Raw genomic sequence first — 72,089 nt, 5'->3', positions numbered from 1 at the left:
CTGTGTGCAGAGTTCCTCTCTTTCTTTCAAGGAACTCAAGGCAGTGTACTTAGTTCTCCCCCTCTTCATTTTATCCTCACAACAACCCTGTGAATTAGGTTAGGCTGAGAGACAGTGACTAGCCCAGTGAGCTTCTCATGGCTCGCGTAGGGATTGGAACCCTGGTTTCCCAAGCCCTAATCCATCACTCTAACCCCTGCACCACCCTGGCTCTTTCCAATGAGCAATGTGAGAATGACATGAGCAGCGCCCGAGTGGTTAGGAGGCTCAAGTCCCCTCCTGTAAAAGTAGCTCGCTCACCCTCAACTGCTGACCTGTGGTTTCTGGAAGAAAAGGCAAATGTACTGGTGGAGCCAATTTGGTGCCTCTGCTTGTGCCTGTCTGGAGATGTGCATATCTGGTGATATGACATACCATGGCATCTGCTACTGGACATTAGATCAAGCCTTCTCTGGTGGGTGTGCCTCAAATGTAGAATGTCCTCCGTTCATAAGTATCTCTCGCTTGGACTACTGCAATGCACTCTATGTGGGGCTACCTTTGAAGTTGACCCGGAAACTGCAACTAATGCAGAATGCGGTAGGACAATATAACACCGGTCCTTAAATACCTACATTGTCTCCCAATGTATGTTTCCAGGCACAATTCAAAGTGTTGGTGCCGGCCTTTAAAGCCTTAAATGGCCTCGGCCCAGTACACCTGAAGGAGTGACTCCACCCCCATTGTTCAATCCGGATACTGAGGGCCAGCTCCAAGGGCCTTCTGGCAGTTACCTCTCTGTGAGGAGTGAGGTTACAGGGAACCAGGCAAAGGGCCTTTTTGATAGTAGTGCCCGCCTTGTTGGTATGCCCTCCCATCACATGTCAAGGGAATAAACAACTATTTGACTTTTAGAAGACATCTGAAGGCAGCCCTGTTTAGAGAAGTTTTTAATGTTTGAAGTTTTATTCTGTTTTGAGTCCTCTGTTGGGAGCCGCCCAGAGTGGGTGGGGTATTAATAATAATAATAATAATAATAATAATAATAATCATGGCACTGATACTGTTATAACTCCAGTGCTGGGTTAAAACTAATTTATGTAACAAAATATTTTAAGATGCTGACTGTTTATACTGCTCTGCCATTTTTATCTGATTGTTATGGTTTTTTTTGTATATTTTATTATTTGATTCATGTTCTGTATCCTGCCCTGGTATCTGTATAGACAGAAGGGGAAGGCTATAAATATTTTAAATAAACAGAAAATAAATAAATATGTCAAACTTTTAACAGTGACAAACATATATGAAATGTCTTCTCAATTCTATGCTATTGCTTACTCTGTTGCCATATGTTTTAAGCTCATACAATGGCCTTCCACTAGACGTGAGTACTTATTTAATGCACGTTTAGGGGATTAGACCTCTGGTCTTTAAAATACTGAATGGGCTTCCTTGTGCTATTTCAATGAATTACTCGGGAGAGGTCAATTTATTCATTGTGGGTCAAATCAACACAGGGGCTGCATTAGCTTCTGCCGTCACAGATCCTTCTTTAGTTCAAAACCTCCTCTCCATAGGCAGTAGAACAACCTGGTCCTCTACCAGGGACAGCCAATGGCAGGCCAGCCTCCTTTGAAACATGGAATTTAAGGGAACACTAACAACTTGAGAAAGCAAGTGCTTTTTTTGTTATATATACAGTGGTACCTCGGGTTACAGATGCTTCAGGTTACAGACGCTTCAAGTTACAGACTCTGCTAACCCAGAAATAGTACCTTGGGTTAAGAACTTTACTTCAGGATGAGAACAGAAATTAGCTAAAGTGGTACCTCAGCTTAAGAACAGTTTCAGGTTAAGAATGGACCTCTGGAACAAATTAAGTTCTTAACCCGAGGTACCACTGTATATAAAAGTCTTTATGAGATGGCGAAAGACTGTCACAGGAGAGGTGAGTCCATCAAGGTGTTGCAGTACTAGTCTCCTGGCAGTGGTGTCGCTGTCACTTACCATGTGAGAGAGGGGCAAGGCAATGGCTAGTTTCTCAACACAAATAATGGGAAGCTATTGCTGCAGCTCCATTCCACTGGGCAAACTGCTCCTTGCTCAGCCACAGGGAAGGCTATCTTTGTTTGCCTTAGCCCAAGGCATGTCATATACTGAGACACGGAGAAGGATCTTCTCAACAGAACTTAATGCATAGGCAATTTCATACGTAAGGAACTGGGGCTTCAGATAACGGTCTGGAAAACAAGCCTCATGAGGAACGGTTGAGGGCATTGGGTACGTTTAGCCTGGTAAAGAGGAGACTGAGAGGTGATATGATAGCCATCTTCAAATATCTAAAAGGCTGTCACATGGAGGCTGTTGCAAGCTTGTTTTCTCCTGCTCAGGAGGGTAAGACCCAAACCTATGGATTCAAGTTACAGTGTTACCTCGGGTTACAGACGCTTCAGGTTACAGACTCCGCTAACCCAGAAATAGTACCTCAGGTTAAGAACTTTGCTTCAGGATGAGAACAGAAATCATGCTCTGGTGGCGTGGCGGCAGTGGGAGGCTCTATTAGCTAAAGTGGTACCTCAGGTTAAGAACAGCTTCAGGTTAAGAACGGACCTCTGGAATGAATTAAGTTCTTAACCCGAGGTACCACTGAATAAGAAAGGGAATTCTGACTAAACATGAGGAAGAACTTTCTGACAGTAAGAGCTGTTTGAGAGGTAGTGGACTCTCCTTCCTTAGAGGTTTTTAAGCAGAGGTTGATTGGCCACCTGTCATGTATGATCTAGTTGAGATTCCTGTATTGTAGAGGTTTGGATTAGTTGACGCTCAGAATTCCTTGCTACTCTACAATCCTATGATCCTAAAGCCACTTCCGAGCTGGCAAGGAGGTGGGGTTGCGGGCTTCATGCCCCTCCCCCACATGCGCGGGGGCTGGCTTCAGCCCCCACAAGAGCAAGGGAATCCCCGTCCACCTCACACAGCCAATCGGCTGGCTCTGGGGGCGGGGCCTCAGCTATTTAACCTGGCTGCAGCCGAGGCCCCTCCTCTTTGTGTCCTGTGTCTTCATTTCTTTGGGGGGAGGCGGGAACTCGCCACGCAATGCTGTCCTCTGTACATGCTGATTGTTTTCCACTTTAATTAACTAGCCAAACATCCCAGAGGCCTCTGTAAACACAAGAATTTAATAAAAGCTTTGCTGGATCAGAGCAAACACCCATCTAGAGCAGCATCTTGTTCTCAGAATGGCCAAGTATGAGAAGCTTGCATATAGGACTTGAACACAATAGCGCTCTCCAGCAGACTCTCTCCAACAGTGAAGGCAGAAGATGGCCAATGTGGCCGGTAGCCACTGATAACTTGATTCTCCATGAGATTCTAATTCCTCTTTCAGGAGGGATGATGACCAATATGTGTTCTCTAACATTTCATTAATGAAAGTAGGCAAGTGCAGGGATGAGTTGGCAGGATAGCGTTTAGTAGCCCACCACAATTCAATCCAATGTACTTCAAGCAGAAACTGGGAATAAAAGTGCTTGGAAGAAGATATGTAGCTCAGATGATAAAAGTATTGACGCAAGCTACACATCACAATGTAAGAAAAACACACACACAAAATACACTTATGTCCAAAATGCTGTATTTACACCATTTCAAGAACACTGCTCTCATCTTATACGCAAGCAGCAGTGATGTGTAGCCATCAATGACTAGCTCAAGTTCAGCCAGGAGTTTATAATCAGCTTAAGCAGAAACAGCATTTTTTTCAGGAAAACATATGTATGTGCTAATATATCTGTGTAGCTTTACGTTCACTGTATAATGCGGAGCTGCTGAGTAGACTAGTATTGCAGGCATTACCAAATCCATATTTAACACTGAATGACATTGAACATCTAACTGGTGCAAGAGACACTAATTCTCATGTCACTGTCATCCAGCGGATGGCTGATTGACGACACACTGAATTCATGCTACAAATTAATCGTACATTATGAAAAATGTCTACACTGATTGGTGGAAGCATTTCAGAAACAGCAATTCCTTTTGAGAACATCGCTTTCTGAGGATCAAATTCAATGAGATGCAAAATCCTTTAATATTTGGAGTTTCTGACAATAGGTATAATACTTTGTGACCTTGCTTCTTGTCAGATAAAAGTAGAAAATGAAAAAAGTGATATTTTGCACTGGGAGTTTTTGAAGATCAAATTGATTTATGTCAAAGAAAACAAGCACACTACTTAACTTTATGTGCTTCTGACAAGTCTCTGCTTCTGGTTAGAGACGTTAAGCTGCAATTTCCTCAGAAATATGTGGCAGAAAACACGGCCTTGATTCTGAGCATGTCACTCTGTTCATTAAAACATGGAGGGGAAAACACACATTTTTAATCTTCCCTGTTATCTGACCTTTGCCTGTCCCAAACCCCTTAGTATTTTTATTCATGGGACCTACCTTACTCTATGTGAATGCAATGCAACCTGACATAAACTGCATTCCCATTCATATGTGTATGAACTTATTTTAATTGCCACTCTCCCACAGGTTTTGGCCAAATGCTTCTTTCTATAAAACGATCCAAGGGTTCAGTCATTTATAACAGGGTTGAAAGGCTTCAGGGTTGTGGGACCTACTTGTGTTTTGTTTTTTTTTGTAGACTTGTGAGCTCCATAAACGAAAGCCAGATAAAATATTGTCTGGGATTGTGATCCACTGGAAATCAGTCAGTGTCTTCCAAAAGCTGTGAAATAGTTTTTGCTTGCTTTGCAGTGACCTTTGGTGGTTACTATGTGAGAGGAAAGGGTTGGGATTTAAGATGGTGTGAATGAGAAGAGGTTTACCTTATGGTTCTGTTCAAATGGTATTCTACACATTTGAGGTGCTGTAATCTTGCTGGGTAAGCCCTGGAAAGCCTGTGTGTTAAAAAGAAGAAGTCAAATTGCCATCTTTATAACCGACTAGAAGAAATGCAACAGATACCCACCCACTAATATCAATTAACAAAGTATTTCCATCCACACAGTATTCTCAACTAACTTGTCTCCCATGTGTACTATAGAAACAGAGCAGCTGCTCATCTCTTTTCAGCCGGGATTCTGCTTTTGTTTGGCCTCGACTACCACAAATCACATCATTACAATATCTATTCTAATTGCTCTGCAGCATTACAGAACAAACTCCCCCCTGTAAAAAAGAGGGAGGGGGGAGAGAAAAGAAAGTTCTTCTCTGGTAGGTATTCAAAACAACAAAGAAAGGAAGTCAAGACTAGTTTTGTTCAATTATTAGACCAATTCCATTCTGCTCTGCCTTCCCATTTTCCTCGTACCTGCCTGAGCGCCAGCCCGCAAGCCCATATTCCTGCCACTCAATGTGGCACCAAGACAAGGTCCGAGGATGACTGATAAGACAAGAAGACAGATGGTCCTGAAGAGGTAGAAAGGGTGGGGGGTGGGGCTGCAAGATCCATTGAATCAGTCTTTATCCTAATTGGCAGGAAAAGAACATTGATAGGCATGAATTGTCAAGATGGCTCCTCTGACCCTACTATTTAATTCAAATAAGCAATTAACAAGGGTGGCACAATTGGGATAGATGTAAACTCTTCACTAGGAAAGTACTTTAAACCTCTCAAGGCTTTTAGCATACCAGCCGATTGCCACTTGGATAGTGGGCTCATTTCTCATTGGAGGGATAAGGGAAATGCATGATGAAATTAAGAGTTTTGTGGTGTGAAATGTAAGCTCGTATTCTGCATAGAATTCACAAGGTAGTTTCAGAGAATAAAGTTTGACTACATTTCACCTCAGGCATTGTATCTGCTCGCATTTACATCTTGAGAAGTGACTCAACAATTCTTTTCCAGGTCTGCAAAGGAATGTTTTTCATGTTGGGCCTTTCAGAAAAGTGATGATAACAAGAGTCCACTTTATCACTCCAATGATTTATACAGAGATGCCAACAGGATTTCCTGGGCCCAGTAAACTCTGTGTAGATTGAGCCTCCTACATCTTCACCCAGGAAATCTATGGACGAGAACTGCTACTTATGTACATATATTACCTTAGCTTAGCATGCCTCACAGGGCTATTGCAGATATAAAAGGGAGGAGGCAAAGGTAATGTTCACAACCATTTGCTTCTGGGGGGAAAAAAAGCAAGGTCCAGATCTATGATACTCAATGCATAGTTACTGTAAATATCAAGCAGCTTTGGTGTTTCTGCCCCACAATCAAGCAATATATATATATATATATATATATGCAGGTTTTGGTGTCCTCGGGTGTCTTCCCGTGTAAAAGTTGGGGTGTCTAGGCGACGTTTCGACGAGGTCTCACTCGTCATCTTCAGGCTGGTGCTTTCGGCTTCTTGTTACTGGAACAGAGCGGGATCTCAATGTTTGAGTTCCTATAAATACTGTAGAGGGGGTGTGGTGTCTAGCCTCCAATGTTCTGGGCAGAGAGGAAGTTCCCAGAACATTGGAGGCTAGACACCACACCCCCTCTACAGTATTTATAGGAACTCAAACATTGAGATCCCGCTCTGTTCCAGTAACAAGAAGCCGAAAGCACCAGCCTGAAGATGACGAGTGAGACCTCGTCGAAACGTCGCCTAGACACCCCAACTTTTACACGGGAAGACACCCGAGGACACCAAAACCTGCATTCCTGTACCCGTGAAAATCTACGAAAGCATATATATATATATATATATATATATATATATATATATATATGAGAATGATAGTTAAACTATGGAACTCACTCCCACAGGAGGCAGTGATGACTGCCATCTTGGATTGCTTTAAAAGAGGATAAGACAAATTCATGGAGGAGAAGGCTACTAGCCATGATACTCCAGCAATGATACATGGTTGGAGACAGTATGCTTCTCAATACCAGTTGCTGGAAACTGCAGCAGGGGAGAGTGCTATTGGGTTCAGGCCCTGCTTATGGGTTTCTCCCAGGCAAAAGGAGTAGGTGAAGCAGTGGGTGTGATGCTTACTTTTACAATGGAGGCAATGCTCCAGCCACACATAAATCAGAGGCTTCTACACATGCACACACAGAGCACCCTACTGAAGCAAGGCAGTGGGGTTATCACATTTGAAGGAAACATTCCAGCTGGGCAAAAGCACACAAGGAGGAAACAGAGCAGTGATGGTGGGGTGTGAACCCCTAGGGTCAGATGGAGAGGCCTAGTAGGCTGGATTTGGTCACTAGGACTGAGTTCCCCCACCCCTGACTTATACTGAGGAAAGAGAAGTTAGAGAAAATCATTTCACCCCTACAGCAGAGCTTTCCCTGCCCATGATACCATCAGCGACAATCCCACCACAATGCGCCTTTTAACATTCTGTGGGACTTATCAATACAAAGACATTCATGCAAAGCATTGAGGACAACTACACTGTTTGATTTAAAGTGAGTTGTTGTGCTTCAAAGCAACGGGCTTGAGAACACTGCCACCAAAGGAATCCGAGGGCCACTGACTTAGCTGCGCAAGGGCTGATAGCATATTAGAGCATCCCCCAATGTTATCTTCAAGGCATGCACAATTCCCCTTCATACAGAAAAGGTCAGTCTATCTCTTTCCCCCCTGTTAGCTTGTACCAAACTGGAAGTAATTAGGGACTTCTCCACAGTGGGTGAGAAAGGTCTCTCGCTGCTTCATCTCTCCTCTTGTCTTGCATCTAGGCCTGTTGGATGAAAAATCCTTACATGCACTTGGCATTGTGTTCATTTCCTTTTATGAGGGCTCTCTTGTGCTCTGCCATGACCCATGCTATGCAGGCCTTAACTTCTGCCAGAGGCGCTATTAAGGAGCATAGCACACTCACATCCTATAGAGAAAAAAGTACAGATGCTCTCAGCAATCATTGGGCTCATCAATGAAAGTAAAACAATTCTAACAGCCAGTACAGTGGTACCTCGGGTTAAGAACTTAATTCGTTCTGGAGGTCCGTTCTTAACCTGAAACTGTTCTTAACCTAAGGTACCACTTTAACTAATGGGGTCTCCTGCCGCCGCTGCAGTGCGATTTCTGTTCTCATCCTGAAGCAAAGTTCTTAACCCAAGGTACTATTTCTGGGTTAGCAGAGTCTGTAACCCGAGGTACCAGTGTACAGAACTCCGGTCAACATAGGGAAAATCATCTCTATGCTATTAGCCAGGGACTGGTACAGAGCCACAAGTATTGTGATTCCTGGATTCAAGCCTACTGAATATTCTAGCCAGTCTGAAGTGGGACAGGGGTCAGCAACACTATCCTGAGGGCCAAAAAGGACCAGATTCTAGTGTGCCAAGTGGAATTCCCTTTACTCTGGTCATTTTGCAAAATGCTGGAGATCAAATGGTGTTTAAGCACACAGCCAAAGGGAGTGGAACAGCACACCTTTTTATGTACATAGAATCATAGAATTCTAGAGCCGGAAGGGACTCTGAGAGCTATCAAGTCCAACCTCCTGCAATGCAGGAATTCTGCTCACAGTCATCCCTGAGTGGGCTAGAACCACCAATTTTCTGGTTAATGATCAGATGAACTGATCCATTGCAGTGCGTGTCGTGATAAGCACATCATGTGCTATTAGAAGTATAAAGAATTCTACAGGTAGGGAGACCGACTTCAAGTTTTTAACCTGAAGAAGGAAAAACGCAGAAGGGCATATCCAGTTTGCCATAGGACCTTCCTGTATTTTTTGTTCTCCCAATGATCAGAAAGCAGTTCTCTCTGATTTCAGAAAGCAGCACTCATCTCTCGCCGCTCGCAGCCATGATGACCATCTCAGTTCATATATAAGGCAAGATTTCTCAGCTCTGCAAATCCTCTATGTGCACAGGGAACAGGTGAACGTGCATTGCCAAGACCCGAATACTGTGCCATGCTATCTATAGATATCTTTCAGATTGCTATTCAGAAATGTACTTTAGCCAACTGGGTATTATTACTTGTAATGCCATTTCATTCCTCTGTATACACACCTCTAGATCTGGTGTCTTTGCATTTGATTTTCAAAACTAAAAGGGTATTTTTTAAAAATAAACAAATAACCCATATATAATAAGACCCTGCCTGGCAGGCAGGCAGGTTTCAGGTGGCTCATCATTCATATCATGATGCTAATTACAGTGATTAAAAAGATGTAAGACTACAACTGCTACTGTTCTCTATCGCTGCCTTTAAAACAAATGTAAGGGACAATTAACAACAGATTAGCAACTCGCCTTGGTTTGCCACGTGAGGATGATCACTGACCTTCTCATTTCATCCTCATTAGTGTCTCAGGTCAGCAGAACCATTGCTCCTTAATCATCACCCACCATTCCTTGCTTCAACACACGGAAACAAATGATGTGTTGCCAGGGAGGTCAGAGGTCAAATATGAGTTTTGTTGTTGCTGGAGCACAGGCGAAAGGCAACGGGGTCAACTTTGGGGCAACTCTTTGCAGCAGCCTCCATCTGAGCACAGAAAGTATGAATGCACGAAGCATGACACCTACTGTGTTTTTGTTTTCTCTTTGCAGCTGGAATTTACTCCTGAGGGTTTCTCTCCCCCCCCCCCCAAATTATTCTTCTCCCTGCTCCACAATGTAAACATTCACATGGGAAACAGTGAGTCCCCCCCCTTTCTTTTTCCATAATGCCGAGCATGAGATTCAGTGGATACAGTGATGGTTTTTGTTTTGCTTTGAACCCCCCCATTACTTTTCAACGCGGTGTGTCACTCATAAAGTTATGAACACTGGAAGCTGTTCCCGGCACGTCCCTTCATGCTGCTGCCTCCAGTCTGGTGCTACTTTCCAATTTGCCATGGAGAGCCTCTGAAGACTGCCGGGCTGAAGGCACCCAGTGCCAGTGTAAATGAGCCCCATTCATTTCTCGCCATTGGCATATGGCATGTCATTGTCCTCGGCCACCGAGGCAGAAGTGATGCAATTTGTTGGCATGTCCTGTCACAGCACAAACTATCTATCCCACTGTGCCCTACGAAGACAACAGAAGCCAGAAAAGGGCAGCCAAAACTTCACAGCTTTATCACAAGAACACACATGCACACAAAACCCTGGGGGGAAGAGAGAGAGAGAGAGAGAGAGAGAGAGATGGCTCTCCCTGTGTTAACCTATAGGCAGTGGAAGTTTTTAACGCCTCGTTTTCTCCTTCAGGCTATTCTAGAAGTTAATGTTTATATGGCAGTGAACAGGGAGACCGTCGCAAGGTTATTAATTCCCTCACACATCTAGTGAAAATGTCCACACGTTATGGGGTTAACACTAACACGCCTTCGCAATGACTATCAGGCAATTGTTCACTCTTGATGCTCTGTCTCTGAATTTTCAGGCATTTGCCGGATCTCGAAGGGATTGATAAGCTTCCATTGTGGTTGGCATCTCAAAGGCATGCACCCCCATTCCCTCTGAATGGCAGACCGTCAAATGTACATAGATGTGAGGCCTAGCAAGCAGCCACAGCCGCACAATAAAAGAAGGTGCAGCGAAAGTGGGTCATTCAATTTGGTGGCATGTGCCCTTGCTCCACTTCCAGAGCACTGACAGAAAAGGGAGGGAGCATGCAGCATGTGTGAGGTGAAAACTCCCCAAGCATACTTCTATTGTGGCCCTTATTAGGGATGGGTGAATCTGTTAATTTCGGTTTCTCTCAGCTTCTCGTTTTTCAAAGCTTAGTTTGCCACATTTGCTCATTAGTCTGCAATTGTTTTTTTTTTCTTTTTCAAAAAAACTCACCACAAATATTTTCCAGCAATGTAATATACATTTATCCTAATAAAAACACTTTGCATGCATTTTATGCATACATCCTCTAATATATTTGCATTTTTGTACTTTTTAAAAAAATTGGAGAACTGCATTGCAAAATTTGGAATAGTGTGAATTTTCAGGAAGAACTTTGTTTTAGTTTGCTTGTGGTTTTGGAATGGCAAATGAGGTCAGCTTGCATTAAAATGCAAACCCGTTATGGGGGAAAGAAGCAGTAGCCCACACAGTCTCTAATCTAGGCATAAATAGAACAAGGACAGGGTTATCAAGCTGGGAAAATGTTGACATCTAGAGACAGATGTGAGTAGGTGATAATGCTTATATCTATGAAGTGCTGATTTCTGCACATCAAGGAGAAGCTTATTCCCACCCACCCATCAGTTGGCAACCCCAAACAGGGACCACACCAAAGTCTTAATGAATACATGCTCAGAAATAGGTATGGGACAGGGAGTTAACAGCTGGCAATGCCTCTTAGAGAGGCCCAACACATAGTCTGAGCATAGGGTTGCTAACTGACTGGGGAGAAAGAGCCTGCCTAGCTTGCTCCAGTGCTTTTAACAGCATTCTGATATGCAATAATTAACAAAGGAAGCTTTATCATTGGGCTGATCCTATCATTTGCCAATGTGAGTTGGCTGCTTCAGGCAGCTCCTTTTGGGTGTAAATTGTTAGTTATTTAAAAGTTATGATAAATTTAAAAGTTTAAAATTTAATTTAATTTTAAATTTAAATTTAAAAGTTATGTTAAATTTTTATTGCCAGGAAGAGGTGCTTGTGAGGCATTTTGTCTCATTTTGGTTCATCTTCAGTGCTGTGCACCTTGACTTGGGGAGGCCTTGACTTGGGAATAGCTATCTGCTATTCTGCCTCAAACAATCAAATGCTTTGGACCAACCCTCTTATTGGCTGGTCGTTGCTGAAAATCAACTGGCTGATACAGGCACAGCTAAAAAGGGCTGGTTAAGAAGTCAGCAAACCTGTGAAAACTGGATCTAGTTCTCTAATACAGTAATAATGTATGCCTGATTCCTATTAAAGTGAACTCCAGCTTTGACTACTATTCTAAGGATGGAACTACATTAGTTCCACAAGTCTTTCATTTATTATGATTTACCCCAACCCACATATTGCAGCAGATGCTAAATATAATTAAACATAGAGGATGGGTAGAAGCTAGTGGAGATGGGCTTTCCTCTTTGTCCAGTTTTTCCATAGAAAGATGCTGGCGGAAAGTTGCATACCTTCAAAAGTGAGGGAGGTAAATTTAAACAGAGAGAGCTTAATGGGGAAGGCTACAATGCCTCCCTCCACCCACAGCTTACAAACCTAGGAAACAAGGCTGCAATCCTACGGATGCTAGAAATGTCTCTGGACCCTTTCTAATGTCAGACCTAAAATGCTTGGCATCCGTCTGCCTTGGGAGACAATAGAGGAATGCACCTATGAGGGTGAAGTCAAGCTGTTGGAAGTTATGATGGCTGCTGTGGCTGTAGAGACCAATATGGGAGAGACTTATTTTGGAGACCTAAAATAAAGCCAAGAAAATGGTGGTGGTGATGATACACTGCATCAAGATTTATTCACTTACAAAATACCTAAACCTTTTTATAAACAGTGTACATATATTAAAAGATGAGACAGTCCCTTCCTGCAGGTCACACAGCAGAAGACATGATCCAAAAGGGGAAAAGGAAAGGGCTGGAAGAGGAAAGCAAATACTGGAGCACCTGTTAATGGATGGAGCCTGTTGGTCTCCCACTAGTCGTGATGTTCATACTGGAATCCAGAGGGTAGAGTCACCTAGCCATTGCACTTTTAAAAAGTCAGATTTTTAAAAACCATAACAACCCTCCAATATAATACTATGGATTGGAATAACCACTTTCCCACCCTATTCTATTTTACAATTTCACTCACAGCAAAAACTTTGAAATAGTATGTTAGTGTAGAGAGAGTGCGAAGGCAATGAAGTCCTGGGCATTAATGGTCAGCATGCTTCCTGGTTGGCCAGAAAGAAAAGAAACAGCAATGTTGTCATGTGTTCTGGTCTGTGGAAGGAAATGGCAAATCCGAACAGCAAAGCAATTGCAAAAAGCCATGTTGGGCCACTAGTAAACCCAGCCCAGTATACTTCCTCTGGATTAATGGCCAGCTGGGGGTTTACAACCCACAGCTGCACCTCAGGACATCATCTTCTTCCCAGCTGGCCACTAATCCTCAGGAAATGCCCTTCTCCACAGACATTAGATCTTAATTATTGCCTACGATATGCTGCAAAATGGAGGCAGAGAAAAGAGCAAAAAAGGTGCTAAGTGAAAGTCGCCCCAAGCACAGGTAAAACCATTACAGCGTTCCAGTCTCAAGCATGAGCCATGTGCAAAGAGTGTGAGCATTCATGAGATTAGGACACATGACTAAATAAATGGAGCCTGGAGAAAGGGACATTCATGTTTCGATTGATTCTTAACCTTTTCTGGATTGATAGTAGTAAGAAAGGGACAAGAATGTGTCTCAGTTCTAGAACTACCTACAAATAAAAGCAAAGGCTATGTGAGCAGCTAAAGGAAATTAGACCCACAGGAAAATAGTAGTATGAAGGATATGGTGACCTCCTAGTTACCAAAACATTTTTATCTGCCATCAAAATTTCTTGTTGAGAAGGAACTCCCACATTTGCTTTGAATGCAATAGCAAACAGCCCTCCTAGTGGAAAGAGCAAGTGCACACTGGACTTCATCGAAAAGGGACGCATATTTGGGACATATTTTTGGTGGACTTGTAAGGTGCTTTCTAAAGAAGAAAATACAGATATAGTTATCTAGGTCTAATTTATGGAATCCTCCAGATGTAAGAACAGAAGAGGAGCCCTTCAGACCAGAGTTGCTAACCCTTCACTCTGCTCCTCAACAGCAACCATCCATATGAGAAGTTCACAAGGAGGCCATGAGGACAATAGCACTCTCCTGCTATTTCCCCTCAGTGACTGGCATTCAGAGGGATGGTGCCTCTGATCCTGGAGGTGGCATACAGCCATCATGACTAGCAGGCATTGACAGTCTTATCCTCCAGTTTGTCTAATTATCTTTTAAAGTCATCTACATTGATGTCCACTACATATTGTGGCAGCAACATCCATGAATTAAGTATCCATTTCATGAAGAAGGCAAATGCCCATTGACAAGACCGCCATATTGAATCCAATGATGGGACTGATAGTGTCCATTTAAAGTGGGACTTTGGCTCTCAGTTGAGTCTCTGTTGAATATGGCAGATCCACACCACTGAAAGCGCATTCAGCACATGTTTAAATCACATAGCTTTCCCCATGGAATCCTGGGAACTGTAGTTTGTTAAGGGCGCTGGGAATTGTAGCTCTGTGAGGGGGAAACAGCAGTTCTAGGGTTCTTTGGGAGAAGTCATGTCCGTTGGATATGCTTTAAATGTATGTTGAGGATCTGCTCTATATCTTGTTTTTTCAATAGCTCAGCACTATGTACATTTCCTAGCCCCCAGCCCCATTTGTGTTCAACATATGCTACATGCATTTCTTGTTTAACATCCTGCTACGTCTGGGAAAAAAGAAATCTTTGGAAGTTTAGCAAGATCCTATAATACTGTAACTTCTTCTCATCAGAATTCAAGTTGTTCCTCATGTTAATCATTCCCCACTGAAAGCGCTTGATTAACAGGTTGATCATCCTCTCTTTGATCAGTGGATCTTGGAATTGAAAGGTTTTGGAAACCTGATCCATATTTGGGCCTGTAATTATAATTGCCCATAAATTTCTCATGAGACTAATCACTCTACCGAAAAAAGAGAATTGTGAGGAAGGCTGCTTTGTCTGTAACCTAATGTGTGTTTAAAAGCAAAGGAATTTCTACCCTTGTTTTAAAACGCTGGGTAATAAATGAAGAAAACTTAACTACTGGAAAGAAGCATCTTTTAATCACGCACACTTTAAGTCTTTTTCAAAGGAGAGACTTTACCTTTGCTGATCTACTGACTCTGTACAGTAAGAAAGCTATCTCACTTTTTTGCATACATTATCAATGCACAAACAAAGTAATAGTACATGCTCCAGGAAGCAATAGCACTAAAAATATTTGGGTGGCATAGTACAGAGCACAGTGCAGTATTCATTACTTTGTAAGCCACAAACCTTCAATAATTGCCACTATGCAGAGAGAGAGAGAGAGAGAGAGAGAGAGAGAGAGAGCGCGAGCCTGCCTGCCTTCCCTATCTCTCTGATAACACACACATCCCTGTGGCGGTGCAACAGTCTAGTATGCTCTTTGCCATAAAACCCAGTGTTTGGGTTGGAATTGCATTATGAGCACACAGGCCATATGGAATGCTATCTCCTCATTGGGCATCTAGAGACAGTGTAAATGGTGAAAAGGTGGAGAGAGAGGGAGGGAGAGGGAGAGAGAGAGAGAGCATTCTTAGTACCCTCTATGAGGATGGGCTGGGTCAAGGGGAGATGGCACCCAATTTACCCCACTATTTAATGGGACCACTCCAGGTAGAGAGAATATCCTGTTGTTAGCCTTAGCCCACAATGGTCTAGCTCCTGATGAAAGCCCTATTTGTCCAAAAGGCATGCAACCTTGCTGAGATGTTGGCTATCTATTCTTGTGTAGGATGTTTACAGAGTGCCAAAACCCAGCCCTGGGTAATTAGATCGGAATGGAGCCTTCCTTGTTGTGCTGCTCAAAAAGGCTTGATAGATTAATGGAGGATGGAAGACAGTCCACCTGCCTCAAAGTGATTAAGCTGGGCTGAGCTGAATTGCCACCAGTGTGGCGATTGCTTGCATTAGGCTCAATGTTTCTGGGATTACATCTAATAAAAATGTGGCCCAACTTAATTCAAATAGATTCTCTGGTACCTCTTTTCCCTTGTAAAGAAATTAAAGCTCTTTACTCTATAGTCTATGTGTTCTTGGCAAAAGATGTGGTCATAACTGACATTCTTGACTTGGATTTACCTAAAATATGCCTCTGAGACAAGGGCAGTTCCAGATATTAATAGTTCAACATTAGGTTTAGGGTTTGTGTCTCAAATGTTGGAACACAGCAGTGTAGTTCTGCCTTTTTGTGTGTGTGACCAGATTGCCATTGGAAGTGAACAAAAAACAGAGAAAACTCAGAGAAAGGGAAGTGTGATATCACAATGGATATTATTTTATATCAATGATGCATATATAAATGCCATTTTTGTTAAATATGCGTCAAAGTTCTCCACAGCTGTGCTTTGTGTTGGGTCTAGGATTCAATTGCCTCTTTATTTATTACAGTGATATGCCATCTTTCCTTCAAGGAACTCTCTACATGGCGCTCTCCTGCATTTTATCTCCACAACAACCCTGTGAGGTTAGATTGAGAGGTCCAATGTCACCCAGTGAGTTTCCTGTCTACTTGGGGATTTGAAACCTGGTCTCTCAGGTCCTAACATAAGATTGCAATCTGTCCCATTCACTTATGTGGGGATTACTTGTTCTATATACTATGCATTTATTTATCACAATTTATATACCATTGAATTAAAAAATCTGAGCAGCTTACGTAAACTAATATAAAGGATTATAATAAAATACTGATAACATCAACGTCCATGCAGTATGCATGGAATCTGCTTGTGTCCTCTTAAAAAACCCACCTTCTGAACTTTTTTTTTTTAAAAAAACCCAAATTATACAACTGAGTCACTGGGAAATCCTTCCAAAGACCAGTCCCTTACACCAGCAATTAAATGTCACCTCAAAGACTCTGATGTGCTCAGGTGGTTTTTCCACAAATCACAGAGCTTCTCCGTTCATTACAAAAGAAGGACACCTCCACACACTCTTTCTTTCTACACCGGCATGAGGAACCTGTGGCCCTTGAGGTGATTTTGGGCAAGAACTCCCATCATACCTGACTACTTGCCAGGCTGGAGTAGAACAGTATCTGAAGGGTCACACAGGTCCCTCATCCCTACCTTAATAAGATAGAGCTACTCCATGTTTCAAGGCAATGGATAAAGTTGCTCATGTGGTCACAGAAGGAGCAATGTTCGCACAGGGCTCTGGGTTGGGCTGCATGTTAAGCACGCTGACAACAAATTTGACTGCACAATTAAAAGAGCAAGACAAAATCAAAAACATGACCCAAATGGAAACATCCTCACCTGGATACATGCAACATTAGGAAAACCAGGTGGATGGAACAAATGAGGGAGGTGAGGACGGGGAAATGTATTTATTTATTTCGTAATTTTTTTAATACTGCATGTTTATAGAATCATAGAATTGTAGAGTTGGAACGGACCATGTGGGTCATCTAGTCCAACCCCCTGAAATGCAAGAATATTTGCCCAATGTGGCAATTGAACCCTCAACTCTGAGATTAAAAGGAAACCTCAGTGCAACAGAGAAGGCTCTCCTCCAAGCTGCTACCCCTGGGATTCTGAGGGTGGTAGAAAAACCAAGAGGGCACCCTCCACCAATCTTTGCACCCAAGATGGTCTGTGGGGAAGGGAAGTCTCTCAGATATAGGTCGCCTGAGTCATTTAGGGCTTTAAATGCTAATGTGAGCCACTTGAATTGGGCCAGAAACAAACTGGCAACCAGTGCAGTTTTTAATCCCCCATGACTGTTAAAGTGTTATAATAGTGTTTTAAATGTTTAGTGTGGACATGATCACTGTCCTGGGGATATTGCAACTGTCTGTTCTCCCAAACACTGAAATCCTATAATCCACAAAATATTTTAATTTTAGAACTCAGAAACTGAAATGACTTCCAGGTGTGGTTTTAGCAGATGCTGTAGGTGTGAAATCTCTTATGTTCCCCATAAATAGATAATACTGAATGCTGTACAGTAAGGAGTAGGTATTATGCTACAGTAAGGAGTAGTCATTATTACACATTAGCTTTAAAAATGAGGAAAAGGAGTGAAAATGTCTGTTATTTATTATACAGCCTTGTTTAGGGTACTCTACAGACCTTATTTTGCATCCGTTCTAATTTGACTTTCTAGAAAGCCAGATAAAAATGAAACTTACTATTTGTTCAGAATAAATTTCTAAAGCTAGGAAGACAAGCAGTGAAAGAGACCCTCCACAAAATAAATCCTTCACTTTCTTTTCTTTTTTTAAAAAAGAAGCTAATGAAAGCCAAAGTGACAAAAAGTCCCCGTCCCCCCCCCATCACGTATGTTCCAGCGCATTACAGGGAAGCATTCTCCAATTTCCCTCCTTCCCCCTCTTTCTAAATGTTGGCACAACTGTTTGGTTTCCCAACTCTGTGAAAATCTCAAAAATAATGAAAATGCAGCTACCGTACTTTGTAAGCTCTTGGTAGATATTTTCTCTTACTTTGTCATTTTCAAGGGGGAAAACAATGGTGGCATCTGTGCCCTGGTGCTAAGTGCTCATTTGCATGCACAGGCAGAGAGATATCCGTTTATTATCAATTTTATGCATTACTTCATTTCATGGTGTTAAAACAATTACATTCAAAGGGTTCAGCAGTCCACAGCCAAGCTATTCAGTGCTCCAGCAGCATCATATAATAACGTTATTCAGGGAGAGACACATACATCATAGTTTACTGATTTAGAAGTAAAAGAGGGAAGGAAAGACAGGGCAAGAGAGAGAGAGAGCACAAGCAGTAAGTGGCAGTTCCTATAGAGCTGGAAGCAGAATTAGCAAAAAGGAAAAAAAGAAAAGAAAATCTGAGTTATTACAATAAGCAGAGAAACCGAGGGCAGATGGAGGTGTGATTTATTAACTTCTGAATTACTTTCTAAGAAACTTGGGTCTCTTTTCTAGGTAAAGCTGTTCTCCTGCCAATTTTGCTACCATATACATTAGCAACCTGTTTTATGTGGCCCATTCCATAAACAAGATTGCAAAGCTCTATAGGAAAAGCAAACAGACAGAGAAAGCTGGCACCTCCACGGTCTTATTTTACACTGCCAGTTTGATAGATCTCCGTACTGGGAGCCAATGGAGGCTTTTGCAACCTGCCAAACCTGCATGACTGGAAATATGAATTCTGTATTTTGGTAGGTAAACCAACAGCAACCAGGGAATTGAATGTATTATGAAGGGTGGAGAAATCTGCTCTCTAGAAAAGTTCATTGTGGTCTGTGGAGGAACTTGCCTCAGGTAAACAGAAGGTGCTATGCATGCTATGTAAAGTAATAAGTAAAAAGTGACTCTGAGTGAAACAAAACAAAACAAAACTCCCCCCCCCCAATATTTCATAATATTTTCTCACCAGGGGGCAAAAAACTCAAAGCTGCCACTGTCACATAGACGTAGTAGCACTAGGAAATAAGGTAAAGTCCAGTCAAAGGCGACTATGGGGTTGCAGCGCTCATCTCTCTTTCAGGCCGAGGGAGCTGGTGTTTGTCTACAGACACCTTTCTGGGTCATGTGGCCAGCATGACTAAACCACTTCTGGTGCAACAGGACACCATGACAGGAACCAGAGCACACGGAAATGCCGTTTACCTTCCCACCACAGCGGTACCTATTTATCTACTTGCACTGGCATGCTTTCGAACTGCTAGGTTGGCAGGAGCTGGACAGAGCAATGGGAGCTCGCCCTGCTGTTCAGATTCGAACCGCCGGCCTTCTGATCAGCAAGCCAAAGAGGCTCAGTGGTTTAGACCACAGCACCTCCCGCTTCTACTAGGAAATAACTGGCAACAATGGGATCCCAACTTAAGAAGGCCCTAAGGAGTTCTGTAAAACCTTCATCAAATTTTAAGGCAGTCTTCACCTGCACTATACGTTTCCATACCCTCCAAGTGTCCTCATTTTACAGGGACAGTTCTGGAATTATGAAAGCCATTCCGGCTTCTGATTTGATGCTGGAATATCCGTATTTGTCCTGCCAGTGGTGCCACCACTGAAAGAAGGAGCCAGCACCAGGGAGTATCCCATTGCCTCTCCATGGCTGCTGCTGCTGGATTCCTTCCTTGGGCAACTCATAGCAGCTGCTGGAGAGTGGGTGGGGAGGAGGAGAAGCTATTTTATCTGAAATTGTCCATATTTTTATCTGAGGAAAGTTGGAGGGTATTAATTTCCAGGCACAAGAGTACACCTTGGTGCTAGAAGCTTGTAAACTCCAGTGGATGCAACATCCTGGCCATATCTCTGATGTCACTTAAGCCTCCCACACATTATTTCTCCAAAGCCATGCATGTGATCGGAAGCAAATGTACAAACCTAACCATTTAAGTGAAGGAAATAGATCAGCATATGCAAAGGAATGCAGGCATGAATTCACTTTCTCAGCTAAAAACAAAAAGGCCCAAACATCCCTTGCAGACAAAGGAACCTCATGTCCACACCAGAGCTCTAGCACTCTGCAAAAAGTTGCTGGATCAGAGTGACTAGATATAATTCCTAACCTTTTGAGAACTGGGCTCGGTCTTCTGACTTTTCCACTAGAAGGAGCTCCAGATGCTGCAGAAAAATGCTTGAACTGAGAAGTCCAGTTTTCTCAACAGTTTTAGGGTGGCTTTTAAGAATTCAATCTTTGTGAACTCTGAAAGGAACTGGTATCATCCGGATGAATGTATGGATTAGTTAGCCACTGGCTTATGCACTTCCTACATAAAGACATACATAATGTTATTTGTATGCTGCCTTTCTATAGTTCAAACCATGCTCAGGGAGGCTTTCAACATGAAAAAAACCACATAATTACAACATAACAAAAGGAGTCATAAGCAATGTCCTAAATGTTCCAATGCAGGTTCTCATCTCAAAAGAAGTATCTGTTTACATTTATTTACAAATGCCTATTTAAAGAGAAAATATGTAGAAATGGGAAAATATACTGCATTTAAAATATATGCATATATATATATATATATATATATATGGGTGTATTATTATTTTTTTGGCAGAGTAATCACAGAAGTAGGGCAGACTTAGGGTGAGCACATGTGAAAATGACACAAACTGGAAAGTTGTCCAGCCCTATACTGTTCTGTTTCCAAATGATATACAACCAATAATTCATGTGAGTGGTAGCCAACGAGGTCTTACTCAGAGTACACCCTCTGAAAACCATGGCCTTTACTGACTTATGTTCACTGATTTCAATGGTCCCACTCTGAATATGGCTTAATTAGCTACCACCTAGTAATCATAAACTAAGCAAGATTGGTCCACATGAAGGAAATTCCAGTCAACTTTAGACCATGGTGCTTATCATAATATTGCATTTACCTTACATACCTGAAAGCTGATTTTTACTATTATTCCCAACTAATCTTATCAATAAGTCAAGAATACAGATGCAGGAAGAGAGTGCCAATACTGAGTTATCAGTCATCATATTTTGAAATGGTACTAAAGAGAAAACGGTGGAGGATAAATTCTCTTTTAAAAATCTAGATATGTAGCTATTTCTGATGCATCATATGAGCTTCCTTAAAACTCAAAGGCACAGCATTATCAGCTTTCAAAGCCTTCCTTAAAATTCACCTCTGTTGTGATGCGTGAAAAACCTTTGAATATAGTTGGGCAGCTGGTGTGTTGTGACAGATGTTTTCTATGGTAATCATGCCGTTACCTTGTGCTTTCTCCATCTGTTTTTTTTATATCTACTTGTTGTGATATATTTAGACTATAAACTCTTCACTATCATATGGCACAGATATCAAATAATGAGCACATGGTCAGTCACTGAATTGGGTACTCTTCACGCCAACCACACTTGAATATCTATTTTCCAACTGCTTATGTAATACAGTAACTACCACTATTGTGCCAGTGCCCCTGCTTCCCATTCCAACAAGATTTCATGATGGTATCATGCACTGTCTATCATAGCTCAGCTGATACAGCCTGAGACTCTTAATCTCAGGGTCACAGGTTAGAGCCCCACCTTGACCAAAAGATTCTCTTTCAACTCTACAATTCTGCGATTCTGTGATCTGCTTTATACACTGCAAAGTGCAATGGTCAGAAATGTTTTGGTGGCTTATTGGTTATGACATGAAATTTATTGCTCGTGTATTATGATCACATTGCATACAGTCCTAGACGTGGTATAGCTTTGTCTCCATGATTGCATACATTTTTTCAAACCGATGTCACGAACCCTGCATGATACCTGTGCAAAAGGCATCAAGATTTACATTAATTGGTACTACACGGACAAATGGTATTCTGCAGGTCTTTGATATTTTAAAAGATCTGCTGTAGTAAATAGTTAAATCAAAAGACAAAGATGTTCATCATGAGTGGCGGGTGCTTCCAAACAGTCAATTTTGTCCATCACTACATTTCGTGCTGTACTGAAGAATCACAACTGAGTGTTGAATTCAAAGTAGCATCCCATCAGTGCAAAGATGGCTGCCTGTACAATGGGACTTCCGCCCTCCTTCTCCTGCACATGATAAAGGGGTTCCCTCAGCTCTCTGGAGAAAATATGGGGAAGAGGGCACTCCTGGGTGGAGGAGAGGAAGGGAAGCCACATTTTGCAAGCATAAATTCTTGAATGGGCAGGACATGTTAGTTGGATACTGCCTTGACTTTTCCCACTTGATCAGCTTTAGAACTTAGTGTGCAGGTGGTGACCATTTTGCACATGTTCAATTGACATGTGACCGCTGCTGTGCCCCTTTTTGGCCCCAGAAGGGAGTGGAAAGAGGCAGGATGGGCTTACCCATACTCTGCCAACACATGTTATGACCCAGAATGCAACCCCCATGCAAACAGGGAGTTGCCTGAATGTGTTTACATTCAGCTCTGTTCCAACGAGACTTGTGGGTGTACCACAATCATGCAGAGGAAGTAATAACAATGCACCTAAGCACACCATTTTATCAGTGCTCATTTTAAAATATGTGCTAAAACACTTTTTTTTTGTTTAAGCACTGTTTTAAATATTTTTGGACAGATGGAGAAAATAGTGGTTTTTCACTTTTTTATATTAAAAAAATCAAGTGAAAAACTAACAGTAAAGAAAGGCAGAGGCTGGATAGGAATTAGTAGAAGTCTGGCAAGGTGAGGGGGCATTGCAACAGGGCTTAACTGCCTGAAACATCACTGCATGCGGCAAACCCCTGCCTTTTAAAGAAGATGGAAGGGTAGCACTAAAGTGTGGAGATTGCACTGCTGTACTTTTCCTTCTGAAATGTTGGGTTTGGTGAGCTCACAAAAGAGATGGAAGAATCACAGGCGAGCCTATGTGATTACCTGTAAATGTGAGTGAATGAAGAGCAACTCCTGGCATGGAGCATGTGGAGAGGAGGCAGTAGCTGAACACTAAAGTTGATTCAACGCTATTGTCACCATGACCATTTCTCAACTAAAGAAGAGCAGATGAAGTGGTAGCATTGCTTTTTAAGCTTAACTGTATATTGTGGCAAGGGCAGTACTAGGTCCTGCCCAGAGCTGGGACTTGTAGCCTCTTCATAAAAGGAGGAGGGGCAAACACACAGCCAGATGGCCACAGTCAGTGACCCCAAAGAGCCATTGGATCAAGACATCTGCACTCCAGCACTGCAGTTCTCAACATCAGTGGCCTGGGTTAGCTGTTATTTCTGCATTGCATGTGATTGAACTAGAAGACCCGTGGGGTACTTCCAGCTCTAAAATTCTGTGGTTTTGTGATTTCCTAGCTGGCTCTCAGGGCCACAAGAACAGAGGAGATAGCCAGGTAGAAGTTTCAGGGCCATCAGTGAAGTGGCTGATTAGCTGCATGGGGAAACACCTGCCTGGATCAAGCCCCAGCTGAGAGCCAGTAAGGGATGGGGTCTCCAGCTTCTATACAATTTTGCAGTGTGAGCTGCTTCAGTCCTGAAGCAACAGCTCCCTTAGGGCTCAAAGCGCAACCTTCCTGTACTTGAGAGGATGACTGATCGACGCAGTGTAATAAAATGAACCATGTTAGTGGGCATGGTGTTCTTAAAACAGAGCAATTCTGGGACAAATCTATACCTTTGATAGCAGTTGGCTGGAAAATTAACAGCAAGAAGAATTTCTGAGATCTTGTCGGAGAACATATGGCAGGCTCTGGCTTTCTTACTAAATCAGATGATATTACTAGAACTGGGTCATTATGCACACATTGTAATCTAGCGTTAAACCCAACAAAGTAATATTTAGCTTGGGTTTTAATTGTGCTACTGGGATTTATCTCTGCTTCTCAAAAGGGAAAAAAAATCAAGATGTAGTTGGTGAATTTGTATTCTTTTTAAAGCGGCTCCTACACTTGATGGAAGTGAACCACAAACTGGATAATGTAAACATATGTATTTTAAAACTATAAATCAAATGGCTTATATATGTTTTTAGGTTTGTATACAAATGAATCACACACACAGAGAGACATAGGAACACAATGTCACAATATCATGTGATGAAATGTTATATTTTTGAACCACATCTATTGCACAAGTGCTCTCTCTTTATTTTTATAAAATGCACCAGTTTCTAGTATGTATGTTCTGAATGTGTGCCACTTTTGTAAAGAACTGCTTAATGGATGAGAAGAACAGTTTGTGCTGAGTTCTGTTTCCAAGGGAAGCCAATCAAATGTGCCTGGATGCTCACAAGGAGAACATGAAACTGATTGCATTTCCCTGGCTAGCTGTATATGAGACTACTTGGGAAGCGGGGGCTATGCATATCAAGGCTCAGCTGAGAGGGAGTGGTAGAACCTCCAGGTAAACTATTTTTGAACATAGGGGCTCCATTGAAACTGCCACAACTTTTAATAGGTTTGCACAGCTCTGTTTATCCAGTCTGGCTGCTGGATCCCCTAGTTGTTGGTGGTGACAATTTGTTCAGTTTAGATTACACATTTCTTTCTCAACAAAAACATAAGGAACCTAAAGAAACAACAGTAAAATACAGGGAATGAAAACTGATTGGATCCTGGTGGCTCCGTTCACCTCTCTGTTGATACTCATAGCCATTAGAAATTTGAAATAATGTCCAGAAAGATGCTATGATTTTGCCAGCAAATGCTAAACATATCTACTTCCCTCAAACACACTTTTCCTATTCTTTAGTCATATGTTTCTGCCATTTAATCACTCCATTTTACTCCCTGCCAAAAAAAAAACCAAAACCAGATATGGGGAAAATAAGGTTTCTGTATTGTAGGGAATATATATATATATATAGAGAGAGAGAGAGAGAAAATGTCCCAAAATGTGTTTGATAAGTCCTATATCAATGAGTTTTATCCTCTTGTTAGTCTCTTCCTCACTTCTACTTAACAAGCAAACATACATATTTAACAAGCAAATGTGCCCCACACAGGCCTTCATATCAAGGTGCCATACTTGCTAAGTATTTTGGGATGTATGGTATGTTATTACAAGACTTCTAGAATCCAGAAATAAAACTTAATGTGTTTGTATGGAAATCCAAAGTCTATTTTGTGATAGCAGGTCACATGACCACAGTCATTTAAACCAACAATGTGTTTTCAGAAACCCCACAAAATTATTTTAGAACAAATGTTGAAGCCTATGCTTTGAATGCTCTTCCACACATGGCTTTATAATAGGGGTGGGGAACTTTGGCCTTCCAGAAGCTATCAGACTACAATTCCCATCAGCCCCGATCACTGTCTGTGCTTGCTGTGGCTGATTGGAGTTGGTGTCCAACAACATCTGAAGAGCCACAGGTTCCCCATCTCTTGCAGGCAGCTGAGATAGTATGTACCACGTTAGCAGGGAAAGGTGTACACTTTAAGTCGTACTCCAGTCAACCCTAAACCTCTTAAATGCACTGATTTTATAACATGTTAAAGGGAAGTCTTCAGAAAGAGACCCCCATATCTGCCTCCGGCAGCTGAAGATTAAAAACTCTGCTTACTCTTTTTTTTTTTTGGTCAAGAGTTAATAAAGTCAGCAATATATTAAGTAGCATTTTGGCAAGCACTTGGCACAATAAATTCTTTTCTATAGCTAAAAACAGTAAAAATGATTTATGAACAAGGCATGAGTGCCTAAGGAGGGGAACCAGTTCCAAAGAACCCAATCAACACGGGTGAATGTAGTAAGCAGCCCTCACTTGTCTAAACCCCACTTTGGTCATTAGTTCATTGGCCACCTGGCAGCTCAACCAAGTTGCTTCTGTCAAGTAAAGCCCATTGTGATTTGGCCCGATTTGACTATGCCTAGGGTTGCCAGGTTTTGATCTGGGTTCCATACATGTGCTTTCTTAAAAACAGTGGCTGGATCACTAGTCAGCAGCTGCTGGTGTCCAGCAGTTAAGGTGGGGCTGCTAGGAGACCATGTGGCGGTGGGGGGAGTTGTTCTGGTTTTCTCCCCACCCGCCTCCTTGGGAAGCTATTGTGGACACTCAAGGATTACAAGTTTACAAATGGCACCTATCTCAATTGGAAACCATATTTGGTTGAGTAGTGGTACAAGCTACCTCTCCAGTTTGGTATCACATGCAAATTCGATGAGCATCCCCCCAGTTCCTTCATCCAAGTAATTTATAAAGACATTGAACAATAATGGGCCCAGGACAGAAGCCTAAGGCACACCACTTGTCACCCCCCCCAGGGTGTTGAGCACCCTTTGGGTTTGGTTAGTTAACCAGCTACAAACCCATCTAATGGTTACCTCATCCAGCCCACGTTTCACCAGCTTTTCTGCAAGAATATAATGGGGGACTTTGTCAAACCCTTACTGAAATCAAAATACACTACGTCTTCTACCTCATCTGCACCATCCTACTTTTTGTAAGAGCATTTTAAGTTTGTATCCTTAGAACATGCTGCAATTTTATCAAAACAATGAAAAGAAATGTACTAGCACCGTCAAGACAAATAAATTTATTATGCCATGAGTTTGGGGCAGGTAAATGCGACTTTACCAGAGGCCCTATTCGCAGATGGGAAATTTAAAGTGGGACCTTACACATGGGAAGATATCACTTTACCACCAGGCTCTGGCTGTACCATTTTCTGAGGAGCAACAATTGGAGAGGGCTATTACCCTCATGTCCTTCCCATGGGCTCAAGCTTTACTTTTGGGCTTCCCATAGGCATCTGGTTGGCCACTGTGAGACTAGGATGAGATAGTACTTTGGTCTGATCCAGATTCCTAGGTTATGTTCTTAATGAATCAGCCCTAAGTCGACCACACTAAAGCAAACATGGAGCGAAGTCTTCTGGCGAGCAGGTAGGGAATGCAATACAAAGGTGGCTAGTCATGGGTAACTAGCCAGGCTGAGATTTCAGGACTTGCCGGATCGGGGCTCTTTGATCACTCTGAAATGCCGTGTGCATCAGATACCATGGCCCCATTGCTCTTTGTTCTTCATCAGCTACAGTACATGTCCACTGTCTGGTTTGTCAATCATCTGATTCAATGGCTGTTTGCCTGAGAAGCTGCTGACAGGGGGTGGGAGTGGGGGGCAGCTAGAGCTTAATTACCGTACCTCATTAAAGGGCTTCTCATTCATATTCAGTAAGGAATCATTGAAGTAGACAGATATGTCTTTGTTAGGTGAACTAGAAACCGCAGTCTTTTAAAAAGAAAGTCCTGCCACTTATGTGTTTATGCCTGTTTGGTTAAGGGATTCTTTTAACATTGTTGAAGGAAATGGCGAGAAAATTAAAGAATAAAATATTTAAATGAGCGAATTTGCTGTAAAGTCACAAGACAAGCTTTGGGAAATGCAGCCATGCCCTTTTACGAAAATACTTTTGACAAAATTCCATCACTTTTTCTTATTTTTGGACTCTCAATTGCTTTCTTTTGGATTGAAGTAAAAGAGAAATCAATCACAAGACTGTGAAGGAACGTAACAGTTTAAGATTCTTCTTGTTCCACCATGGTGGGTTGGGGTTTTTTTGGGGAGGGAGAGATGTTTGCACAAAATTAGGTGCCTAATCTGAAAATATTTATTTAGAAGCAATCACACTACTTAGACATCACAAGAACTTGGTCCTCAGAAAAATCCTGAGGGTTGGTGATCAGGTGAGTACATCAAGTGACTTCAGATTTGTGCATGTATTTTTCTTCTGAGGCTTCTTCCGCAGTCCAAACCCCTTTGCACCAGGCTGGGTATGTTTGTGAAGATTGGGCTGAGGTGCCTCTCTGCCCAGTCCTGCTTGCTTCCGCTAGTAGAGTGATCCCAATGTCGCCCCACTAGCATGCAGTTCTCCATTCAGTCTACTTAACATCCAGGCAGCAGCAGAAGCACCACTGGTGGGGTCCTCACTATTGGCAGCCTGTGGAAAGTCAAGAAGTAAAGCATCCTGGGAATGAGTAGGAGTAGAAACATCTCAGGGAAATAATGCTGAAGTTGTAATATGTATGTACCTTACAAGTTGCTAATTTCTGATAAGCATCACTACTTATTCACAGGGAGTCAGTTGCTATGCAGGAAGAAAAGGCAAGTAGTTATTTGTTGCCGGATATTCTACTATGGGTGTAGTTTCCTCTGTCACTGTGGAGGGCATACCTTTGACTTTTCACTTCGGATATTAAATTGCACAAAAATTCTGTCCCCAGTGAGATTTACTTCTTAATAAACATGCTTAAGGTTGTGTTGAAAGGGTGGAAATAATTCTCTCCTCCTCCATCAACAACAACTAAGTGTCAATATAGCATCATTGTGAAGGTCTATAGCAGGGATGGACAGAAGGTGGATCTGGATCTACTGACAGATCTCTGGACACTTTGCAGTAGATCAGCAAGGATTTCTGACTCCCCAATTGTTTTAACTATAGAAAGAACAAAAATACCCTATCTCCTATATTATAATACTGAAATGAAGAAACTTAGGAATGAATCTAGATTCAGGTAGGTAGCCATGTTGGTCTGACGCAGTCAAAATAAATATTATTATTTTTTAAAAAAGCTTATATCCAGAACAAACCTAGTTGGTCTCTAAGGTGCTACTGGACAATTTTTAATTTTTAAAAATTTATTTCAACTTAGGAATGAATGTTTTGTTTGAAAGGACTGGGCTCAACTTGCAGTTCTAGTACTCGGTCTAAACAAATCCCTGGGCTCAAAATTCCTTAAACCAAAGTGTTTTGCTTCTTTGCACCAGGTGCTGGTTGGTAAATATGAAGGTTTTTAGAACAACAACAACAACAACAACAACAACAACAACAACAACAACAATGTAGATCCTGAAAGCTGGAGGTCTTCTCACCCTTGCTCTAAGGAACACAACTACTAAATGGTTTATAATACCAATGGGTTTAAGTTACCTCGTGAAGCAGATGTGGGATATTTCTGTGATTGTGAGAACTGAGAGTGTTATCACCTCTCTCTCTCTCTCTCTCTCTCTCTCTCTCTCACACACACACACACACAGCTGTCCATGGAGGCACAGGTCAAATCTGTGTCCAGGGCAGCTGTTTACCAGCTCCATCTGGTACGTAGGCTGAGACCCTATCTGCCTGCGGACTGTCTCGCCAGAGTGGTGCATGCTCTGGTTATCTCCCGCTTGGACTACTGCAATGCACTCTACATGGGGCTACCTTTGAAGGTGACTCGGAAACTACAACTAATCCAGAATGCGGCAGCTAGACTGGTGACTGGGAGCGGCCGCCGAGACCATATAACACCGGTCTTGAAAGACCTACATTGGCTCCCAGTATGTTTCCGAACACAATTCAAAGTGTTGGTGCTGACCTTTAAAGCCCTAAACGGCCTCGGTCCAGTATACCTGAAGGAGTGTCTCCACCCCCATCATTCTGCCCGGACGCTGAGGTCCAGCGCCAAGGGCCTTCTGGCGGTTCCCTCATTGCGAGAAGCAAAGCTACAGGGAAGCAGGCAGAGGGCCTTCTCGGTAGTGGCGCCCACCCTGTGGAACGCCCTTCCATCAGATGTCAAAGCGTTAAACAACTACCTGACATTCAGAAGACATCTTAAGGCAGCCCTGTTGAGGGAAGTTTTTAACATGTGATATTTTACTGTATTTTTGGTTTTTATGGAAGCCGCCCAGAGTGGCTGGGGAGGCCCAGCCAGATGGGCGGGGTATAAATAATAAATTATTATTATTATTATTATTCCAAACCTGTGGCCCTCCTTCATCTCCATTGGGTCACCATCTCTATGTGCTTGAATTGGCTTCTCACATGCAGTGAGGAAACATGACCACATGTATGTATAAATGGAATCAATCAGAGGAAATTTGGGGGTGGAGGAAGAGAAGAGTCAGGATTTGTGATGTTAGACAAGAAGGCGGTGTCCCAAATAGAAGAGTGGGACATTTGATAACTGCTGATGTCCTAGCTCCTCTTTAAGATGTACATATCTTGTGACATTGAAAGCCTTTAGAACAAGTTCCCCTTTTATTCATAACCCTGAGTGTTAAGAGAGGGGTGTGTGTGTATAAATATATATATAGAGAGAAACATGAAGAAACTGGAATGTACAGAAATGAGCTTGATTGTGTGTGTGTGTGTGTGTGTGTGTGTGAGAGAGAGAGAGAGAGAGAGAGAGAGAGAGAGAGAGAGAGATCTGCTTGTTAGCAAGCATTTGGTGTTCCAGGAAGCCGGTCCAAACAATATAAACTGCGATTTTCAACACGATGCAGTTGTCATATGGGGTGGTTTACAAGGAGCTCAGTTTACAGGTTATCACACATTGCAAAATCTTCCCAAAGTGGGTTGAGCCTCGAAGCAGCTACTACTTCTTGGAGGCTCAATAAACTTTATATAGCAATCCCCCTCCCACTATATGGGGATGATAGGGGCCGGGGCCAGAGGCTTGCATGGGATCAAAATGCCATCATTTTCACAACAGTAAATTTCGCTGTTTTCCAAGCATGTTGCTACTCCTTTTTATTGCATATACATCAAACTGTCTCTGATATATCTTGTGTGTCAAGGCTGAAAAAAGGTTCACACATCAGATGCTGACTCTGGGGGAAAGTGTTTTAGGAGGGGTGCATTGACATAAGGTACAAGCAGTCCTTCACAGGCACTTAAGCCATGCCATTTTATGATGCACAGTTAAAAAGGTGGGGGGGGGGGGTGAACAATGCAGACACCCTGTGATTTCAAGCCAAGTTGGGTTGAAATTTTAAAAGTTCAATCCCTAGTCTTCTTTGATACACACCTAAAGCATATCTGTGTAGGGTGTGGATATTAGTTTTCCTTGATACCCAAACAGCATCCAAGACAAAAATTGATTCACTTAATATTATCCAACCTTCCCCAACCTGGCACCCTCAAGATGTTTTTGGACTACAACTCCCGCCATCCCATTAAGAACAGTGTGGGAATCTACTTTAAGCTGAGCATTGCTCCATCTAGCTTAATATTGTTTGCACTGGCTGGCAAAGGCTCTCTGAGTTTTCAATCTCGGGGCATTCCCAGTCTTACCTGGAGATGGTGGGTATTGAATCTTGAACCTTCTGTCTGCAAAGCAGATGTTCTACCACAAAGCTACAGGTCTCCCCTTGGAGCTGTCGGCCAAAACAGCCTGCCCAGTGGAAGCAACATTACAGGAAGCACATAATGGAATGGCACAAATCGCATCCTGTACTTTGCCCCCGTACAGATCCACTACGTGTCAGCCTATGATTGAACTTGAGAGCCAGTTGGTATTGAGTTGTGCTTCACTCAGAGTAGACCCACTGAAATCAATAGCCATGCACTATTTTCAATGGGTCTATTCTGAGTAAATATCAGTTGAATACATCCCATGATGTCTGCACACCATGTTCCACTGTTTCTGTGGGTCAGCTCTTTTGGAGGAAGTGAGTTACATGGACAGAATAGAGGGTGGGTACATGGGATGTGACCATAAGCTTGCCATTACCTATAATGGACTGGTGTGGTGCCTGTGTGTGTAACCATCTGTGTGCACTTGCTGCACATTGTGACACAAGGCTCTGTTGCTTCATCCTCTATGGGAATCTTTCAGCCACTGCTTCCTCAGTGGAATGGGTACAGCCCACGGAATATGCTAGCAGGAACACATAAATTCCATGTCCTTGTCCATATCAACAGAAACTCAAAAAAGAACTGTTAGCCAATTGGGTGTTTACTTAAGAGGAGCTCATGTGGGGGCCAATGGGCCATAGAACCCTTCCAAGTGGTGGCCCTGGTGGGATTGTCCCACTTGACGCATGTCAATGGATGACCCTTAACCCAGGGTCAACCTACCCCGTTGATAAACCAGCTGGTGGGCTGCTTGATGCTGGGTACCTACCTAATGCCTTCATGAAAGCCTACTTACATCAGTCATCAATACAGCTGTAGACTATTTCAACCCAATACCAGCATCTATGTCTTATTCCCACTCTCGGCTGGACCTGCATTGGGCTGCATGCTTCATGCGCCTGGGCAAGCAATAAAGACCAACACCAGGCTTTTCTGTCCTATGACATTATATGCTTTTAGCATTCTATTTCAATTCTTGAATCAAATTTGTGGGAGCCAGGCTATAGCTTGGCTCTGTGACCTGAGTCATTTAGGTGAAGAACTGTTATCACGTAACAGCTTTTGATTTCTTCCTCATCAGTCAGCCTTGATTGGCACCAGAACGGATTGGCATTCTGTGCTCAGTCGCTCAGGGACGCAGGTGGCGCTGTGGGTTAAAGCCTCAGCGCCTAGGACTTGCCGATTGAAAGGTCGGCGGTTCGAATCCCTGCGGCAGGGTGCGCTCCCGCTGCTCGGTCCCAGCGCCTGCCAACCTAGCAGTTCGAAAGCACCTCCAGGTGCAAGTAGATAAATAGGGACCGCTTACCAGCGGGAAGGTAAACGGCGTTTCCGTGTGCGGCTCTGGCTCGCCAGAGCAGCGATGTCACGCTGGCCACGTGACCCGGAAGTGTCTCCGGACAGCGCTGGCCCCTGGCCTCTTAAGTGAGATGGGCGCACAACCCCAGAGTCTGTCAAGACTGGCCCGTATGGGCAGGGGTACCTTTACCTTTACCTTTACCTGCTCAGTCGCTCCCATTCCCCTTTCTCCAACACAGCTCGATTCCACTGGGGGAAGGCAGAGGAGGCCTGCCCAAGCCTTTAAACCTCCTTACAAGATTTTGGTTTAAAAAATAAAAATGAAAATGAAATAAAATAGTGCAGCACCAGGGTGGAGCCGAAGCTAATATGCATTGGTGGCAGGAAGACAGGAGCTCTGGGTTTGCAGCAAGGCACACCTTTTTCACATCCCACAAAGCATATATTTTATCACATCATCTCCCCAAAAGAGCAAAAACTTTGAATTATGCCTTATTTCCCATTAATAACAACAATAATAACAACCATGGGGAAATATTAGGTTTCTCTTCTTGGAGAAAAATCGTCTTGGTTCCTTTTTATAGGCAACCACTTTTTGGAAAAACGTTAACGGATTGATCACAAGTGAAATACTTCAGACGATTTAGCTGGTAAATCTGAGTGAGGTGGTTATTTTCTCTCTAGCCGCAGAGAGAAGCAGGTTAGCAGGTAAATACATTGTATTGCAGAGGCAGCACATCCCCACTTTATGTAGACAATCTCTCCCATCTCTCTGCTATGTGTGTGGAATACCACAGCCCTTCTCTTTACTGGAAAATCAATTCTAATGTAACTGGCACAGATTTAAGACCCTTCTTGAGTACATGATGAGCCAATGAGCTGTAGAACGGCGCACCCTTGAGTAACTTGGTGGAGAGAAAATCCAACTTCAAATAGGTCTGAGACCCAAGGAAACCTAAAGCTTTAGTAAAGATATAATGACATTAATGTGTTGAGGTTGTAGATACAACTGGATAGTTGGCTCTATGATTCTATATCTTTGCTGTGGCTTCTCAAGACTACATAGGGCATGCACCACGGTTTTCTCCAAACATTAAATAGTTGGCTCTAGGAATAACTGAGTGTCTAATCTAAGTTACTTTAGGACAACGGTTTTATTCCCATATCTTAGATTTTGAACATGAACTTAATCAAATTTTAGTGGCAATGCAGTCAAAACCTAAAAATGGGTTCGCATTTCTTTAAATATGGTTTGGATTATGAAGATGATGACAACCATGTTATGTTCCATACCTCCATGGCTTTATCTAAAAATGTACTGTCAAATGAACTTGGTTGTGTTGGGAATCAACAAAAATATACAGATATGAAGAAATGCATCTACTAAATTAAACCATAGTTAACATTTTAACAGAAAAGGTATAGCATAGTATGTGTAGCATTCTCAGAGAAACCCATGTAGCTTATGCAAAGACTCTCCTCCCTGAAAGAGAGGGGAGTGGTTGTGGGCGGGAGCCCGAGCACCGCCCAGCAGGGGGGCATTTGCCCCCTGCCTCCAGCTCACCTGGCTGGTGCTCACGCCCCCTCCTGTGGCCATCCAACCAGGTGCCACAGAGGGGGCGTGGTCAGCAGCCTTTTGCTGCAGCACTAGCCTCTCCCTGGCCTCATTCCTCATCGTCGTCCCGTGGCGAGTCACCCACCCTCCGCTCCCTTTTATTTAGGGCCTAGGTCATTGGCCTTGCTATGGACCTTAGGTTGGTTGCCCTGGTTGTCCGGGGGGCCTGGTAGGAGTTTTTCCATTTGGCATTAGGCTTTTTGGTTTTTTCGCCTACCTCGTAGCAATCGTCACAACTTTTTGTGGTATTGGTGGGTAGGTTAGGCATTGGAATAATGTGTTGTGGTGTGTCGAAGTGCTAGGTGTGGCCATCGCCTATGCCTTCAATGTTTAGGGGTATTCCGTTAAAGGAATCTGGCGGTCGTGTATTCTGTCCGATGCCTGCTTGGCGGGAGGCCATGGCACGACCCTCGGTGACAGCAGGAGGTGAGCCTATAGTTGGATCAGCATCAACTGGCTCCACCTACTGGTGAATAAACCCACTTGTTTCGATCCAATGCCTAAGCCAATACCTTTTCATTGTTGTAATCAATAAAGTTGTGGCCTTTTCTAGCCCATTAACCTTATATCACGTGTCCTTGTGTCTTCATTTCACTTCGCGGGGTCGGGTCCTCGAACCACAAATACTGGGATTCTCTTCACAGAATTACAGTGTTTCAGGTGTCTGAGGAGAAAGATTGACTGTTTAACTATGTTGTTGGTGGACTGTGAATATATCTGTGTACTTTTAATGCAATGTTGTTCTGGTATTCTTACCCCTTTGATAAAAAATGAGGGAAACATCATTTTTTCATCATTCTTTAAGCACTTGAATAATGAATATGAGTGTCTAATGAAAGTGAAACAAAGGTTTGTTTATTTTTGAAAAATCTCTCATGGCAGGTACTAGAGTTCTCACAATCTGTGACCATGGGTTGTGTTTGCTGAGTCCACAACAGCTAGAGGTTACCACATTGACTACCCTAAACTTAGTGTTATTTAAAAATATGTTTAAATACTGCCTTCCTCAGACCTATGTCAATGTACTAAATGTATGTGTGAGAGGGATGGTGATTGTATCCGCTGACCCCACTCCTTGGCTTGCTTAGCATTCATACATCAAAAGTCATCTCTGAACAGGCCACAATGTGCATAGGATGAAATCGCAAAATCTGGATACTTTGTGGAGGGGTTTTTAAAATAAAAAATACACAACTGAAGAGAACGTGCATGAGGTTCCATATGCATAGGCCCCTGTGCTATGATGTGATATCCAGTGGGTGGACATCAGGTGTGCTGAAGGTCAGGATCAGGAATTGCAACCCCAACACTTTGCACCTTAACTTGGAGCAGTGGAATAAGTAATAACCCACATCCAGAACACATTCGGCCTCAAGTAATGACCAGCCTCCCTGGTTTGGTGGGGGGTGGGCAGGGATGGAGAATGAAAACATTCATGTGTCATGCAGCAAATGATCATAAATTAATTTCTGACCTCGATGGGCAACCAACAGATACCCTGCAGCATTACATTTCATGACCATATTATTAGCTTTGATTACATAGCTACAAATGTTCTTAGTGGTTACAATTACCCAGTCCTATTCTAATGCCAGCCATGGTAATTGCTTCGATGGCTATATTCTACATAAAGAAATGTTTCCTTCCATTGGTTTTAAATTTAATACCCCTTTAACATAACTGAATGTCATTTTAGTCTCAAACTGTGTGACATGGTGAGAAACAGGAATGGTCCAATTCCACCATCTAAAATAGCAATTAGCTCAAACAGTAAGATAACCAAAGATTTTTAGGTTTTTAAAATGCCTGAATTCGATTAGCTAATATTAAAACCTCTTCTATCTCTCTTTCTTCTATGATTGCTATTAAAATTATATGGAATAATTTTCTTTGTCTCTTTCATAATACTGAACACCATCACAAGCATCACTTGAATAAAGACAATATATTTGCAAACTTATTGTAAAAATGGATTGTTGTGAGATAGTTGTTACAACTCCATGAATATGTTTTGAATAATCAGTCACTGTTCTTTTAATACAATACTGTCAAGACCATGATAGCTTTGCAAAACTAAAAATAATGCCACAACTATTTATGACAAACATGAAAAGTTAGGAGAGCCCTGTTGAATCTTGACAAACACCCATCTAGTCCAGCGTCCTGTGGTCAAAGTAGTCAACCAGATGCCTAAGGGACATCCACTTGCAGGACCAGAGTACAATACTGTAACTCTTTCCCCACTTGCGATTCCCACAAATTGGTCTACAGAGACATATTGCGTCTGATTCTAGAGGCAGTACACAACCATCATGACTAGCTGCCATTGCTAGTGTTATCCTCATGAATCTGTCTGTTCGCTTTTTTAAAGCCATCCAAGATGGTGACCAGCAGCATGAAATCATGCGATAGCAAATTCCATCATTTATACACTGTGTGAAGAAGTACTTCCACTGCTGTCAAGCAGCCAAGGACCCCGCTCCAAGAGCCCTTGCTCTTAGAGGCCCACAAGATGGTGTAACCTGCCCTGGGACCTTATAGCGAAGGGTAGCTAAGAAATCTTGTGGATAAATAAATGAATAAAATACAACAAAATGATTTTGAATAAGTTAGCCATAGAATGTGGTTATATTGTTGTTTCTCACATTCAGTGGTTTGTGGCTTCCACCTGTCTGTTTTCAAACTCGTTCAGTTGTTGGCTCCAGAACACTTGCCATGTGTTCTGCTGCAATTGCTGGCACTTTTACAATAAGACTTTATTTTAACAGATGATGATGCTCAAATGAGCAATAGCTGATTTTGCCTTCCGTTCTAGTGAAAGCAGTAGAACTAGTGAAAATGCACAGCTCCTGAAATCCACGGCAAAAATTCCAATAGGCCAACTGAATGAAGAATGGACAGTTTCTTTTTCTTCTTCTAAAAAAATGTATTCCATGTTTGGGGAGTCCAAACTATTTCATTTTATTATAGGCTCGCTATAATAAAACTGTTAACTCCAAGTTACAATAAGCACCATTACATAATCTTTATCAGCTTCATAAAGTCTTGACCTTTCCCCAATTTCTATGTGGGGAGAAAAACACCGAGAGCCAACATTTCATAGCTGTTTTAATAAATACTTTGGTTACCACCAAGGCTACCAAGGCACCCAGCTCTGAAATGTCTAAAAGTAACAGGTGGTGAGTTCAGGAGGGGAGGGGAAAAGTTGGGGGCCAAGGGGGAAAAAAGATGTGTTTTACGAGCTCCACTGCCACCTAAAATCTTTGTTGTGTAACATTTGGCATTAGCTAAGTTACTTTTACTATTTACAATAAATTTTGTCGAGACCTCAGAGTGACTTATTTAAGTGTGTCAGCCAGGAGTTGTTATTTGGTTCTATTTAGCTTTCCTAATATTTCCATGGAGCTAAGCCTTGTATAAATTAAAACAACAACAGCAGCACATAGAGGAAATACTGTTCAGTTTCAAAGTGATGAGAAATCAGGGAGGCAAACTGTTGTTTACTGTATGGAATACATCTCTCTCTCTCTCTCTCTCTCTCTCTCTCTCTCTCTCTCTCTCTCATTTGCCTTGATGGAGGTTGACAGCTCAGAACGCATTTCAGTTCTGTCCATAGGCAGTGAAATGTGTGAGAAACTAATACTCTGAAAATTCTCATATGCATATGAAAAAATAATGGTATGAAAAGAGGCCAGGGGATTAGGACAAGATAAATTTATACTAAGCTTTACACATTCCATTGACAAATTTGCTGTTTTTGCATTGTTGCCTCCGACCTCCCGGTTACCGAGGGGATGACATTAAACGGGGAGAAAATGGCTTATTATGTGTGATAAATTCAAACAAAGATGACGCACTCTGCCCACCAAGTATATCTAAGAAATTGTGAGGAAATGTCAAGCATTTCAAAAGAGAGCTGCCATAAATTCTGATGCTTGGAGACTTTAACGAATTTCTGCCAGAGGGAGAAAGGTCTCTTTGTTTGGACTCAGCTGACACTCAGCGTGTGGAATATTATGAGCTGAGGGGTGGGTGGGTGGGGAGAGTGTCACATAAAAGCTTAAAAGGGGGGGGGGAGAAAGAAAAAAAACTGTGGATGTGACAAAACTCAGGCGCTAGAGGGCTGTGAACTGACAGCCGGTCTCTGCCTTGACAGAGTTCATGCACTGCCCGTGCAACAGGAACACTCAGATTCCAAAATATTTGTGCGCTCTTTAACCCTTACATTTTGATCCCGGTTCAAGTTGCTTTCTGCATGCAAATTGGATCTCTCTCCTCTCCCCCCATCACCCCAAACTGATCTATACAGAGTGATGTGTGTGTGTTTTTAGGAACTGACAGAGAGGGTGGGTGGGATGGATGGAGAACTTCCCCCTGTCCTGCTGATGTTACATAATTGATGAACAAATGATCTCACATAGTGTCCCTGAATTAGGTCAGAAGGTGGCAGGCTGAGGAAGTGCTGTCAAAGCAGTGAAAGAAAAAAGGAGCTAGAGGAGAGGCAAGGAGAACCCCTGCTACTGTGGCAAATTAGCTATTTCACAGCAATGTTTACACTATATCATGCTTTTTCATGCACTGACCTCTCGAGTATGGACTGAAGGGAGAGGGCAAAAATGACACCGTCCCCCACCCTCAAATTATAATCAGAGAATGCAGCCAAACACCACAGACGCAAAATCGGCAGCCTTCCTACTTTTTCTCTTCCTCTCCCATGTTTCTTTTTGGAAAGAATGTGTGCTTTCCAACAGAAATGGGGTTAGCTTCTAAGAGCAGGACATTGGCACCTTTGTGGTGATGCTTTTGTTTTGCTCTGTTCCCAATACTGCTGAGAGATGGAACGCTGCGACAGGATGCACTTATCTGAAATGTTTACAGAAAGTGGCCTTAAAATAAATCAATAAGTAACTGACAATTCATTACTGAGAAAGGCTGTTTTAAATTTACAACTTTGTATTAGATCTCAAATATATTTCTCCTTATTTATTTTAGAGGGGGCAACCCTCTCCTTCGCCCTAACAATGCAATGCCCTCTCTCGGAGCATTTCTCATCCCCCCCCCCCAAAAAAAACCCAGCAGCATACCTGACACAAAAGGTCATTTGTTCTTGTTGTGGGTGACATAATTTTTATCAGGTCTGCTTTCTTTAGGCCCTAGGAAGACGTACTGTTGGCATTCGAAATGCGTAGAGTCTATGTTCAGAGACTTACCTAGGGGGCGAGAGTGATGATGGGGATGCTGAATTTGTCAGGGAGGGAAGTAATCACTGCAGAACAGAAATAAACAGTGCAGTCATATGCATGCCTACTTGGAGGAAGACCCACTAAGTTCAATGGGACTTATGCCCACATAAGTGTGTTTTGGACAGCAGCCTGAAAGCTGAACTTTGTTGTTGATTTCCTTAGCATTGTACTTTTGCTCTGATTTCTTCCTCCTCTCTACCCTCCTTTCTCACTGCTCCCATGTAATCGCTGATCGTTTTCCTATAACTATTCCTTTCAAGGTCCAAGCACTTAAGAGAACCACGGGCCTAACCCTCACCCATGATATCACTGCACTCAGCGTTCCAGATTCAGCCCTAAGGTTTGCCGTTTTCCTTTCCGGCAGAGGGTTTGATGGCTGGGAATCCAGCAGTACAGTCACACCTCATGTTATGTGCGCTTCATGTTATGTTCTTTCAGGTTACGTCCTGCAGTGACCCGGAAGTACCGGAACGAGTTACTTCCAGGTTTTGCAGCTCGCGCATGCGTAAAAGTGCAAAATGATGTCACACGCATGTGCAGAAGCGACGAATCGCAACCCACATGTGTGCAGATGCGCCACTGCGGGTTGCGTTCTTTTCATGTTGTGAACGGGCCTCCGGAAAGGATCCCGTTCGCAACCAGAGGTACCACAGTAGTGATGTTTACCTTCACTACTTTTTCATGTCAGGAAAAGCAGCACTGGATGATTATTATTTTTTTTGTCAGACATGCAAAATTAAGACATAGATTCCCTGCCTGAGGGAAGATTTTATTCCGATTTCTTTCCCTCCTCTGCACAGTTTTCCATATAGCTTTCTAGTGATTATTTACAGGAGTACAGGCACTCTCCGTGCCTGCACCCTGTTGGCTTCCTCTATTTGTGCTCTACCTTCTGTTTTTCTCATTTATGCAGAAATGTGCGTACCATTAAACAGGTGCATTTTCTTAATAATTAGTCCAGGGTTATCATCTTCTTTGCCTTTGAACTACTCTCTAATCCTTTTTTTGCAGCTAGAATTTGGTTATCGAAGTTCTCTTGTTCTAAGCTATTTGAATAAATGAAACTTTTCACTACTGCTGACAAGCTAGTAGTTTCCTATATTTGTTTTCTGATGGGTTGAAACGTATCTGATTCACTAATTGTCTTGACTTAGCTATTTCTATACCAAAATTGCCAACCTGCTTCTACATGGAGTGTGTATATAGAATGGAAACAAGCCTGGCAGAGGTGAATATAAGGTTAGCTAAGGCTACGGCCTTCTACTTGATTTGCACAAATCTCCCTGTCTGTTTTGACAAGAAATGTGACTTGTTCACTTTCTACTTTTAACCAAAGAAACCTTCTCTGAAAGAAGGATTTATACAACCCCCACATTCCATTTATCAGACTTCCTTTAAGCACTTGAATATTATTTTTAATCCTTGACTTCACAACTGCAATAGCAGAAACATCTGTCATTATTTCTCTTTCAATTTTAACAATCCCTAAAGAGCCTTGTCCTAAAAGAAAGACACATAAGGCCGATGCTTATCAACATGTTCAGCAAGTCTATAACTGGAGTGTTTTATGCAAGTCAGAGATCTTAACATTTGTTCAGGAAATCCCTTCTGATCTGCCACAAACTGCAGTGTTACAGAGAGTAGGTAGGCTTGATCACTTCTGTGATTGACAAGCGCCCTGCCTGAAGATTCTTCTGCAGAGTTTGCCTTTATCATGTGTACTTATAATGTTGCATTTATCACATTATATGCTGTTTTAATGTGGATCTTATGGACATTATCCAAGAATTCCCATTCCTTTCCTCCTTGTTGAAATCCCATCACACATGTTATCCCAGTTATGGATTGGCACCATTTCGTTTAGCCTTCTATATTGACATAATAACTTTGTCACTCGGTCAAGTGATTTATTTATTTATTTAGTAACTTGATATTTAACTTTGACCTTTGTCATCTGAATTGTCACAGAAGACATTGTGCATCATAGTTTCGGGTTACAGCCTGTTGCCTGTATCCAGAGCACTTTGATACATACACACACTCAAATCTCTTGCATATGGGAGCTTCTGTTCAGTTCAAAGGAGAAGTCTCCACATAGGATGACTGTCTGCAGCTGCATGAAATTGCTGCTTCAAAACAATCTGGTTTCAGTGTTTCACCACACAATCTAGCACCACTTTGAAGCATCTCTTCTCATGACAGTCTGACCACCTTAAGATCAGAAAATGGCCTATTCCAAATGCCATCAATATTGGAGATGAAGTGAGTAGTGGAGTAGTGAGTAGTGAGTGGAGTCCTAATTGTGGAATGTTCTGCACAGGGTGTTCTGTCTGTAAACCAACGCTACTGCTCTTTAAGGTACCATGAAAAACTGTGTGTGTGTGTTCTAATGGCATTCTAAACATCTCAATCATTTTAAAATATGACTTTTAACAGTGCTCTTTATTTGCTATTTTTGTCCTTCTACTGTTGTTTTCAACTCTTAAAAGTTATTAAGGGTGCTCAAAGATGTTAGGAAACTCCTACATTGCAGCAGTAGATTTCTCCAAGTGGTTTAACAAACAGTCTTTCTTCTCAGGGAACTCTGGAAATTGTAATTCTGTAAGGGAAATGGAGATCTCCCAACAACTTTCAGCACCTTTAGCAAACTACATTTCCCATGATTCTTTGGGGAAGATCATGACTGTTTAACGTGGTATGATATTCTCTTAAATGTATTGTGCAGATAGGTCTTAGGTTTTTGCATTAGACATATTTGTGTTAGACACCAGTCTGTAATCTATCTCATTTAATTGTGCAGTGCAGCAACTGCTGACCTATATAGGACCATCTGAGTTGCTACTTAGGGGATACAACCGTTTAATTAATGAATGTAGGCTATCTTGTTGCCGGAGTTGTTTTTGGTCGCTTCTGGAGGTGTAATGACAACCTACTCATAGGCAAATGCTCCTGCTAATGAAACATTAATCCCTTCTCCCGAAAGGGCTCTCTTGTTAGAAAGGGGGGGGATACCACCACCACTGTATGGTGCTTTGTTGTAATAACCCCAGGTATTTCCAAGCACAAATGAAGCCGTTGGAAGTCACAACTCAAAGAGGATTTGAATTGGATGCTGGAGATACTGATTCTGCACTAACTTCACAGTGAAGCTCTCTGAGGGTACTTCTAGACAGAAACTTCCTGGTGCATCATGCATGGTGAATCAGCATGGTGACAAGCACAAGTCCACCCTGTGCATATCTTAGCTTGTCTGAACAGAACATCAAGGATTAGCATAATTAGCATCGGTGTCATAGTTGAAGCAATAGATTATTGCACAAAGCTTCTGACACAAATACCTAAGATATAAAATCTGAATTGATTTTATATCCCTTTTTTGTATTTTTACTGTTGCAGTCATAATTGTTTTTATTTCTACTGTTTTTAATTTGTTTTATATTTGTATTATGGTTCTCTTTTGTAAGCTATCCTGAAAATCAAGATTTAAATACACATTTTGAAACAACTTTTAAAAAATGGCTTATTGAAAACTTTTCCTAAGTTTTATAACATACAAAAGCCCCCCCCCCTCAGATTTTCTAGATTTTCTAGCATTCAGATACTGTAAATACATAATTGCCAACAGGCAATGGGAACAGGTAAATTACAGAGGACAGTACTGGCAATGAGCTACAGGTGGCAATGGGGGAGAAAGTCAACTCAGTTCACCTTAAAACTTATACTTGTCTATTTTATATTTTTCAAAATGCTATGAGAGCCGAAATACAGCCATCCTGTGAAATTCGTATTTCACTGAATTTTGCAATGCAGTTCTCCAGCCAAGTAATGTGTTCAAAATTTAATATATAAAATGGTAAGTGGTGTATTATCAGCAAAAATGTAATAGATAAACATCATAGCAGAGGAAATTGTTTTGCAAAAATGTGTCTGGTAAAAGAAATTGACACTTAAATGTTGATGAATTTTCACAATTTTTTTTTTTTTAAAAATTGCAAACTGATGTGCAAATGTGAAGAACCAGATGTAAGGTTGGATAAAGGAGAAACTAAGAGAACCTGAAATTGACTTATTCATCTATCCCTAGCTACAGACCAGTAGTTGATAAAAACCTAGCCATACATGGTTGCATTCTCAACACATGTAACATTTATCACACCATGGACCTACTGTGCAGGCAGATTTGGTCTGTTGCTCAGGCATATGCATAGGAATTGAATATGCATAGGAATTGAAGGCCCAATTTACACTTGGGAGCTATGTTAAGGATGATATCTCCTTGCACAATTGAATGTTCTCCCCCTCAATCTGTTCTGTATGTTCCCTATGCTCCCAAGCATATTTAGGGACAGCATAGGGTGTTTGTAGGGGAGGAAATGGGGAAATCCCATTATGCTAGAGCTAATCCTTGCATGAGTGCATATATTTCAATGAGCATTGCCCACGGATAAGTTCTTTCTCGCACTACTGCCAATTTCACCTGTAAGTCAAGCTTATATGCAGAAATCTATTTCTTAGCAGTACAGTGTTGTAATGAGCTAAAGCGAGATCACTGGGCAACCTAACTGAAACAGAAGTTGATGCATCCTGTCAAGGTTTTGTTATGTGGAGGAAACATGCACAGAGAACATGCATTCATGTGAACCCCCTACTGCAATCTGAAGTGATACCACCTAGGCACAAGTTTAAAACCTCAACAAAAGAACTAGGCCAGTCTTAACTCCGATAGTACTAGTCAGGGATAGTCAAAAGCTATTTGTGCTGATCAGTGCAGGTGTATGTGACTCTTGGTCAAACATCAGATAACTTTTTGGTGCCACTAGACCACTGAATGCAAAGCTACACTCCTGGAAACATCCATGCAATGTTACTTTTATACATCGTTCCTGACCTATGAAGGAAGGCATACTTTTCACACTGCCTGGAATGGTGCATTTGCTTATAAAATAGCTACAACTCTTAAAGGGCTATCCAATCTAATTCTCTGTGAATATTCTATTCAACTCCAACATACACATGTTGTTATTATCACCTGGTTTAGCCCTTCGGAAGGATTCTAAATGTTTATTCAGAAATAAGATTTCCTATGTTCAGCTGGACTTACTTCTAGGTAAATGGGGTTAGAAATGCAGTCACAAATTCAATCAAAGTTACTAAGGAAAACACTGGCATTTTTACAGCACTATATTGCAAATCTGGGCCCAGTGCCAATTTCAAAATGAAATCAGAACTGCTATGTCCACGTTCTTCGGACGCATCTTGCATCTTATCAGGATGCTTCGCAATATTCAATCTCAAAAGCAACATTGAAAGACTGCTCCAGGTGTGAAGTTTGCTTACTGAGGTAATGTTCCTGAACATTTTCCGATAAGCAAGTACTGCATTTTGTTGCTGTTCCTTTCTTGAGAGAATAAACATATTTGTAGACCAACTTCTAAAATATTAAATCTTCTCACCCCACAAATCCCATGATTTTAAAATAATTCTGGAGCAAGGGACTTCTAACCTTGCTCTCTAATCACTATCACAGCCAGAGAAAACTCTGTAAATGAGACCTTCATTTGCTATGTACTAATGGTTTTTCCATTTCAAGATGCTGAAGACAATTTTCAAGATGTTGAAATATTGCATGACTCTAAATCATATACTGAACTCCCTTAAAAAAATAAAAAGACAAGAAACTGTTCTAGTAATACATATATAAATGCACCAGGTAAATTTAAGAACTGCTAAAATTGAGCTGGTTGCTGGGAATTACAAGAGGCGAGAGTGTCATTGCGCTCCAATCCTGCTTACATGCTTCCCACAGGAATCTGGCTGGCCATTGTGAGAACACAATGTTGGACTAGATGGACCATTGGCCTGAACCATTAGACTCATCTTATATTCTTAATGCAGTTTGAGCTGCACCCGAAGGCAGCAGGCTTGCTTAAGGGGCAAAGGTCTGGCCACGTGACCCACACTGTTTTGCCTACTCTTTGCCCAATTGCATCAGTCACCTGAGGCAGCTGCCTCACTCGGCCTCACGGTAGGGCCAGACCTGGGAGAAAGTCACTTTGCTGGCACAGCACTCACTCACACAAGGCTTCCAGTAACACTATCAGAATGTTCAACAAGGAAAGTCCACAGGAACATTGTGAGGCCTTTCAAAGATTCACCGAAACCCAACTTTGCCCATTTTTCGCTTACAAAATATGGCAAGAGAGATGAAGGAATATGGGGGATCCCTCACAGCAACTGGTTGAAGAGCTCTTGAGGGTTCTATGGAGAAGGCAACTGTATTCCAAAAGGAGCAGGTTTTCTGAAGCAGAGAGACACATATTAATTAGCTTATGCCGTTACACAGACCGTTTTGTTGTTTTATCCACAGCATCTAAAACTGTTGTTTTTCAGCAAGGAACTGCAATGATGGCAATTGGTATCTCAATCTCAAACCTTTATTGGCATATAGACAAAATTCCGAAAGGTTAAACGCAACAAAATCACTCAGCAAAATCTGCATCTAACCATTAAAATGATGTTGCATAGCAATTGGTATAACCCTGAGTCTTTTGTCTTTTTCAAAACATGATTAAATCATGGAAATAAAAGCCCTATTCAGGTGTTTGACTTGCGTGTAAATCCTACATGGGAACAGGGACAGTGGGGGAAAATACACTCTTCATAGAGGCTCCCCATGCAACCTAGAACCCTGCTCTATTAAGCTTAGCAGTTACTACCTTTTTCTCCAACAATTTAAGCAGGTGTGTATTGCCTGTTGAAGCTATCCCTCATTTCTTTCACAGAGAAACTGTTAAAAGAGGATCCTGCTACAGAAAAGTAGGCAGTGTTATCATGTTACCCATATTTCTGATAAATTCTGCAATTGCACCAGGGCAGCAGTCCCTTGAATTCTGCATTAGCATTTGCACTGGAAACCACCAGAATCAGATATGTTGAAATGCCTCGTTGAGGTACTTCCGAGTTGAAGTGAAAAACAGAACTGCATTGCCCTTCCTTCCAATGCCCAGGATGAATAAGAGGCCCCATCTTACAGGACTTTCAGTCTCCCTCTCTCTCATATTTTGTGAGAATCAATTCAACAGACAGAGGGAACAGACAAAAACAAACTGTGTCATGATTAAAGTAAGGAAACAAGATTTGCCAAGTTCTTTTTCTCACTCTGTCATCGGGGAACTTCAGCGGAAAGCAAGGGCAGAGAAAGAGGAAAGAATGAGAGATGTTTGCCCGCTTGCATTTTATTTAACAAAAGTCCCCGATGTTGCAAAACACCAAGTCGTTGTTTTTGCTAAATAATTAAGACTGTCAAGGAATCTGTTTCACAAGCCAGGTGCAAAATTAAAAGGTTCCAGGCAGGAAACAGGAGATCATTGTACTATTGAAAGCAAGCAGATACCAAGTAAAGATTATATAGCAAGGCTTATTAAAAATGTTAACACCTTCCAGCCAAAGCAGCCAACAAAGAGTATGTCCAAATAATATTGCTGGAAGGAAGTACTAATAATTGATTATTTAGTAAAAGTCAATTTGGAATTGTGGATAAAAACCCTCAGAACTGAAATATGCCTGGACATTCTCTGTTTACCTTTGTGAATATCACAGCATTGTTCATGTTGGTTTTAGGGTGTTGTTTCCTGGTTTTTGCTTGAGAAGACAAGCAAAACTGTTCTTCAAAGATACACTGTTCTTCAAAGCAGTGCTTTTTTATCTGGTGCAAGAGTTCACCATAACTAGGGTTGCCATCTTGTTTACAGAGAGAGTTTTTGTACTTTTAAAGTTTCACGTATTTATGACCATGATGCAGTTACTGATGGCATGGTATATCTACCAAATTTTAGTAATTAAAAAGTGACAACTGTAACTAGATCAATTTATTTTAGAGATTCGCAGATAACCTGCATTGGCCAGCAACAAAGAAATTTCATTAACTAAACAGTATGTGTTTAGAAGGGCCAGGACTTAATTTCACTTATTGTACAAGAACCACCATCAAAACAAGCACTTTCAGATGATGTCTCAGTACTAACTGAACTCCCCAAAGAGCCAATATTTCTCACAGCCAGTGAGATATGAGTACTGACTGCTGGCCATCCATTCTATAGGTATAGAAAAATTGTGATTTACATTGCAATCCTAAATCCTATGCTCACTTACCTGGGAGTAAGTCCTGTTGACTTCAATGGAGCCGTCTACGAAGTAGACATGCAAGATTGCAGTGTATTCACAGCTTGAGCATAGTGTGAAAGTATGAGTGAGATTCATCTACATCATACTCAGAGAAGACCCACTGAAATGAAATTCAGTTACCTGAATCTGTTGATTTCAATGGTTCTCATGTGGGTATGAGTTAGTTGGAGTTCACTTTATGGATACATTGCATGATGGATGACCTGATGACACATCAGTGTTGGGACAATGTTGTTAATGTGGCATGGACTGTTTAGTGAAAAGTACTTCTAAAATTTCAGTGATGAACTAATATCCTGGCGATAATCCAGTACTAGTTCCTGGGATACTCAGAAGTAGGGATGAGCACATCACTGGTTCTGGTCTTGAAGTATTCAGTATTTCTATCTGTGGTCTGGGATCTTGGTGAAGGGCTTGGATATTAATAGTGGGGAAAGCTTCCCTTGCTGAATACCTGTGCCAGGCTACACAGGAACAAATCAGGTAAAAAAGTTGGGAAACTTAACTGTGTTTTACGGGAAGCAGTTGCACTAATGTGAAGTCTCCATGCAAATGCCTCCACTCTTATCAAAACTTTCTCCCCTCAAAATTTCTCAGGTTTCACAAAGGGAACTTTCTTCCTAAAAGCATTTTCAAATTTAGGCAAAATATGAGGCAACATTGCTCAGATCTCAGCAAAGAACATCTATTAGTTTTATCAGTGTGAGTTTGAGTTCTCTTGAAGTTTAACTTAAGGACTTTGTTCACTTTGAATTTTCGCTTTAGGTGACTTCAGCAGCTACTCTAATTGTATGACACATATTCTCTCCATCAGATAAGATGAATTATGCTAAGAATGTTCTGTAATTGCTGTTGTAGATATACAAATGAATAGGGCATATAATTAATGGAAATAGTATCCACTTGTATTTGGCTGCATAATCCTTGCTACCGTTTACAGTTTTAGAGATGTGTCAAGCCACCACATTCTGATCTGAATCTGAACTATTGGGTTTTGTCCATTGCCATGGCAATAGAGCTTCATCTAACACGCATTTAAGCCAGGGGAATGGGGCGGGGGGAGAGAATCCTATTGACTGTAGGGGGCAATGGATTTGGCTCATCAGTGCCCAGCTGCGATTATGTTGATCAAACTTGCTTGGGTTTGTATTCTTTCCCTCACATTATCATCCAAGCAGACTTAAGAGAGTTTTTGTATGAGAGTCTAACAATGAAAGAGACTGTTTTAACACTAAATAGGTTTTATTTTTTGAATTTGGAACAGCTGTGTGCTAATTTGCAAAGAGAAAAAAAAATATCCGGTTAGTTTACAAGAGTGTATCACAGGGTCTGCTCATTACAGGCCATATACTTGGGGTAAGTATCTCTCTCTCTCTCTCTCTCTCTCTCTCTCTCTCTCTCTCTGACAGAAAGAGAGAGAAATTGAGTCACTGAGACTGTTTTTAGCCGCAGTGCCAGGTTCTCTGTATTTCCAAGCCTGCCTTAATGTGGTCAAGCTGTGAAGGACACAAAAACTTTTATTTTGCTTTGCAGCAGTAAACTATTGTGCCATACACTTGTCTTGGTTTATTTATCATTCATCATTCACACTGACAAATTATAATAGTGATTATGATTTATAATAAATAATTAGCCTCTCATCATGGAGGGAGGGGGGCATGTGAAGATAAAGCTGAAAAGGATAGCACAATATATTCCTTTACCTTCTGAACATAGAGACACAATCTATCAGTGCAAGACATTCTGTTGCCTAAAGCAAAGCCCAAATGATACCCTCCTGGAGAGGGCAAACAGTCTTGCTACACCAGTCAGACCCCAATTCCTACCTTTACCTGTTCCCATCCTCCTGCATAGTGAAGGAGCTCACCCTGATGCATGGCAGAAGGAAAACAGGAGTTCATGTCATGCCTGGGTCAGATGCAAGTCAGCACTCAAGATGCAGAGCAAGCAGAAAAGTTAGCACTTTATTCAAGAAAACAGCATAGCAAGCAGCAATGCCTACAAATAGGACCTACAAATAGGACTGAAGATCTTCACCCTCTACTTTCCCCAGCCGGATGTTTTCCAAGCAGTGGTGGTGTCAGAATCTGTGCCCATTGTTCTGCTACACATGTAGCTCTCCATGTCCTTGGAGACTGTGGGGGAGGGCAGCTTAGGAGTGGCAAGCTCGTAGGACACTTCATCAGCTGAGTCTGAACTGCTTTCTGCCCTTTGCTCCTCTTGCTCACTAAAGCCTGTTGCCTCTTCAGCATCCAACCATTCCTCCCTCTCCTTCCCCCTCTGACCTGTCTTCATTGTCCCACCACCACTTCCCGGACTCTGAGCCTTCCTCCTCTGAGGCTTCGCTAGGGGGTTTCCTCTTCACCCAGCCAGTCCCTGACAGTACAGTGGGCTGAGTTTCTGCCAACCTTATTCCATATGGCAGCTACCGATCTGTTTACGGGCATTTTAGTGATTCATCTGGGCAATAACAACCTTGTCTTGTGGACAGGCCTGTCTTTCAGACATGCTATTAGGCAGTACTTAAGCCATCTTCAAGACTGGACACTTAGCCCATTTCTGGTTTGGTCTTCACTGCTGGAGTGGCAAGCATAGAGCGCTGCATGGTACCATAATAAAGTTGACAGAGCCTGGCGACAGGTCAATAAGGAGGTGAAAATATGGATTCTGAAGGCTGTGGGTGCATATATATATGATGGGTGGATATTGTACTCCTTGCCCCAGCCATACAGGGATGCTGCTGCTCATTTCTCTTCATATGTGACATGCTTTTGGAAGATTTGCACAGCACTCATGAGGTATGTTGGGTGGAGGGCACTCCACAAACCACCACCTGACCAGCTTGAGTGTGTGTGGTGTATGCTCTCAGGGCCTGGCACAGCAAAGGTCGCTGGTCACCTGTCAGGCCACCTACCTCCTTATATGGGGAGATGATTTTGCCTCCATCCATGGGATGAAGGATCTGTTCTGGGGGTTGGGAGGTAGCCCTTAGCAGCAGGCCTGAGGTTTGCTGCCTAGGTGTGCCAGCGTTCATTAACTTCTGTTTGGTTTGGCTCATGTCTTCATAGAATCACGGAATCAAAAAAATGTAAATAAATACAGTCACAGTCTCAAGTTTTAATTCTGAGTATTGGACAAGGCAGATCTAAAAGGATTTTTTTAAACAACAACAAACAACAACAACAAACAACAACTGCGCATGCAGGACACTGTTTGGGTGGGAGCAAAATCTTCATGTCTCATTCCAACTTAATAATGTGCTAAGTGCCTAGACTAGCATGTGGGTTGAGTGGTACCGAAGGTGGTGATGCAACTGGCAGCTAAGCATACCAACACAGTGTCCAGGAGTATTTTGTTCATAAATACATGCCCACAATTAAACTTTCCACCATGCTGAGCACATATATAAGAGCTTGGGTGTGCTTTCCTCCTCCCCTTGTGGAGAAGAAAATGTCACTGTGTCAGCACAGAGCAGCTTTTTACAACACCCATGAAGCCCATAGAACATGAAACAGCTGTTTCCAATTCACTCAGTGGCAGATGAGTTCCTGACCCACCTAAGTGAGAAAATCAAAGGCAGTTGGATAGGCGGCTGGTCACACCTCTCCCTGGTGAATCATATATCTATAGAAACTGACATGCCTTAACCCCATCAGCCCAGTGTCACATGCAGCTTTGAGTAGGTTTTGATGTTTGACTATTTTTGTCATCACTTTCCTCCCCCACTTCCTGCTCCAGCAGTCACTCAGCCAAAACTATGTGCTGATTTTCAAGTTGGGAGACATTTTTTTTCTTAAATCAGAAAGAAAACCTGAAAATTAGACCTTTTCCTTTTAAACGGAAGTGTTGTCTTTTTAGCACTAACAGAATACCTGTCAGGGAGTTCATGGCTTAAACCATGATTTAATGCTTATGAGCTTCTTGGGAATCTGCGTGCTCAGAGATGGAGAAGGGAGCAAATATATGTAGCCTTAGGCTTTGTGATAGACTTGTAGCATGAGGTCTCTGGATTGGTCAGGCCTAGTAGAAATACCTGGAGCTTGCCTCTTGCCCACTGAACTCTAGGATCTAAGTCGCGTTCAAGTCCCCAGCTTATTGGTTGGGCAGTCTCCCCACTAAAACCACAATAATCCTGCTAGTGCTAGCAGCATACAGTAGAAGAAGAAGAAGAAGAGTTTGGATTTGATATCCCGCCTTTCACTCCCCTTCAGGAGTCTCAAAGCGGCTAACAATCTCCTTTCCCTTCCTCCCCCACAACAAACACTCTGTGAGGTGAGTGGGGCTGAGAGACTTCAAAGAAGTGTGACTGGCCCAAGGTCACCCAGCAGCTGCATGTGGAGGAGCGGAGACACGAACCCGGTTCACCAGATTACGTGACTACCGCTCTTTAACCACTACACCACACTGGCTCAGTAGAATGTAAAGCCCACTTTAGGGATTCTTCAAATTTATCCAGGGAGAGGGCATAGGAGCATGTACCCTGGCTCTGCGCTCTCCCTGTTACCCTTTGACCACTGAGTGGGAAAGTGTGAATGAGGACTGAAATCTCCATGACTGAGAATCCTGTGGGCAGAATTTAAGAACACTGAGAAAGGTGTTCATGAATGGTTCGTGAAAAGCCACGTGCAGCGGGTACAATTTACATTATGGTTATGCTACGGTTTGCAAAATGTAATTATACATAATTATTTCAGACTCTCCAAGTGTCCCTATTTTCCAGGGACAGTCCCAGATTTACAGAAGCCAACTTGGTTTCTGGTTTGATCCCAGAAAGTCCTGCTTTTCCTTAGGGCATCCCTATTTTCATTGGATAAATGTTGGATGGTATGGTAGGACGTCCCTATTTTCATCAGAGAACTGTTGGGGGAGTGTGTAGTTATGCAACCTTCAAGCCAAGGAGATAAGTAGAGCCGCCCAGAGTGGCTGGGAAAATCCAGCCAGATGGGCGGGGTATAAATAATAAATTAGTAGTAGTAGTAGTAGTAGTAGTAGTAGTAGTAGTAGTAGTAACTATACAACCATTAAAAGACATTTGAAGGCAGCCCTGTATAGGGAAGGTTTTTTTAAAAATTTTTTTTAAATGTTTCATTATGTTTTTACATATGTTGGAAACTGCCCAGAGTGGCTGGGGCAACCCAGTCAGATGGATGGGGTATAAATATTAAAAATTGTTGTTGTTGTTGTGGAATAGGACGTCCTTATTTTCATTGGAGAAATGTTGGAGGGGTTGTTATTTTAGTTAGACCTCACAGCCTTGAGACCTCATTCAAACAAAATCCGATTGGTTTTGATAAGAAATTTCATCAGCTTCCTTCTCTTCCTTTGAAATCAATGCACTTTAAGAAAGCTTAATTTGTTCTGGATTTTGTGTGTCGTAAGGGCACAGGTTCGAGAAGCAGAGCTGGGCAGCAAGAATGTGAAATCATAAATAAGCAAAATAAAAAAAATTCATTCCAGTAGCACCTTAGAGACAAAGTTTGTTATTGGTATGAGCTTTCGTGTGCATGAACACTTCTTCAGATACACATGCATGCACACAAAAGCTCATACCAATAACAAACTTAGTTGGTCTCTAAGGTGCTACTGGAAGGAATTTTTTTATTTTGTTTCGACTATGGCAGACCAACACGGCTACCTACCTCTAACCATAAATAAGCACATATACTAAGTAGGCACACATATTAGACATAGGTTCATCAAGGTAAACTAAAGACCACTTTAATAATGGGGCTCTGTGACTCCCTGGGATCCACATTGGCTGTACGTCCTCTTAGTGGACTTGACAGGGGTATAATTATTTATTTTAAACCTTTATGGAAATTTATATCCAAAAATAGATCTCAGGATAGTTTAAAATGACACCTCTGGTTCAACACATAATCAACAATTCAATAAAAATATCATCTCAATTGCCTGGACACTTGACTCCAGAAAGAACACAGGACAGAAAGAAATCAGGACTAGTTGCAAACTCACTGTTAACTGGTTGTCAGTTCTGCACACATTAAGATTCATGCAGGGCAAATCTATGCACCTATGCACAAGAAGCTGATGAAGCCAAATTCCAAGCTGCTGCTGGAGCTCACCTAAACCGGACAGAAGGAAAGCAAGTCTGTGAAATAATGCTTGAGTTAACCACACTTTTCGTAAACTTAATTTACGCTAGGTTGCCAAATCACATGACCAAACTGAACAGGCATAGGATCCTGCCTAAATCCTCCCTCTCTGGTCCTCCTTCTAAGGTAGGTTAAGGTAAGGTAACGTAGCCCTGGATGGTTAACTCCAGTCAAAGGTGACTATGGGGTGCGGCGCTCATCTTGCATTTCAGCCCAAGGGACCCAGCATTTGTCCACAAACAGCTTTCCAGGTCATGGGGTCAGCATGATTAAACCACTTCTGGTGCAACAGAACACCAAGACGAGTGCCAGGGTGCATGGAAATGCCATTTACCTTCCTGCCCTAGTGGTACCTATTTATCTACTGGCACTAGTCTCCTTTCATAGAAGCTGGGACAGAGCAACGGGAGCTCACCTCAGATTAGAACTGCTGACCTTCTGATCAGCAAGCCCAAGACGCTCAGTGGTTTAGACCACAGCGTCACCAGCGTCCCTCTACCATGGCCCTAGGATGCTCCCATTTCAGGGTTTTATGCTATCCTCCTGTTGCTCGGTCCCTGCTCCTGCCAACCTAGCAGTTCGAAAGCACGTCAAAGTGCAAGTAGATAAATAGGTACCGCTCTGGTGGAAAGGTAAACGGCATTTCCGTGCACTGCTCTGGTTCTCCAGAAGTGGCTTAGTCATGCTGGCCACATGACCCGGAAGCTCTACGCCGGCTTCCTCGGCCAATAAAGCGAGATTAGTGCCACAACCCCAGAGTCGGCCATGACTGGACCTAATGGTCAGGGGTCCCTTTACCTTTTAAGATCCAGCAGGTTCAGCTCAGTCATACTTTAGCCATACTCTGAAAACAATGTCAGCATGTGCCCCCCATTTGTTTGCTGCTCCTGTGCTCTGCATTATTGTTCTTACAAAATTTCTTGTGCATTCTTCCTTGTAGTCTCAGATACACCTAGTCTCTTTCAAAACTATTATTATTGTTTCCTGGCAGATTCAAACAAGAAGCAATTAAAGGTTCAGTTTTGTAAGTAGCTGGCACCACTTCACCTTTCCGTCTCTCCTATTAAACCTTCTCATAGACAAGTTAGAAGAGTTTTAAAAAGAACTTTCATGAAACTACAGAAATAAATAATCAGGTATTATACTAAAAAGGTACTCTAAAATATTGGCAGAGTGATTTCTTTAAATGATATCATACCTCAGCGGAGAAGTCACAGGTGAGTTTTTATCTATTATCTCTTTGTCATTACTCTTCCTCCTTTGTTCTCCTCCCCTCCCCCCGCCACCATCTTTATGTTTTCAACTGTTTCCTGTTTTCTCTGTGTGAGATATAGTGAGCAACTGTGTGAGTTTCTGTATTACTACATAAGAAAAAGACATAACAGAACAGGACTGTGACATCTCCAGTTATATGTGCCCCACATCAAAGAAAGATGTGGCTCTGGGATTGGCAATGTGGAGCCCTCCAGGTGTTGCTGGACTGCAACTTCCATCATCCTTGACCATTGGCTCCATTGTCTTAGGCTGATGAGACTTGCAGTCTAACAACATCTGGAGGCTGCCACGTTGGTTTCTCCTGCTACTGAAGTGTTGGAATGGATTCAGGGGAGGACTTCTTTGAAGTGCTCAATGGTTGTCACACAGAAGAAGGCGAAGACTTATTCTCCGCTGCCCAGATCTAATGGGTTTAAGTTTTTATTTTTAACTCTATTGCCTAGAACTCCCAGGGTGGGTTGCGACAATTTAAAAATCAGTATTAAAAACAGTGAAAACAAATTACATTCCTAGGAATAGGGTGGGTGCTGAAAACATATGTATTCAGTATCAAAGGCCGGGGTAAAAAACATTTGCTGAAAATGCTACAGTGAAGATGTCAGGTGAACCTCTGTGGCCAGCAAATCCCACAATTTAGGGGCTGCTCTTTGCTGATGTTAACACTTGTAGTGAAGGAGACAGTCTCTTGGAAATTGGGGGCCTAAGCCATTTAGGGCTTTGAACAGTAATGTGAAGCCCTTGAGCTGGATCTGGAAATGACCTGGCATTTAGTACGGCTGCTTGAGAACAGGGGTTTGAGGAATTCTAAAGGTAACCCCCACTAGTAATCTGGCTGCTGCATTTGAATGAGTTGAAGTTTTTGAGTCATCTTCAAGGGCAGCCCTTTGTGGAGCACACAGCAACAATCCAATTATGAGAAACCTGCTAATGATAGGAGACATTCAGTAATGCAACCATGTACCTTAATTCCATCTCACTGGAGTGGGTAGACTCACTGAAGATGTTCAGGCAGAAGCTGTACAGCCAGTATTTTGGGATGCTCTATCTCTGGATCTTCTGCGTTGAGCTAAGTGACCTGCAAAAACCCATTCCGCTCTATGAGTCTATGCAGCAAGTACCCATGTGCCACCTGTCATTGCTGGAGGAGCTTGTTCTCTGGATGCTGAACCATTTTGACCTTGTACTGCTCTACCCTCTGATAGGTGGATAGGTCCTTTTCACCAGGTGCCTGAGCATGTAAATATTAATGCTGCACTGCTTTTTCAGAATGTTCACTTTTCAGTGCCAGACCTCACATTTGAGGGATTTTGTGCATTTTTGTAGCTGTTCACAGACATTGTTGGCCTATACTACTAGGGTTCAGCGAGTTATCTCACCATAGTACCACTTATTCAATCAAAATTTGCTATTGTTATATAAACAAAACCCTTCCACTGCTCCATTCAGCAAGGACAGAAGACAAATGCACCCTCAAAATTTAGCCAACCTGGGTGGGTTGAATGCTCACAAGTAGGGAAGAAATATAACAGAAGCCTACATTTTTTTTTTTTGTGAACTTCCTTGGGAAATTGAAAAGGAATATGTAAATTTTCAAAATAAAAATATCTATATAAATATCCAACCAGTAAATCCTATTTTACTACCTTCAAAGATGCCCAGGTTAGCTTTCATATTTTAACATTGTACTATTTGTACTCAATGAATATAGGAATGTTAAACAAAGAGCTCCAATAAAAAAAATAAAAACCCACACATTTTTAGATCTTTCTCTTATAATGCATTAGTCTAGGACATTGGTTTAAAGCACCATGTCATTATTTTAGAGTTAAATGTTTTATACAGGAGCATCAAAACCATATATGCTTCAATCGCCAAACATTTTTTTAATGGCTTTCAGATAAAACAATTTATTTATGCAATTAACAACAACATGCAATTTCTAATAATTAGCAGATAATAGTTATCCACAAAGTACTTTATAAAATTGCCTTCAGAACTGCATTCATTCTGCAGGGAACCGCTGAAAATTAGACTATAAAATTACCAGAAAATGTACTGCATTAACAAGAATATTCTGTATTCTGCTTCCCCTCCAGATTTATGGGCTTGAGTATTTGTAAACATTTGGTTTCGCATAGAGACATCAGGCCCTATCGCCTTACCACTTTAGGAAGAAATAAATACCACAACAGTTTACATTGCAGGATTATATTTCTATCCACATTTTGTCGCCACAATATATGCAATGCTTTCTTTTTTTTATGTTAGGGAGAGATAAATCTGCCTCGGCAATCTATTTTTGTCAAAGGTCATAAAGCATAAATGTTAAAGAACAAAGGAACATCTGAAATGTGAGATGTAAGATAGCAAAATAATGACTCCTGCACATCTCCCCAGGACGTATAAGCACTGAGGCTGGAAAGCAGTGTTTGGGAGGCTTTGTTGGGAAGAAAGCACCATTTGAAGAGCATCCCAGGATCTTAAGAGTTCAGATGACCATGAGGCTATCTATGGAGCACTTCCAATCTGATGGTATGGGAGCTGCTGCATGGGAAGAGCTACTGTTCCATCTTCTCTGGGGTCCCTTGCATGCCCAGCTGCAGAGTCCCCATTCCGATGCACCTAACTACAGTGTGGATAAATAAACGAACATGACAACTGTCTGGGTTTTTTTAAAAAAAATATTTTATTAATTTTCCAACACAAATTAGAGACAAAACAACACACATACATAAACAAACAAAAACATATAAACATGTATAATTTCAAAAACTCTTTTTCCTAAACCTTATTTCTCGGACTTCCCCTTACCTCCCCTTTTCTGCATCCCTGTTTTAAATTTCTTCAGCAACTCTTCACACCCATTAATTAATCACTTATTTTCTTTTTACGCTTCTTCTCATACATAATCATTTACAGCTGTAATTCTATATTTTCCTTTCCTTTGACATTTTAGCACTCATCAATTTTACAACAATTTTTGAGATAAACTTTAAATTTCTTCCAGTCTTCTTCCACCGTCTCTTTTTCTTGGTCCCGGATTCTGCCGGTCATCTCCGCTAGTCCCATGTAGTCGATCACCTTTGTCTGCCATTCTTCCAGTGTGGGTAGTTCTTGTGTCTTCCAATACTTTGCTAAAAGGATCCTTGCTGCTGTGGTAGCATACATAAAAAACGTCCTATCCTTCTTTAACACCAATTGGCTGACCATGCCCAAGAGAAATGCCTCTGGTTTCTTATGAAAAGTACATTTAAGTACTTTCTTAATTTCATTATAGATCATTTCCCAGAAGGCCTTAATCTTCGGGCAGGTCCACCAAAGGTGATAAAAGGTTCCTTCAGTCTCATTACATTTCCAGCATTTATTATTGGGCAAATGATAGATTTTTGCAAGTTTGGTTGGGGTCATGTACCACCTGTAAATCATTTTCATAATATTTTCTCTTAAGGCATTTCATGCCGTAAATTTTATACTGGTGGTCCATAACTGTTCCCAATCCGCAAACATAATGTCATGACCAATATCTTGTGCCCACTTAATCATAGCTGATTTGACGGTCTCATCTAGTGTGTTCCATTTCAGCAGCAAGTTGTACATTCTTGATAAGTTCTTAGTATTGGGTTCTAACAGTTCTGTTTCTAGTTTAGATCTCTCCATCTGGAAGGCAATTTTCCTGTCTTGTTTAAACACCTCCATTATTTGATGGTAATGAAGCCAATCTCGTACCTTAGACTTTATTTTCTCAAAACTCTGTAATTTAATTTTTCCACTCTCTTGCTCTAGGATTTCACAATATTTTGGCCGTCTGGGGTTTTTAAATGGCTGCATCTTTATGGATTTCAGATGTAGGAAGCCTTGGCATAGGCACTGGGCATATATCCCTCTCAGCCCCCCTGCTGGGGAACTGAGGCATGACAGGGTCAATTTGGGTGTGGATCCATTGCAAAACGCAGGTTTACATGGATGGCTCCCAAACACTGAGGGAAAATCTGGCCCACTAGTCCTACGCAACTGGCCCTTTGGACAGAGACTTCCCTCCAGCTGGGTACCTTGTAATCACCGCCACAGAGAACAAGGGGCGGATGAGTCATCACTTCATCTCACCCCTGTTGGATGAAAGACTATAGGATTCTGCTCAAGGCCTAAAGCACCAAAATTGTGACTGGTGCTATGGGGAAGGCGAAACATGCAACACAGGGAAAATTCCTTCCCGGCCCCAAATACAGCGACCATCAACAGATCACAGCAAAGCCCTCCTAGTTGAAAAGGAAATGGTTAAGACAGTAAGAAACCATTAATGGAAGGAGGGAAGGGTGGGTGACACTCCTAGCCAACTGGATGAAGAGGGCTGAGTCAGCCGGGATATATTGTTGCCAGGTGGACCTAAGTGAAGCCTGCCTCCCTAAAGTTCGCTCGGCAAACCAACCCCCCCTGGACTGCTGTGGACTGGCTAATTCAAACCGATGGGTTAGGCAGGAACCTGTGAGCCTCCGTGATGGCCCAGGGCACGTGCAGCATGCAAAATGGCGTGGTGCGTCTGGGGGCAGAGGGAAGCGTCGTGTCAGGCCACAACCACTGCTCACTGAAAGAGATGGTAAATGGCCTTTCTAGGTTGAAGGTAAAGTGTGGGTGGTGACTTTTAAAGCACCCATTTGCTGAGATCAACTTCAGAGGTCCAGCTCCTCTGTTGCCATCTGAAGTCAGGTTGAAGCCAATGTGATGGGAAATGGTGGAGGAGGGTAGCTCTGACTTACCCACAATATAAGATACCTGGATGATAAGACGATTTCCGAGTCTTGTCATTTCATTGAAGTTTCTTTAATCATTTTGTAACATTGAGGAACTTTATTCTTCCAATATTCAGCAGGTGATCTCTTCATTCCCTGTCCATATGTAGAAACTACCTGTGAACCCAAATGGTTCCAGAGTAATCTACCTAGATTTCATATTGCTGTGAAGAGCACTAGCAAATCTTAATAGCTCTTTCCAAAATTATGAAGTTAATACCTGTTAGTGAAGATGGCAAATTCCTCCTCGCGACCTAATTGCTTCACATAATCTGGTTGCAAAACCAGTGATTCATAAATATACCGACTCTGATCTGTACCAATATCTGGATCTCCTGTTTTTTGGTGATCTTCTAGATTTCTGTTTATTGGAGTCTATAGAAATGTATTCCAATTACTTCAGCACTTTCCAACGAATCTCTAAGCCCACAATTTTTGGCATATGATGACAGAGCTATCTTAAACTGACCTCTGCTTCTTTGAGATTATTCTAACGCAGCTGTGTTATGCAAACATGTTCTAAGCAGTCATCTGCTTATAGTTTTTCTGTTTTCTATTTCACTCGAATGACAAAATTACTTGTGTGCTTTTATTTCTTTTTGTTATCTTTGAAAAAAAGAGAGCCTTGCATGGCTGTCCCAATGTAAATAGCTGGAAAAGCCAAGTATATTATACTTTTTGGCTTGTGCACTTAAATGAATGTCAGAGAATTTCACTCATATGCAATTTTGTTTTCTTCAGCTCCATGATTTCCTGCCTTTTCTTTTCCGTCCCCTCCATACACTGGCATTCATCATACATACATCAAGACTGTCCACTTCCCAGTATCGTATCTTACAGCAGGAAAAGTGTGTTGATTAAGGCAAAAATATATTTTTATGAGGGAGCTTATCGGGGTTTTTATCTGCTTCCAATTATTCTTGGCTCCCTGCATGACAGATCAGAAAGTCAAGCAACTGCAGTATACATCTGATGGGTTCAAGTAAGAGTGTTTCCCACATCCAAAACATAATGTAAGACAGTAACTTCTCCTGCGATCAATTACCACCAAGGAGACTTAAGGAATACTTTCCCAGTTGATGCACAAGCTGGTCAGTCTAAAGTCAACAGATTTATTCCCAGTTATTTGTGTTATATTCCGTATATACCTGAGTATAAGCAGACCCGAATATAAGCCGAGGCACCTAATTTTACCACAAAAAACTGGGGAAACTTATTGACTTGAGTATAAGCCAGTTTACCACACCACAAACCTTCCCCCCCAGCCTCTCCTGTCCCCCTGCCTACCTAGGGTGCTGCCGAGGTGGCGGAGGAAGAACAAGCAGCCCGAAAGGCCTGCTTTCGGGCTGCTCGTTCCTCCGCCACCGCCACTGACAGCCGCTGACAGGGATCCTCACTCGAGTATAAGCCGAGGGGGGCTTTTTCAGCATAAAAAATGTGCTGAAAAAGTAGGCTTATACTCAAGTATATACGGTAATCATGCAGGAACTGCAATAAATAAAGTTGAAAATCCTCATGTAGTTACAAACCCCCTGATTTCCCTCTTCTTAGACCTTTTATATAACATGGTACTGTCAATTTCAGAACCAAATTTTATATGAAACAGCACTGAAGAGATGTGTGCAATGAAACAAAATCTAGTTTCTCTCTCATCCTCTGTTTCTTCCTGCTCTATTGTTAAGATTTTCTATTGTAGACCAGAAACTGAGCACTGGGACTCTTGCAAAACTTGTGGTCATTTCAATGGACCCTTTTGATTGTACTCTTAGACAATTTTCTCCCAATTAGCATTGGTGAACAGTAATGAAATTATGGAAATCATGTTTGTCTGAAGGAGTCTACATGTGGTTTGGAGTTGAAAACTGCCATTGGATGGCTAAGCCTCCTAATCGCATAGAGGCTGCAGAGTCCATTGTCTACTGTATTCTTTGCAGATGACTCAGTTTCACAGAAGTTCAGCATTTGAAGAAAAGATGGTTCTTTGAAACCACTAGTCTCTTTCCTTCCTATGAGTCAGGATTTTCATAATCCTATGAGTCAAAATAGAAGCACTGTTGCTAAAACAATTTGAATCTTTGTTTTTAAAAATGGAAAAATAAACATAAGAACACTAATAGTTATCTATGGAATGGTTTTAGGTAATACATATCTTAACAAAACTTTCCATGCCTGTTTTATGCACATTTTAATGAAATGTAATCTTAGCTATGACTTTTGCCAGTAAAAAAATGGAGGATCAATAATTTACCCATAGACTCTTTCCTGTTGGATGGTTATATGAATTAAAGATGGATAGCATCACACAGGCACGCTGATACCCTCTTTTCTTGTTTAAGTAAATATGTCATGGATCCAACTGGAAGAAATATTTGAAACAATGTGTACCAAAGTGCATATTTACCCAAATGTTTAATAACTCCTCTCAAAAAATTAAAAAGAACTATTGCAAGATTGCCATTTATTCCAAACATACAGAACAAGTTTAATTATTCCTGTAAGACTGTAAAGTACATGTTTCTTTTAAGATAATAAATGGTTGCACACAGAGATAAGGGGTAATTAATCTTAAAATATTGTAGAAATAGTGGCCATGATCCAGCCAAAGTTAAGTACTTTGAAGACCTACTGATTTCCAATGGAAGAATTACATTTTCTATGGAAATCTGTGGAAAATGAAAGGAACCAAAAGAACAGTCTAAAGGTGAAGTCTTTAGCTTCAAACTAATACTTTAAATTTAGCCCTGTCATACCCCATGACTAGATTCCTCCCCTCTTAATTCACTAACCGAATGTGATCTTTCCAACAACTAGGAGCTATGCTTTCTTTCTCCAGACTTCTCTGGCTTGGCTGCCATCTATCTCTCACATCACTGGCTAACTGACTGAGGGTTTGAAGATGGACCAGAATGACCAGGTCCAGAATTCTTAGTCTTTCTCTTGAGCACAGGTTCCAGGGAAAGATTACTCCTCTCAGGCAACTGCTCCTTTATCTCAGGTTCATCACTTCCTATGCTGACATCCTTTTGACATGCCAGACCACTTGGCTATCACTGACCTAAAGCAGGAATGGGGAACTGGCTGCCCTCCAGATACTGTGGGACTCCAGCTGCCATCATACCCAACCAGTTTGGTCAACAGTGAGCAATAATGGGAGCTATATCAAAATGCTGCCTTAAAATACAATGGTCCCATTTCTTCTTGGGAGCCAGTGTGGTGTAGTGGTTAAGAGTGATAGACTCGTAATCTGGGGAACCAGGTTTGCGTCTCCACTCCTCTACATGCAGCTGCTGGGTGACCTTGGGCTAGTCACACTTCTTTGAAGTCTCTCAGCCCCACTCACCTCACAGAGTGTTTGTTGTGAGGGAGGAAGGGAAAGGAGAATGTTAGTCGCTTTGAGACTCCTTCGGGTAGTGATAAAGTGGGATATCAAATCCAAACTCTTCTTCTTATTCTCCCAGTGTGGCTTCCCACCCTCCCACTCTGAAAGGAAGCATAAAGTTTTCTAAGAGCAGAGATACATGATGGATGCAGACCCACACTTAAATAAATGCAAAACATTATATAAATTCATACGTCAGTGACTCAACCCCCAACAATTCAGGGGCCAAATGCAGCTCTACACAGCAAATTTTATGCCTCCCTCCAGGCATCATCAGTTTTGGCAACAGCAGCAAAAGGAAATATCTATCTATCTATATCTATCTATCTATCTATCTATCTATCTATCTATCTATCTATCTATCATCTATCATCTATCTATCTATCTATCTATATCTATCTATCATCTATCTATCTATCTATCTATCATCTATCTATCTATCTATCTATCTATCTATCTATCATCTATCTATCTATCATCTATCTCTATCTATCTATCTATCTATCTATCTATATCTATCTATCTATCTATCTATCTATCTATCTATCTATCTATCTATCTATCTCTATCTATCATCTATCTATCATCTATCTATCTATCATCTATCTATCATCTATCTATCTATCTATCTATCTATCTATCTATCTATCTATCATCTATCTATCATCTATCTATCTATCTATCTATCTATCTATCATCTATCTATCTATCATCTATCTATCTATCTATCTATCTATCTATCTATCTATCTATCTCTATCATCTATCTATCATCTATCATCTATCTATCATCTATCTATCTATCTATCTATCTATCTATCTATCTATCTATCATCTATCTATCTATCTATCTATCTATCTATCTATCATCTATCTATCTATCTATCATCTATCATCTATCTATATCTATCTATCATCTATCATCATCTATCTATCATCTATCAATCATCTATCTATCTAAAGTGGACACAACACAGGACAATACTGGGCATGCATGTAAAAATGTGAAAATGTGAATGCGTGTGGGGTGGCCTCATCAACCACTGCAAGCAGCTCCCAGAGGGCTATGAGCTTTGAACCTCTTGCTGCTGTAGCTATTGAAAAGTGCTTCAGGACACAGAAGCAGGCTGGGCTTCCAAAGTAAATCCAGATCTAGGAGCATTCTCAGACTGCAATTCTGATCCTTTGACGTCATGCAACGGCACGCAGAAAAGGATGAGCACCACATCATAAGTCAGTAGCTCAGTCTTGCGAGACTCAGCTTCAATGGCTCTCATCCGGTCCATTAATGACTCTAGACCCTAGAGTCCAGTACCTATAGAGCCTGCCCTGAATGGAAAGGAAAAATAGAGCGCATTGATGCTACCACACCCACTCCAAAATTACTTTAGTTAGCAAACCATAGAATAGCTGCTAAGCAAAAAAACCCCATGCCACTTTATAGAAATGTGCTGTGGGGTTTGCATTAGATAACCATTTGTCTGTAACAATCTATTTTTGAGGTCATGCAGAGAAAGTACAAGTGAACTATGAAATATTTTCCCATATTGCGGCAAGTTATTACATGACCAGAAACAGAACACATTATGCAAAACCTCAGCCATTTGGTAGAATAGCATGGAGGATAATACCTTGCTCTTGCCAGTAATACTTTACTGTGACAGAAAACGAGTCTTGTCAGCTTGGGCTCTGCTGTTCAGTTTTAAGCTTAATGTCAGAGTCTAGGTGTTTTGAAAATAGTCAACCAACTTCTAACTCAGTGGTGGGAAAGCAGTGGGTCTCCAGCTTTTGCTGGACTCTGACTATTGGCCATGCTGGATGAGACTGATGGGATATGGAATCTAACAACATCTGAAAGGTGGCAAGCTCCCCATCCTGCTCTAAGTAAACAGAAGGGATACTGTGATTTCCCCCTGTGTGTACTCCTCCGGGTACCATTTCTCCTCCTGAACCTCAGTCTCAGCATGGGCACAAGAGTGACAAATACTGCATTTAAATGGCACTCCTTTCTCATCTCCATTCTTTTTGTTCCGTCCTTTATTCCTCTTCATTTCATTCTTGAGTCGTCCTTGCTCATACCTGAGTTATGTTTTGAGAGTATTGCATTTCTCTTTATTTTCATTTCTCTTTGAATCGGTCCCCCCACTGGTTCTCTTTGCTTCCTTTTATTTATCTCGCTTCCTTTGAAAAGCCAGCCCGTAACTCTTTGCACGACATTCTTCCGTTGTTTTCTTCTATGGTTTAAAATGTTTACGTCCAAACTGTATCTTTCTTCTCATTTACATTTATTTGATATTGATATGTGTGACCCTCGGTCAACTCCACACTTTATCAGAAATATCATATTTTATTACAGTTTTTTCCTGTTTTTCTACTTCATCATTCCTGGGGCTTATCTTCCGCAGGTCCTGTTAGTTGGCGGCCTCCCCCTTCCCCACCCATTTTGCTCCATATCCCTTAACCGTTTCCCCACAATATGGGACTACAGATAAAGAAAAATAATGCAAAAAACATGCACAGGCTCAAGGGCAGCCTCTCCAAATGCTGCCTTTTGAGGCAAGAAGGGAACACTAAATAGAACATGAACCTCACAATGGTTCAATCGCCTTAATTGGCAAAAGTCTCTCTGAGTTAAGGCAGGGAAATTGGTGTACTTTGTTGTATAAATAAATATGTTCATAATTTGGCACTAGTGTATTTACGTTCATTTTTTTTTCCACTGCAGAAGGCAAATAGGTCCTTCGTGCAAACCTGGTTTGTTAATGTTAATGTGCCAAGAGCTAAAACTGATTATGGGAGGCAGATTGCTAGTGCTACAGGCCTCAAGAACTGGAATGGGCTAATAATTTCTTCGGTAACAAGAACCAAAAAGAACAGATAATGCACAGTAAAAGAAGAGCTGTGCTTGCAACGGCTCTCTTTCGGTCTCTGTACCCAAGTGGATATCATTGTGGAAAGTATAACACATTCAGAAAGTGAAATAAAAGGTGGAAAGCAAAGAAATCCTGTTATTAATATATATATATAGAAATCTGGAGAGCTGGGATTAGAGTTAAGGATTTAGGCTGCAGGGATTTAGGCAAGGAGGAGAATTAGAAAGCACTAAAAAGGGGGACAATGTGAGGAACTGGGTCTGCCTAAAGTCACATTTGCACCATACATCTAAAGCACTGTTACACCCTATGCTCCAATATGTTGAGGCTGAAAACTGGGATGCGTTCTTTCTGGCTGTGATTCCATGCAAGTCACATGGCCTGCATGAGAGCCCAGAGCTCAGACACACATGTTTTGGGGTTCCATGCTTTCTTGCAAAGTCACGATCTCTTGCGTTTTTGGGCTCTGCCATTCTGAGAGCATAGCACATAAAAACAGGATGTCCTGATTTAATGAGGGCAGTTGAGGGGTATGTTATACTATATTAACAATCATGGCTTCCTGCAAAGCATCCAGGGAAAATTCATTTGTTAAGGGTGCAGCAAAGTATTAGAAGACCCCTATGACCCTCACAGAGTGGATTTAACAACCAGTTCTTCTTTACAGGGAACTCTGGGAAACTGTAGCTTTGTGAGGGCAACTGGGGTTTCCTAACACCTCTCAACACTTTTACCTCAACACTTTTTAGCCATGACTGTTAAAGTGGCATGACAGTGTTTTAAAATGTGGCCTAAGGCAAGAATGATTTCTATAGTGGCAGCTTATAAATGAAGAGTACAAAACTGTCATTCAGGTGTCTGTTGTCAAACACAGATTACATACAGCAGAGATGGGCCTTCTGTGGACTCCAGCTTTCAACATCCCCAACCAGCATGGCCAATGGCCAACGATGGTGAGAGTTGTTGATTAGTCTTGACATATGGTATTGCATTTTACACTTTGAAAAGTGTCTGAAGGCCCAAAGAACAAATCTGCATCCCCTTAAGGTTTAGTAAGTCCGTCTGAGAGCCCCTTGAAGCTATAAAGAAGGATACAGTATAAGCATTCTAAATAATAAATATAAAGTTTGTGTCCATTCATTTGAAGGTCAGTCAGTTTGCTAAATGTATCGCCACACCTTTTGGAGTGATACAGCAGCATGGCCACTGCCAGTTTTGAATATATGAATATGGATGTGCAGCCACTTTGAATACAATTTATAAGACAGCAGGATTATACCTACAGTTAAATTAATAAATAAAAAACTTGAACAACCCCTTTTTTCCCTTTGCTATTATTTCCTCTGAATAAGTGAACTGAAGATTAAGTCTAAATTGTTTCAAGTGTTTCCATAAAACCAGTTTCCCATGAGGCACATTTCTGGTATATTGTGATGAATCCTGTGCAGTAAAAAGTATTTGTTAGAGCTGAAGCCTTGAGGCCTGACTATAGACAGGGTTTACTAAGTAATACTGTGAACAGGAGTAGGTATAGTCAGACACATCTTTGCTCTTGTAGAGAGACATGCACAGTCTTCCATTTCATCCACAATGCAGGTTGCCTTCTTTTCCTTCTTTAAGTGCCCAGAATGTGTATCTCCTCCTCCTCCTCCTCCTCTTCTTTAATTACTGGTTTTAAAACACTTCAAAAACTGTTTGGAGAGGTGAATGAATTGTCTTTATGACTGACACAGTTTGTCCACAACCTTGCTCTAAAAGGGCAAGACCATCAGGGCCAGCCAATCAGCACCATGCAAATCTCTGTGTGGCTGAAAACCAGGCAAAAGAAAACCACAGGGCAAGAAGGTCATATAGTGGTACCTCTGGTTACAAACTGAATTTGTTCCAGAGGTCCATTCTTTACCTGAAACCGTTCTTATCCTGAGGCGTGCTTTCACTAATGGTGCTTCCCGCTGCGTGCGCGCCTCCAACGCATGATTTCCGTTCGCATCCTGGGACAAAGTTCGCAGCCAGGAGCAGCTACTTCCAGGTTAGTGGAGTTCATAACTCGAAGTGTTTGTAACCAGAAGCGTTCATAACCAGAGGTACCACTGCACATTTATTGATTAGCATCCCCAATCCCTTCCCTTTAAACCATGCATACTACTGACTCCTTGTAATATTGATTTATTCATAGCATTTATACCCCATCCCTTAGCCAAAAGGGCCCTCAAAGCAGCTTATAAAAGTCTTTATTAAGATAGTCCCGGTGCTCAGTTTTATAATTTGAAAAGACATGACACACAAGGAAAAAGGAAAAGGAGGGAGGAGGGGGAAAGCAAGCCTAGGCACAAGTTCTTAGTTACAATTAAGAGCAGCACCCAGGGGCAGTGTGTTCCACTTTGCTGCCTGAGGTAAAATGGGATGTGCTGCATTGTAGCAGCTGCCACCACCTGCTCTGCCGCCACCACACATGAGTGAAAAAGTAGCACCACCATCAGCACATTTCAAGCAAGGTTGCACTGATTTGGGGGTGAGTTCTCATCCAAAATGGACACAATCTTGCCCAATACAGGTTCCAATGATGGTGGCACTTTTTTACCAGTGGCGAATGTTGGCCTAAGGCAGCAGCCTCACCCTGCCTAATGTCTGGGCCGGCTCCTTCTCACTGTCTGTTCTTTATTTCTTGCTCCCAGAATTCAAGAGCAGAAGTGAAAATGTCCATGCTTGGATGGTGGGCAGCTCACGCCACACAGTCAGAATCCTAATGGTAGCTAGAATTCTTGCAGGAGGGAATTTGGTGTTCTGGATGCCTAACCCTGCCTGGAAGGACTCTACCACCCAAGGTCAGATTCAGGAGCAGAACAGCTGACAATATCTGGGCCAGGAGGAGATGATAGCTTCTCCCACACCTCAGACTGTGTTGATGGCAGTTTGAATCCTCACTGGAAGGGGTTTCATGGAGTTTCCCTCCTCTCTTGCTGATATCAGTGGTGGTTAATTTGTGGCAAACTGAGTATGCATCTTAAAGCACACATAGAATGTCCCTGCAGCTGCACTTTACAAGCTAAGGCTGAAAGTAAAGGGGGAACTGTTTTGCAACAAAATGTCTCTCGATCCTTATTTTGGAATTCCTGATGGGCTTCAAAGGAACCCCTGGAGTTCCTCCGAACATGGCTTCTAACCCCCTGCCATAGAACAATGGTTCTCTCTAAATATTATTCAGCGAAAGCCTTCTTTCTTGGTTAATATGTATGCTTATGTTTGCAATTAGAGGTTCATTATTCCTAGCAATTTGCAGTGTGCTACAGTTTACATTAAAAGATAGCTCAATAACTAAACTGTAACTGTAAAACAATTTGATTGCAATAAGGGTTAAATAGAGCTTCTATAAACAATCTAGATATAATTACTAGATCATCAATATAGTCAAAAATGGCTTCTCAGATCTTGTCTTCTAGCTTTGCTTGTTCGAGATGGATTTAAACATTATGTTCAAGCCCCCAAGGGTAATATCAAAGACAAAAAGTATGTGTGGGGAAACAGATTATTATTTAATTTTAGCTTTGTTAAAATTATCCCAGCACTTAAAGACTATAGGGTTGTGTCTGACTCACTGTAGTTCACCCCTCACTGAGTTGGATTTCCCAACAACATTTAACAAACTACAGTGCCCATGATTCCTTGAGGGAAAGAATGTGCTTTGAATGTGTTCCAAGGAGGAATTTAACATAGCACTAAGTTAAAGTCTGTTAGTAGTGTTGTCAGAAGCCTGGCAAGAAAGGCACAGGAAGGCTCTTATGACTGGTTGTGCAACAGATTGCTGTCTCCCCAATACCTTCTGATGTGCAAACTTTCCCCTCTTTTGCTTCTTCAAACATTTTCTAAACATGTAGAGCACCATAGTTTCTTACAGCAGTTGTAGACCACAGTTCATCTTAGCCTCAGCCAGCATGGCCAAAGGGAGTTGGGATGGGAGTTGTAGTCTTCAGCAACTGGGGCACACCATGTTGGCTGGTGTAAACACAAAGAGGGTGCACCAGGGCTGAGCTTTTTGCATCAGTCACCCTCCAAGTCATGGAGGACGATGAGAATGATGGCAAAACTTCCTGCTGGACCTCCTTCAACATGTGCTTGACATGTTTAGAGAATCCTAGAGGGCACCTGTGACTAGGAGAAGTAGGCTAAATTATGCAGGGGGGTGGAGAGAGAGAGATAATATGCAAACTTGTTTAATTTGCCTAATTTAAACAGGTTGGAGAATTCATTATTTTATCATAGAATTATTCTGATACAACTGAGAGAAAAATGAGGATTCCAGAGACCGAAATAAATTATACAAGTCAATATTCTCTCCAGATACTGCAAAGCCATCATGATTTTTCTCCTCCTTTCGTCTTCAAGAAAATTAGCATTGCTAGACAGCAATGCAGGTAGTGATATATGCATGGTGCAGAATATAAACAAATATCAGCTTCAGCATTGTATGGCATGAAAGTCTAATGCAGTTTTCTTTAGCTGATAAGTCTGTAAAATAAACAAGAGAAAAGCAGTTGTGTGGGTTTTGTTTTTCGTTTCTTACTGTGGATGATAATGTATTTTTTTTTCTGGATGCACTGCTAAACATAGCAATTGCAGTTAATAGGTAAGTCAGACCCATCCCCTCTAGTACTAATTACCAATAGAGGAAAGGAAATAACTAATTTAGGTGAGTGTATTTGTCTTGCTAAGTACATTAGCGGGCGAAGAAAGATGTCTGAGGCAAAACATTTATGATGCACTGTCTAATGCCAGCCTTATAACTAACACAGAATTATCACTGCCAGACAAATGTACTGTCTGTGTGTATACACATGTGTAAGTTATAATTGTAATATAACTATTGATTAAATGCTTCTGTGCAAAAGCTACAAGACTGCTTCAGAGTCTACAGCTGCAAGATGTTGCAACTAAATAATTGAATCGGTTGCAATGGGATAGATTTTAAGGTGAGACCTGGATATGAGATATTAATTAAGATAAAGCCTCTAGTACCAGTTGAGATCCTTGTTTTGCCCTCAGGTACAGAATGAAAAAAAGAAAGAAAGAAAAATCTTTGCACTATGGCTATCTACATGTAGCTTACCTGTTAAATAATAATTATGTCCCCCCCCCCCACTCATTGCTACCTCATTTTAGAATTGTAAGCTTGCAAGGTCATCTTCCTATCCAATGGTGATATAACAGATTAGACTACTCCAACCCCCAAAGTATAGCAATTCAAACATAAGAACTCACCTCCAGCTGACTGGGGGTTCTTGTGTGTCATTTTGTGTGTCACTTTATGGGTCTCACTGCTGTTGTAATCAGGGCAGGGGAGATGTGAAGATCACAGCAACTGGAAGCACTAATCGTTCTCTGTGCCTAACTAGGCTTTGATATGCTAGACCAGGGGGTGGTGGGGGCCAGGCAGTGCCAGGTGGCAACTGCACCCTTCCTCCTACCAAAGGTCTGTGCTATCCAGTCTCATCATCGTCAGCTGAGGGGATTCAAGGATTAAAGGGGGCACAGAATGAGCTGTCTCCACCCTCCCACTTCCATAGCTACCAGTCCACACATGCACACTCCCTCTAAAGGCACAGAGTCCTGGCAGCTGAGATGCAATCTGAGGGCAGGTTGGTCTAGTGCAGGCATGTCCAACTCCCAAGAGACTGTGATCTACTCCCAGTATAAAAAAACTGGCAGTGATCTACCCATTGTCATTGCAGGGAGGAGGAGCGTGCGCGGGGTGGGTGGATTGCCCAGAGCTGTTGAGCTTTTTGGGGGAGGATTGCACTTTGCCCCTGTAACTTTTTGTACACAATAAGGATCCCACAATCTACCAAGATCAGCCGGGATCTACCGGTCGATCGCAATCTACTTGTTGGACATCCCTGATCTAGTGAGGAGGTGGACAGAGGCTGTGGGTGAGGAGCCTGTTGGAAGTGGGCTCCATTCACCCTCCGTGCAGGCTTCATGTGTACCTCCATGCCAGCTGCCCAGTCTAATACTTGCTCCACCCTGGGCACCAGCAACCCACGCTATGCCGCTGCTTCTGAATGCTTGGGATTACAAGTGGAGAGAGTAGTGTTGTGCCCAGACCATCCTTGGCACGTGGCTGGCTGCTATGAGAATAGGATGCTGGACAAATTAAAGATTTCTTCAGAAGTGTTCCGTCGTG

Source organism: Podarcis gaigeae, assembly GCF_964106915.1.
Source record: "Podarcis gaigeae genome assembly, chromosome: 7".
In the NCBI taxonomy this organism is placed as follows: Eukaryota; Metazoa; Chordata; class Lepidosauria; order Squamata; family Lacertidae; genus Podarcis; species Podarcis gaigeae.
This window is presented reverse-complemented; position numbering follows the sequence as displayed.